Source organism: Setaria italica, chromosome I (genome assembly GCF_000263155.2).
Source record: "Setaria italica strain Yugu1 chromosome I, Setaria_italica_v2.0, whole genome shotgun sequence".
In the NCBI taxonomy this organism is placed as follows: domain Eukaryota; kingdom Viridiplantae; phylum Streptophyta; class Magnoliopsida; order Poales; family Poaceae; genus Setaria; species Setaria italica.
The window spans coordinates 3,487,233-3,559,321 of record NC_028450.1 but is presented as its reverse complement, the minus strand read 5'-3'; the positions used below and the strand labels follow the sequence as shown (position 1 = coordinate 3,559,321).

Here is a 72,089-nt window from a genome sequence, read left to right as displayed (position 1 = left end):
TTCTTTGAGCCACTACCCTCCCTTGGTGTTGCTAATGTTGCGCAGCCTTTTCTTCAGGGCGTCAAGTAACATCCCGTTGGTGGACTCAACTTGGCCGTTAGCTCCTGGTTGAGCGAAAAAGATATAGTGAATGTAAATTCCGCTGTTTTCACAGTACTCCCAGAATTCGTGGTTGTTGAAATTAGATCCTAAATCCGTGATGATCCGGTTTGGGGATCCATAGCGGTGGATGATCTAGTTGAAGAAGTCAAGTACTCTGCTTGCTTTGGGGTAGGTGATAGGCTTCACTTGAATCCACCTGGTGAATTTGTCGATGGCTATGAGTACTAGGTTGAATCCTCTAGGCGTAGTTGAGAGTGGTTCGATCATGTCGAGACCCCAACATGCGAAGGGCCATGTTGGAGGTATCATGATGAGCTTGTAGGCAGGGATATGTTGTTGCTTTGCAAAGAACTGACAACCTTGGCATCGATGGACTAGTGTGTCTACCTTGGCTACTGCGGTGGGCTAGTAAAATGCTGCTCTGAAGGCCTTGCCAACTATTGTGCATGAAGATGCGTGGTTGCCACAGATCCCTTTGTGTATTTCTTCCAATATGTTCTTGCCATCTTCTCCTATGACGCACTTCATGACTACTCCTGAAGATGCGCCTCTTCTGTATAGCTTGTCTCCGACGAGCACGTTGCCTTTGCTTCGCCGTAAGACTTGTTCTGCTTGTGTTTCGTCTGAGGGTAGTTTGTGCTCTTTGATATAGTCAATAAATGGTGTTCTCCAATCCGCCTCAATCATCATAACCTCCCAATCTGGTTCTATGGGACCACGATTGGTGCTTGCTGAGGTTGCTTGCTCCATGATGGATGGCTTGCGGAGCTCATGGATGGAGACACCTACTAGAACTTGAGCACGTGTTGAACCCATCTTGGATAGGATGTCCGCAGCGACGTTGTTGTCACGGACAACGTGATGGAACTCCAGGCCTGAAAATTTATTTTCCAACTTGTGTACTTCTTTGCAATACGCGTCCATGTTCTCTTTGTTGCGATCCCACTTATTGTTGACTTGGTTGATGACTACTAGCGAGTTGTCGTAAACCAGCAATCCCTTGATCCTGAGGGATACTGCTAGGCGTAACTCATGTATTAGCGCTTCATATTCGACTTCGTTATTGGATACCTCCTAGAAAATTTGGAGAACGTATTTGAATTGTTCGCCTTTGGGGGATATTAAGAGTACTCCTGCGCCAGCGCCTTCGAGCCAGAGTGACTTGTCAAAGTACATGACGCAATGCTCTAGGCGCTCTACTAGTGTTGGCAGTTGATTTTCTCTCCACTCTGCCATGAAATTGATTAGAGCCTAAGACTTGACGCGATTCGCGGCCTGAATTCTAGGGAGAGAGCTCCAAGCTCCGAGTCATCGGTCCCCCCTGCAACCTGGACTGCCAGTGAGTAGCAGCGGAGCCACTGAACTGGGTCCTTTTTTCCATCGTACTTGGAGAGACCCAGGGGTTTAAATTTCTCTGGTAAGATTGTACTCCTAACCCGGCTTGTAAAGGTGGGAAAGTGATCATTGTCATCACCCATGTAGTCTTCTTCAAGTTCATGCTCCCGACACCGGTTGTTGATGATGTTGCGTGCATCATGGTTGCTGTTAATTTTGTTCCTGAGATCACCATCGATGAGTGAGGGTTTGGGGTTAGCTCTATGGTGGTGAGCGCCTCCCCTTGAAGCAGTTCGACTACCCTTAGGTGGTTCTCTGTACTGTCTTGGGCTTTCGACTACATCTTTGTTTTGCCTCGAAGCCCAAATTATGCCCTGATGCGGTCCTGCATGGTCTCTGCTGCTGCCATGCTGACTACGCTCCGATGGAGCGTGAGATACCGATGGAATTGGAGTTGCTTTGTCGAGTAGTCCATAGGCGTGCTTCGCTAATTGTGCTATCAGAGTACTATATTTGTCTTGAGGCATAGCACAAGTGACGAGATCGATGGAGGCAATGGCGGCAAGCGGCGTATTGTGTTGCCGCGTTTGCACTGCCTCAAATGCCCTATCAAGGTTCATAATTGGGAGTTGCGTGGCTAGTTGAAGACACCATTCTACTCTCTGCGCGTTTCTTGCCCTCCGCCGAGTCCTTTGGGTTTCGGTTTCTTCAACAATGTTGGCAGATAATTCATCTTGTAATACATCATCTGGGTGACGCTCTCGTGGGGGGTTCTTGGTTGATGTTGTCCACCTTCTTCCCCGTTTGTAATTAAGGCAAAGAGTTCTCTTTCTGGAGTATAGCTGTCATAGCTTGAGGTGATAACTTCTGTAGAGTCGTCTTCTTCAAAGATTGGTGACAGGGGTATTCCCTCTTGGTATTGTAGGATCTCAAGGTTGGCGATCATCCGTGACTCATCATTCTGGTTGAGGAAAGATGGCTCCATATCTGACCAGTAGACGAATCTGCCTTGGGGAGTTGAAGTAAACACCAGGCCCTGCTGCGGACCTGATAAAGGGATTTCTTCAATGAAATCTGAGTAGAAATTGGGGTTGTGGTCTTCAATCGTCTTTGATTCAAATTGTGACTTGGATAAAATTGCTTGATAGACCAAAGCCGCGTCTCAGAGTCCAAATGGGAATCGACTCGGAGTTTGATTTGATTCGAACGATGTCTTGTTTGCCTATTCGTGAGAGCCAGTCTGAGTTGTTGTAGAGTCCAAGTTGTACTCGAGCTCGCTGTTAGTCGGATTGAAAATTTTGTTGAATTTCTCGAAAAAAACCCTCCGTAGCTTGTCGACGAAGGGTGAGTTGCTTCTTCTCCAGGGCCTCAACGATGTAGTGGTGGAAACTTCTATCGCCATTGGCAATGTAGACCTAGGAGCCAAAGATGAAAGTCGCGCCGGCTTTGAACGCTATCATAGGCTTGATGATGACTTGATCCATCGAACTCGCCTGGAGAATTTTGGCGACTTCCCATACCTGGCGCGCCAACTGTCGGTGTTTTAACCCGGCAACCTACCTAAGGAGTACCCGAGGTAGAGTTTTTGGTTGGTGGGTGTCGCCAAAATCAGAAGCTCGAAGGTGTATGTAGGCTTGCGATTTAGACAGGATCGGGCTGCTAGATCGCGTAATACCATTCGTCCTGTTTGTTATTTGCTTGTATTCGATTGAACTTGTCTGGAGGGTGTCCCTGCCCGCCCTTATATTTCGGGGGAGCAGGGTTACAGGGTAGTTGTTTTACAAGAATACTAGTCGGATACGACTATTGAGTTCTATTCTAATTCGGAAGAGTAGTTTTCTTGTCTATGACTAGTCTCCTGGTAGTTCATGTAGACCACGCCACCCTGTACCGTAGTCTCCATGTCTTGATATGATTCGGTGTACATCTCCTGATGCGGGTCCGTACAAGTCTTCTGGTGGGCCCATAGGTCTATGGCTGACAGAGGAGGAGGGCACTGGGCTGGGAGGGCGCCGCCGGGGAGCCGCGGGGCACCAAAGCGAAGGAGATCGAGGCTGGTGGCCCGGCGACTTCGGAGGCGACGAGGCCACAAGGCGATGAAAACAACTAAGTCGGGAGGAGGAAGAAGCCCAAATATTTATACCCCCCTTTAGTCCCGGTTGGTGATACCACCCAGGACCAAAGGGTCAGACTAAAGGGGGGCCTTTAGTCCTGGTTGGTAATACCACCCGGGACTAATGGGGACTTTTTATGCGGGAGATGAAAAAGGTTCCTTTAGTCCCAATTGGTATTACGGACTAATGGCCCCTCCTTTTCGTTTCCCCCTAATGCTGCAATTGATTTCGTAGATTTAATTTATACATGTTTTAAGTTGTTTTGTACTAATGTTGTTAATGAAAAATAAAAATTTTACATATTTTTCACATGCAAAACTATATTAAATGAGCAAGTATATTTAAAATATCATTGAATCAGTTATTAATTCTATACTAGTTTATTATATTTCTATACTAATTATTTTAATGTATCAATTATCAACAAACTCTTGTATTAAATAATTTTAAACACGCAAAAATTAAGGGTGGTACTTAATGGCAGTGACGGCACTGCGCTGATTTGTGTTATTTATGGTAGCAGCCACCAATCCATATTCACATCTATTCTCCTCTCTACAGCTTCTCACATAAAGGATGATTTACATAAATAAGTTGACCACATAGCATTACATTGCAAAAACTAAGGTCCAATGCATTACATAAATGAGTTGACCATAGAGCATTACATAAAGGTTGACCATAGAGCATTACAATGTAACGTTAAAAAACTTCTTCTTGATGAAAGTTCTTTGGTCATGATTGAGGTGTAAGTACAGAACCTCTTCTTTGGCTAGCATGATGCTTGGGTCAACTTCGACAGCGAATGGAGGCATGCCATCAAACTGATCATAATAATCTAACTGGTTTGTTTTGTCCTCGACTCCCACGATTACTCTTTTACTTGGAACAACTATGTGGCATTTTGGCTAACCTAATTTTTCTTTATCTTCTGAATTACTTTTAGGTTTGCTAAATATGTCCTTCACATAGAAAACCTGATGCACATCATTGGCAAGGACGAATGGTTCACCTTTGTATCCAGTCATGGTCAGGTCCACTATTGTCATTCCGTACTGATCTTTCATGACACCACCTCCAGTCAGCTTCACCCATTGGCAACGAAATAGAGGGTTCAGCGGCCCATAGTCGAGTTCCCGTATCTCCTCTATGAAACAATAATACGAGTCCTTGCTCCCGTTGCTGTCTATAGCATCTATACGGACACCACTATTTTGGTTGGTGCTTTTTTGGTCTAATTTCACAATTGTGCTAGAAGGTCCCAAAGCTGACCAAGCAAGTTATTCATTGAGGAATATGGGTAGCCCATGGGTCCCATCGACAAGGATACTGGTCGGCCTTGACAAGAGGGCCCGACCGACCAAAACGTGCGGGCCAAGGACATGAAGATACTTGGAGTACACGTCAAGGAAGGTCGGGTGATTCAAATCAGCCCGGATATTGCGGGATACGAGTTGTAATCTGACTCAGATAGATTTTCATGTAACAACCAACTAGATTAGATTCAAACCAACTTGTAACCCTTGGTCGTCAGCCTATATAAGGCGGCCAGGGGCGCCTCCTGAGGGCACCTCGAACCGATCCAATCTATTCGCACCAGCACAAAGCAATACAATCCAGCAAAACACAGGACATAGGGTATTACTCTCTAGAGGTCCGAACCTGTCTAAAACCCTTCGTGTTCTTACGATCACCTTCGAGTTCTTGGTCTCACAATCGTTACTGCCTACAAATCAACTGCATGGGTAACCCCCTGGTGGACTGCCGGACCTCAAAATCCAACAGTTGGCGTGCCAGGTAGGAGGATTGTGAGATCCTCCCCAGCGAGCTTGATGGCATCCCGCCCCGGCATCATCTTCCCCAAGAGCATGAAGGATTTCCTCGCAAATGCCCACCCACCCACGTCCTCGAACCTGAAAGCTGGGTGAGTTTTAATAGTTGCAGATCAATCTGATCCTGGCCAGCACTACTCGACTATTTTTCAATGCATCTACACTGGTCAGCGATGACGTGCCGCTCGTTTGGTGGGCATCCAGATCAATCTATTCGGTCGGGACTCCCGAGTCCTGATTAGATTAAACAAGGAAGAAGGCCTACTACTGTTATCCCGTAGAGCTGTTGTACTACTTTCAGGCAGATCAACAGGAGATCAAGTTTTCATTGCATGTTGCCTTGATTAAATTTTGCTGTGGCGTCTTCCCTTGTGACGCGCGTGCGTCAAGAGCCAAACTTGGTCACCTCTAGATTGGAATACATGGTGCAGGAGCATTGCACTTTCCTTTTTCTTATTTCTAATTTTCTTATTTAAGTTTGCCAGCAGATACTTTAGTCTCTAACTATTTCCTCTACTGGCTAACGAAGTTTAATATGAATTTATTATTTCTTTATGCGTGCAACCTGCCACCTCTTGCATTCCCGGTACGTCGGAGGCGGCATCGATGAGACGGCCTACTGCCCCTACAGCCGATGGCGCCTTGGGCCTTCTAAGCACGTATGTGAGGCGCTTATTCCATAACTCGACAACAAACCAAGCTATCTCATATATTCAATTAAATATTTTACAGCTTCCATATACCTACATGCGCCTCGGCTCCTCGGTGTCTCCATGACATTCGCTGACCACCTTGGTTGCACCCTGATAGCTTGGTCCATCCACTACACGGGTGGTTGGGGGCTACACCCCACGGGTGCCCAGCTCATGCTACTGCTTTTCTGCATAGTTCCAACTACTTTGCAATCTCCTTCATGTCTTGGACTTCTTCTCTTAATGGTTGCTGAAGTACTCGGGTAGCACACGCCTTAATTCATGAAACCTTGACTCATCCTGCATGTCTCATATATGCAAGCATCGGGTCAGCCCCAGTGCTAGAGCCTGAGATAAGTCGTCCTCTTCATGAGCAGTGGTCAGTAGAGCTAGGTGCTTAAACGTAACAGATTAACTACCCGGGGAAATTACCCGACCTACAAGAGTAGGACGTGCAAGAATTTACTTCTACAGTGAATTCAACTTCTGAGTTGTTTAATTATTAAATATTCTACATTATGCTATATAATCTTTGTATTGTGCTTTTACAGTGAAAAAATTGACTCGGCGTGCCTCCTGTCGTTCAGCCAACCTCCCAAGCTACTCGGCGTACCTCCCATCGCCTGGCCGACTTCTTTGGCTTGGGCCGGGAGGCGACTCGACGTGCCTCCGCGGCTTCACCGGTCATCCAACTCGGCACTTACCGGCTGCAGTGGGTGGACAACTCAGGCATCCCCAACCCATGGAACATCCAACAGCTGCTACCCCTAGAACTTAAAAGCTACATACTCCTTATACCTTTTATATTGAATAAATAAAACCTTAGAGATTATTTGTGTACCTACTGCCTTCCTGTTGCCCGAGCCATTCCTGACGCTCGGGAGGCTATCCAACCTGTTCAATAGCCCATTTGCTCTCAAGCTCGGGGGCTTCCCCCAAGCGCCCACCTCTGGATCCCGCTTTTTTTCCTGTCCCTCCTGCGGCAATATGACTAATACATGTGGTTGGCGTCCTAGCTCATGAAACCCAGACAACCCTATGTTCACCCCTTCTACAAGCTCGAGATCCGCTCTCAGCAGAATGCTGGTCAGGTGGAGCTGGGCGCTTAGCGGCTACAGGCCTCAGCCATACGATGTCCTGTCATATCAACCAAAGGAGGGATGGAGACCACTTTTTCACCATATGACATTTTACTACATCTACATTACTTGTTTCATGACACAGATTGATACACAATACAGTTTTTATAAGTCCAGCTTCTCGACCATAGCCTCAGTGGGTGCTTCTGTGGCTCGGCCGGCTCCCAGGCTCGGGGGCTGGGCGCTGCAGACGACTCGGTGTGCCTCCCATCTCCCGAACGACCATGTTGGATTAGGGTGGGAGGCGACTTGGCGTGCTTCTGTGACCCATCCAGCTCGTAGGCTTGGTGGCTGCCCGCCACAGATGACTCGATGTGCCTCCCACTGCTTGGCCGACCTGTCTGGCTTGGGGTGGGAGGCGACTCGGCGTACTTCTGCAGCTCATCCGGCCACTAGGCTTGGGGATGGGCACTAGATGACTCGGTGTGCTTCCCATCCCCTAGACGACCTCTCTGGCTCAAGGCGGGAGGTGACTTGACGTTCTTTGAAGACTTGTTCGGCTCCCAGGTTCAGGGGCTGGGCACCGCAGATGACTCGACGTGCCTCCCATCGCCCGGCCGACCTTTTCGGCTCAGGGTGGAAGGCGACTTGGCGTGCTTCTGTGACTCGTCCGGCTCGTTGAATCGGTGGATGCCCACCACAGACGACTCTGCGTGCCTCCCGTCACCTAGCCGACCTCTCTAGCTCAGGGCAGGAGGTGACTCGACGTGACTTTGTGGCTTTGCCAGCCCTCACGATCAGGGGCTATGCTTCTATTTCAGGTCGGTGTGCCTCCGCGGCCCTGCCAGCCCTCATGCTCAGGGGCTGGGTGCCTATTTCTGCTCGACGTGCCTTTGTGGCTTCACCTGTCCTTGTACTCAGGCACTAGAACCTATTTTTGGGACCCAATCTTTCTTCATTTCGAGCCCTGCACAGCCTCTCCATCACTATGATGCCACCACAACTTTAACCGACTACTTCACAAGCTTTGCCGTGACACCGTGAAGCTCTTGTGCGCCTACACATCGCTCAAAGGCTTGAGGTATATGGATACCCCACGGGTTCCACCGAACAGGATACTGGCCGACCCTGACAAGCGGGCCTGACGGACCAGAACGTGCGGGCCAAGGACATGAAGATACTTGGAGTACACATCAAGGAAGGTCAGGTGATTCAAATCAGCCCAGATATTGCATGATACGAGTTGTAATCCGACTAATATAGATTTCCATGTAACAACTAACTAGATTAGATTCAAATCGACTTATAACCCTCGGTCGTCAGCCTATATAAGGCGGCTAAGGGTGCCTCCCGATGGCACCTCGAACCAATCCAATCTATTTGCACCAGCACAAAGCAATATAATCCAACAAAACACAGGATGTAGGGTATTACTCTCCGGAGGCCCAAACCTGTCTAAAACCCTTTGTGTTATCGCGATCACCTTCAAGTTCTTGGTCTCGCAATCCTCCCTGCCTACAAATCAACCCCCTGGTGGACTACCAGACCTCAAAATCTAACAATCGTGAATCGAGGAGTTACCCATAAGGTGTTGATGCAACCAAGATGGAAAAGTATCCATGTGATGACGTATAATCCAGGCATCAGTTTGTGTTGGGTATTAGAAACATAGAATCTGCTTGTATTCCTCGATATACGGAGCCACCAAGGATGATTTTTGCAGAACCGTGAAGTGTGCTTTATGGAACAAATCACTATCATTGTGCTTTATGGAACAAATCACTATCAGTGCTGAAACCAGGATATGCGTCATAATATTAAAAAAGGATGGTAGAAATACCAACTCAAAGCTGACAAGACATTGTACCACATTCTTCTGTAGCGTTATTAACTTGGTTGGATAGATTGCCTTTTGCGAAGTCGCATTGAGAAACGTGCAAAGCTTTACGAGTGTCAATCGTACATTCTCCGGTAGAACACCCCTCAGCGCAACCGGAAGCAACTGTGTCATCAACATGTGGCAGTCATGGGCCTTTAGATTTATGAACTTCTTTTCTTTCATATTTATTATTCTCTTTATATTTGAGGAGAACTTAGATGGAACCTTGATACTATTCATGCAATCAAACATGCTATCCTTCTCTTCTTTGCAGAGAGTGTAACTGGCAGGATGTAAGTAGTTCTGTCCTTTATCCCTCTTTTCCGCATGTAGGTCATCTTGTTGCTTCATACATTTCAGGTCCTATCGTGCTTCCAATGTATCTTTTGAGTTCCCATAACAACCCATTAAGCCTAGCATGTTCACGCAAAGATTCTTCGTTAGGTGCATCACGTCAATTGCATTGCGGACCTCTAGGATTTCCCAATAAGGTAGCTCCTACAATAGACTTCTTCTTCCACATGGGTGCACATTCGTTATCGTCGTTCGGAGCAGGTTCGCTACCTCAACCCTTTCCAAAGATTACCATTACATCCTTTATCATCTCAAATACACGCTTTCCATTACGGTGTGCAGACCTTTTACGACGACCTGCAGCCCCTTTGAAAATGCTTCCCTTCCTTTCATAAGGGGTGGTTAGCAGGAAGAAATCGACGATGACCCATATACACAACCTTCCTACAGTGTTTCAAATACATGTTGTCTATTTCGTCTAAACAGTGGGTGCAGGCTCGATATCCCATGTCTGTCTATCCTAAATGGTTACTCAGCACAGGCCAATTATTGATGGTTACGAACAACAATGCTCGTAGGTTGAAGCTCTCTTGTTTATCCTCATCCCACACGCGTACACTTTGTTCATTAGATACACATCAATGTCATTGTCGAGTTGTTTTGGACCTTGGATAAGCACCGGTATCATAATGAACTTCCGCTTCATGCACATCCAAGGAGGAAGGTTGAACATACATAGGGTCACAGGCCAAGTACTATAACCACTACTAAACTCGCCGTATCAATTGAAACCATCCGTAGTTAAACCAAACCTTATGTTCCTTACATCCCTTTCGAAGTCTGGGAATTCTCTATCAATTGATCTCCACTGGGACCCATCAGCGGGGTGTCTCATCATGTCATCTTACTTACGTTCTTCTTTGTGCCGTCATAGCAACTTAGTATTCCCTTATTTCTGAACAAATGTTTCAAACGTGGTATTATAGGGAAATACCATATCACCTTCATGGGAACTCTCTTCTTAGGAGGCTGCTCCTTGAGATTACTAGGATCTTCTCGCCTGATTTTATACCGTAGGGCTTTGCAGACAGGACAAGTATCCAATGTCTTTTATTCCTCACCGTGATAGAGGATATAGTGATTAGGGCATGCACGTATCTTTTGAACCTCCAATCCTAGAGGGCAAACAACCTATTTCGCTTCATATGTTGTAGATGGCAATTCATTATTCTCAGGAAGCATGTTCTTTACAATTTTTAGTATCCCCTGAAATGCCTTATAAGACACACTATTTTTTGTCTTCCATTGCAGCATTTCCAGTGTGCTACCCAGCTTTTTATGCCCCTGCTTGCAATCTGGGTACAACAATTTTTTATGATAATCTATCATATGCTGCAACTTTGCTGATTCCTTCTCAGTTTCGTAGTCTTTCTATGCATCCCTAGCACCTGACCAGATGACCAGATCATCAGTACGGCTGTCTTCTGCAGACTCTTCTTCATCAGGCTCGCCCATTACAGTATCTGCAAAAGCTTGTCCTGCAGCCCAGTCCGGAATGTGTATCCTCGTCCTCTTTTCGCCGTCTTCCATTCTAACCCCTCTTTCGTCGTGCTTGGTCCAAACCAAATAGTTAGGTACGAAACCGTATCTAAACAAGTGGCTGTGAAGAGTTCCCCATAAAGAGTAGTCCTTGTCGTTTCTGCATTGGAAGCATGGACAACATATGAATCCCTTCTCTAGCTTGTTGGCTTTGGCTCTTCGAGAAAATAATGCAAGCCATCAACGAACTCCTTGGTCTGTCTATCCACGTTGTACATCCATTGAGGATCCATCTGCATCGTATTACGTGAATAATGGACATAAGTCGTCTTATTGGATAAAGTACTTAATATTTAGTCCCTATAATAAACATGAATTTACACCTATCAACCTTTGTAAAGATAAAAACAATTCTAGCATAAAGTTGACCGGTGGGTGGGTTCTCTAATTTAACATGCAAACTATTTATTTACCTAATTTTATTGCAAGGGCTATTTATTTACCTCAATTTTATTGCAAGGACTAAATATTAAAACATATTTACTATATTTTTTCTCATACCTAATATTGATTAAGTTCTTTATCTAATATGAATCGTATATAACAAGCAAGCTATCATCCATCAAATTCTATCTCAAAAACATGTATAAACAAAAAATCATCTCCATTCTACCTCATTCTAAAAAACTCATTTTTCTCTATCTCTAAAGCATAAAACAAAGTATAATAACAATAAATGAAGGGAGGATGAAGTAGCTAACCTTTATAACACTTTGGATGGGTGAAATCCTCGCGAAATTGATGAAAAAAAATCAGGCAGTACCTCCCTAAACTTGCTTGTTCGCCATGGAGAGAAGGAGAGCTCGAGCTCTCTGGTGGAGTGGCTCGGGCTCAGGGAGGAAGAAGAGGATTTTACAGGATGCACGTTTAGTCCCAGTTGGTGTCTGGTAACACCAACTGGGACAGTCCCACCAGATTCCCTCGTCCTACTAGCCGTTACAACATACTCCCGGTTGATAATATCAACCGGGACTAAAGATCCTTTCATCCCGAGTCCAAAAATATCGGGGACCGAAGGGGGTTGGATGGAAGGTGAGTTCTCTATTAGTAATTGTCTACTGCTGATATTTTACATAATACATGCTACTTAGAATGCATGTACGTCAAAGGCCAAACCCGAGCTCAAGACGATCTCCAAATTCTTGGTCGTTAAATACAAATTCACCCTAAAATGATATCGTAGCAGTATGTATTTATAGTATTTTCTAAAAATGACTTGTGCACATTCGTATTCTCTCCCGCGCGGCAGTCGTACTGTCGCCTGGTTACGTCTTCAGACTTCTGCAGTCGCCTATCAATACGACGAGGCGTTGGCGACTTTTCAACGATCGAGCTTCCTGCTTTGCCTCGGGGAGACATGGACGGATCATGGTGAGCTCGATCGGACCTGAGTCAGCCATGCATTATTTGCCATTCCGCGGAAGTTGCACACTAGCCGTGCATGGTGTTGTCCCATTCCATGGGGAGAAAGTTCAACCAGCACGCACGAGTAGACTTCCACGCAGTCGCCTTTGTTTAATGCCAGGATCAGATCTCCACACGGTCAGTTGGATCCACACGGGAAGGACCCCACACTACGGGGGTGTTTCATCCCCGGGCTAATTTTTAGCCCCTGTCACATCGAATGTTTGGACACTAATTAGGAGTATTAAACATAGACTAATTACAAAACCAATTTCACAACCCCTAGGCTAAATCGCGAGACGAATCTATTAAGCCTAATTAGTCCATGATTTGACAATATGGTGCTACAGTAAACATTCGCTAATGATTGATTAATTAGGCTTAATAGGATTCGTCTCGCGATTTAGCCTAGGGGTTCTGCAATTAGTTTTGTAATTAGCTTATGTCTAGTCCTCCTAATTAGCATTCGAATATTCGATGTGACACGGACTAAACTTTAGCTCCAGGATCCAAACACCCCTACGTCAAAATACTGTAATTGAAGATAGCTCCCGATGCTAATTGGAGACAGAAAAGAATTAAAACACGTCTCCAAATTTGCATCTCCAATGTAAGTTAAGTTGGAGATGGGGAAAACGCCATCACCAATATCCGTCATCCGAGACGAGAATTTGATAATAATCCGCGTCTTCAGCATCCGTCAAATGGGGATTATTAGACCATCCGCGTTTCCAATATCCCATCATCCGAGACGGGGATTTGACAATCCGCGTCTCCAATATCCACCATATAAGATAGGAATTTCACAATCCGCGTCTCCATTATCATAATCGGTGAGACAGTCCATTTAGACCCATCACAAGTCAGATATACAAAAACATGTCACCCATATATCTGTCATATATGGGTTAGTTTTGTGCTTTTGGTTAAATTCAGTGACCATCTGCTATTCTTTTATAGTTTAAAAAAAGAATAAGTCCAAACGCTACCTTTGTACTGTGAATTCATATCACTTAAAGTTTTGGAGCACATAGTGGACGCCGTAACCCTGGGTGGCTTGGCGGTAAGTTTGTGTACCCTTTGACTTGATGTGGACTGTGGATCGATGGAAAGGTTCTTCTTACGTTGGAATACAAATACACTTTCCTTAGTTTTTTTTGTTTCTTTGGTGGAACGAACTTTGAAAAATGAAAAAACGTCAAGTTACCGAAAAATAGGTCAATAAAAGTGAAGCTTGCCTCGGTAACAAACTATGAATTCGAAATAGTAATTTAATTCTGGAGAAAAAACTACTAATTTTATGTAGTTCCTAACTTTCATATTTAGTTATTTACTAATTACTTTTGTCATGTATTCTTTGGTTTAGTTTAGAGTTTAGGATCTTTTTGTTTAAGCGGCACCTTTTAACCTTTTCTGTAAAGCTGTCTTTTTTGTTTTTTAGCCTTTTTTCGAAAGATTCTCACAAATACGCCCCTAGCGAAACCATTTTAAAATCTGGACCCTTAGCTTGACGCCATCCACGCTGGCGCCAAGCTAAGGGTCCAGATTTTGAAATGGTTCCGCCAGGGGTGTATTTGTGAGAATATTTCACAAAAAGGGCTAAAAAATAAAAAAAGTCAGTCTGTAAAGCTGCTGCTATCTTTTTTTTTTAAAAGCCAATACTAGATTATAGAATTTATGAGCTCAAAAAGCTACGAGAAAACATATAAAATTGAGCTTTCCAGCTTTCCATATAAACTCAGCTTTTCTGAATTTCCAGCTTTTCAGAAGCTGCATGAAAAATTTGCTGTTTGTTGAGCTTCTAACTTTTTCACGCTAAGAAGTTGCTAGAAAACTCAAACAAATAGGACCTTAGACCCTTAGATGGTCATAACAGTTGATGATGTGTTTTCTTTTCTGTTTTGTAACGACCTATTAATTCTTCTTCTATTAGTTCAGGCGAAATGGGAGCACCACTTTTATTAATTCTTCTTTACTAAAATTTGTTAAACAATAGAATTAGTAATCTCCATCATCTAAAATGAATGTACGTAACCTGATTTCCCAATCATGTGGAAAATAGGTATCGGTGACTCGAACAATTTGCAGACGCTGACTTTTCTGCTATTTCCGGTGAGATTCATGCTGTGGTTGTCACACTTGCCTCGTCAAAGCAAAATCAATTAAGGGATGTTTAGATACAAGATGCTAAACTTTAGCAGTGTCACATCGGATGTTCGGATGCTAATTAGGAAGACTAAATATGAGCTAATTATATAAAACTAATTACAGAAACCTGTGCTGATTCGTGAGTTGAATCTATTAAGCCTAATTAATCCATCATTAGCAAACGGTTACTATAGCACCACATTGTCAAATCATGGACTAATTAGGCTTAATAGATTCGTCTCGCGAATTAGACTCTATCTGTGCAATTAGTTTTGTAATTAGTCTATATTTAATAGTCTTAATTAGCATCCAAACATCTAATGTGACAGGTGCTAAACTGGTTTCATAGAGACGACCGCGTAAAACCCCGACGCGGAGCAGCTCGGCGACGAAGAGTTAGGACCAGGACGCGTTGGGAGCGTGTGCAGGAAGAAGAGAGGAAAGGCTCCAGTTTCTTAATTTGTCGTTTGTTCTCGATCTGCCACGCAGCATGTTTTACACCATAAATATAGCAGCGAGCTTGCTCGATGTGCAACGTTGCATGCGAGCTGATTCTCGAGAAGGCAACTGCTAGGGGAATCGTCCAAAAGGAACACGAAGAGATCACTGCTACTAAGTAAGTACAGCACAGCACTTTTTTTTTGTTCTTTCATTTCGGAGATGTTCCTATCTTGCTTTCCTGCATAACCATCCCATTACGCACATGATGCTTAAAGAATTCAGCTCGTTTTATTGATATGCAAATGCTAGTGTAGTTGAAGTTAGACAGTTTCATACTTTAAATGTTAATGAGAGATTAAACATTATCCGTCTAGTTTCACTATTTAAAAATTATCGATGAATGGGTCTAATCCGATTTAAGAAGCTTGACCTGGCGAAAACAGGCGCGCGTCATGGTTTTGCAACAAAGCTGAGTATGAGTGGCCATTTATATCCTAACATATAAGTCGGAAATTATCTCAGAACTCCAGTTCTCTGTTCATGAAAACGAGCTATTTCATGGCCACGAAAAAAATTCTCAAACTCTAAACAATATTTTGTGGTTTTTTGTAATTTTCTATTGTTCACTTTATTATTAGCACTACTGATTAGTTTGGGCTGACCTCCACTTTATTGTTTGTAGCGAACATGGCCATATTAGATTATAGTTTGTGATTTTAGTGATTGAGTGACAACATAGTTATTAGGATTAATGGTTTGTTAAGTATGTGCCTTCTAGATTTTTTATTCTAAGTATGCAAACCAAACCATGGCAAGGTCCAAATCATGGTATTTAAGTATCCAAGCTATATCCAAGTTATGTATTCAAGTATCCAAGCTATGGTATTCAATTGACCAAACCATGATATCTAGGATTATTCTATGGTATTTAAGCATCCAAATAACAGAGAAAATCTAGAGATTCCTAATTCACCCACTCGCCCTCTTAGGCTACGAGCACCGATTATTCTATCTTATATTTTTGATGCAAATAGTGGAAACCATAAGTTTAAGGTTTTAAGTTTACCTAATTCATCCCCTTCCCTATTAGACTACAAGCACTAATTTCTTACATGTCAATAAGCAGGATTACAACACTAGGATGGTAAAGTCGAAGGAGGAACGCAGAGCGAAGCGCCAGATATTCAAAGCGAAGCTAAAGAATTTTACCAGACATGCCTGCAAGGTGACTGCGTGTACCATGACTGGCGCTAAGATCGGCGCCCTGATTCTTGATCCTGTAGTTTGCACACTTCTTGGGTTTTCGTACGGTGTGATTTCAGTACTCAAGGACGACGTCACCGGGGACGTCGGCCCAACAGTTTTGGACGTGGTGCTCCCCAGCGGTCAGAATTAGACGATACATCACGTAGCGACCTTTGCATTCGTGGATTCCTTCGTTCTTGCAATTCTAGTTATGTGCACGGGTGTGCGTATTTGTGTGAGGGGAATTTCTGGCCCGATTAGAGAAATTACCCCTATTTATGTTCTATTATATCAAGGAGTGAATACTATCGATGTATAATGCAAACATTGGGCTGTTTCATTTTAGATAAACCTTGTTATTTTCCCTTTTTTAAACACGGTACACAGATATAGACGTTTACATGTAGTATGTATAGTCACCTCTATTAATACATACAAGCAAACTTATCTCTACGAGCACCTTCGAGAGACTGAACTGACAGATCTCGAGAGATTGACGAAGTCACCATGACCTTATTGTTTCAATTCAGATATTTTCGTTGTATGAAAATGATATTGTGCTGAGATGAGTTTGTACGTGATAAACAATGTGTCTTGTGACTATCACAAGGGAGTCGGATTCTCGAAAATAAGAATCCGATTCATTTCACAACCCGCCACTAGAAGCTCACCCCCATGCAGCAGCCCAGCTAGCTGCCATCGCTGCCGAACCTGCGGCCCTTCCCTCTCTTGCTACCTTCCCTCCTCTTTTCTCTCTCCCATCTCTCTTCACCTCTTCATCTTTCACTTCGCAAATCTAGATCTCGGGCTACTATCCATGGATGCGGTAGTGCTCAGGTTAGGCTAAGCTGTATTGATGATGTGATCTATGGGCAATTGTTTCCTTTGCGGCCACGCGCCTCAGGGATTTACCCTCTTAGCGCCTCAGGTGGCTGGATTTGGGCATTTGGCCTAGGCTGGGCTGGATCCGCCCCTTCCGAGCGCACCCACGACCAAAGCGCTAGCCTGGTGCGAGTTCCCCTCCTTGGTGGCCGCAACGGGTGGCGGTGAGCTAGGCACCTTGGCCTGAGGTGCCTAGCAGCAGGCGTCGAGCAGAACTTCCTTGACGCTACTACTCGTGGCTTGCTCTTAGGTTTGAGCACCCACTTGCATGCATGAGCACCTGATGAAAGCCTTGCTAGGCTTGTGCAGGCGTTGGCGACGACAATGTTCTTGATGTTGTTTCCCTTTTCGAAGGTGTTTGTCGTGGTGTTTCGTGCATGGCTTGGTGGTTTTCTAGGTGAAAACATACTCCGCTTCACTGGACGGCCTCTAAATCTCCCCTTCACCTAGGCCTCTAGGCAGCCCTCTATCTAGGGTTACTATTTCTAGAGTTGGAGGTATTTTTGTACCCTCAAAAAATAGAGAGAACTCTTATTTGATCTTTGGAGGCTTTAATTTAAGAACTATTGCTAGAGTTGCTCTAATTGTGAAAAAAAAATATCCAACTACCTATTAGAAGGTGGATCCAAACTCCACCAACTAATAGTTAGCAGCTAACTATTAGCGTCAATAGATCTAACAAATATCCTATATTACGGCAAATTATGCATGAAATGCAACTAGGCACAACTACATTCAACAATTGAAATCTTCTAGACATAACAGTGACACCAAGACAAATAGCACAACAAACATAGAGAATATGTACCGCTGACTTAGTTGAAAAGGGCACCGCAGAGTGAGTTTACAACTCTAAGTGAAAGTGCATTAGTTTTTTTTTCTCTCGTCGCATAACAGCGACACCATGATAAGTAGCACAGAGTATACAAAGAGTCCCCAACGGTGACCTATATCGCCGGATGACATCCGATCGACATGGAGTAGCGGACACGGAGAAGGGAAGTACGAACTAGCGCGCCTGCATGCATTCATCTCAGCACGATTATCAACGGCTACCGTGGGAACTGGGATCCAGTGGCGTAGCCAAGAATTTGCACCTTGGTATTCATTGTAAGACAAATTGTAGCCATAATAATAACCAAAGAGAGCAGCAATGACCATATTCCATTGTAACAACCAAAGTACAAATAGATGACAAATTGACATAGTAGAAATATCTCTCTAATAGTTAAGAAATATTACAAAATAGGAAGGAAATTTACAATATGACTTTACGGTCCCCTTGCTGGAAGAGACTAGATATCCTCATTCTTCACTTGCTTGAAGAATCCCCTCTCAATAAATGTAACCAAACAATTGTTCAAATATTCATCACCCATTTTGCTCCTTTGCTTATTCTTCACAAAATTCATTGCGGAAAAAACCCTTTCAACACTAGTAGTGTCTACTGGAAGGATTTGCACAAACTTAAGGAGCTTGTAAACAATATCATATACTTCATGCTTTGTTGTCTTTACCAGCATAACCGAAAGCTCATATAGATTCTTCAAATTTTTAAACCTTCCATCCCTACGCACACTAGAAATGTAAATTGATAATTGCCATGGTAGTTTTGACAACTCATAAGTTGTGAAATCCTTAGCATAAAATTGAGCAAGCCTAACCAATTTCTGTTGATTATAAGCAGCGAAAGAATCAAGTGGACTGAATGCTGCCAGGCAAGAAAGTAGTTCTGTGTTTACCTCATCAAATCTCACTGGTAAAAAACCCAGCATTTGTCTCGATTGGATAGAGACATAGATCTCGAATATCCAACCGGGACTATATTTTCGGGACTAAATCCCCCCCCTAGTTTCAGGTAAAGACCATCTTTAGTCCCGGTTGGTGTTACCAACCGGGACTAAAGGGGCTGCCATGCATGCGCACGCATACCAATCGGGACTAAAGACCCTTTTTCTTTTTACCTTCAATTCTTTTCCATATAAATGCTAATTGTTGCTCCACTTATGTATATACCTATACGTATATATACGCTCGTATTGTATGCATGTCGTATATATATTCCATGATAGTATATGCATGATATAACTAATATATATACAATTCTTAGTACTTTATACACATCAAACTAGTATTTATACAATTATTATATATACAATAATTTGTCCTCTCTTTGTTCTTAGGATCGTCCCGCCAAGGAGCTGTTCGGTTCGGCTACTGAATGTCCATTGTAATGAAATTCTACGTGGGGATTTATCACCTCGTCCACCAGAAATCCTATGAGACCTTCTTGGACTGCCTGAAGCCTATCCTTCTCCAAGACTTCTTCGGCAATCTGCCACATCTGTAATTTATAAATTTGTGAATGTTACACCGACAATTAAATATAAGGAGCTAGAAAATGATTAATTGTTAATATGTTTATTTTACATACATTTAGATCGGACGGTAGCACCTTGTCCCTCACGAAACGGTGTATGTGCTCACAGACGTAGTACCCATATAAATTATTCCCTGGTTCTCAAGCACTATAATGGAAATAAAGGTTATGAAATATTTGTGTTATAGAATATACAAAATATGCAAACTTCATACATACTGGAAAATTTTTACTAAATGTAAGTTGTTCTTTGAATTCACCACAGAGATGCTTACATAATCGTTTCCATGCCCTACGAATTAAAATAATGAATGATATAGTGTTGGGTGAAAGTTTAGGAAACAAACTTTTGCATATAGATAAAGGTGCAGAATTATTACAAGTTAAGCATGCCTTGAATTTCTTGGTACTCGTCCTTGTCTTTCCTCAATGAATCAAAAACAAGAACGTTGCTTTTGTCAATCCGAATTATAAAGAGAATCCGGTGGTAACTTTGAAGATAAATGTTCATATTTGAGCTAACTAACATTAATTAGGTTAGGAAAGGAAAACAAAAATATACGGTACCCACAGTTACTTAAAGTTGTAAGGTTGTAGTATGCTTGACTTGTAATTCTGCTGGTCCAAGAAACTGTATATTGCGTTCAATGTCTTCTCTGGTTGATCCCGTATCTGCTGTTGGTTAACAACCGATGGGTACAGGAAGCCAACGGTGAAGTAGCATTCTCGGCGGTACCTCTGAATTTGCATCCTACATAAAATGAAAGACAAAGTTAGTGGGATGACACACACATACACCCCAAATTAACATCTAATAAACACACACTTACAGAACCAAGGTGCTAATAAGAGAAACATCAAGGGCATCTTGTTGGTACACTTCATAAATATCCTTGAATTCCAACCATAGCACTTTCTCGCCATCACAAAAAAAATCAACCGGTCTAACAAGAAGACCGAACATGGTCTTTTCATTGGCCGACTGCTCCATGTACCAATTATGGAATTCATACATTTTAGTTGGGAGCTTCCGTAACAATTCAGGCCTGACTAGAGGCTTGCCTAACTCAAAGGGCTATTTAGGTACAGTCTTTTCTGGAGGTGACGGATCAGCTTGCCCTAGAACTTGAGCAAGTGACAGACCTGTCTCTTCCATAAACCTGAATGACCTTGATTTGTTGTTCTAGAAGCAAAGCTACTATTTCTCGAGCTTCTTGATCTGCTGCCCGAGCTGGGGGACAGTACGATCGGATGACGACTCTCCTTTATTTTTCTTCTGCTTCTACCAAGACTTAACAAAAGAACGTCGTAGTTTGATAGTAATTGCTTCTTGACATTTGGCTGAATCTACTAGATTAGGCTTGTTCTCCTTCACTTTTCCTTCTGCAACCAATTTGTCGAACCACGCCCTTTCATTTTCTTTCATTGCCTCCTCCAATTCCTCAGGAGTCATATCACCGGCTAGCTTCTTAATAGGTTCAGACTTCTTTTTTCTCTGCCTCGATTCTTTCGCCTTTGCCTGCTTTGGCTTGGAAGGTGGTGGACACGACTTATTGAGAGGTGCAGGCAGTGGTTCCCTGCTTGCACCAGACTTTAGTCTCGGCGCTGCAGACGGTGATCGGGGAGGGGTGTTTTGGTTGTTGTCGCTCGCACCTCCAGGATTCAATGGTGCTGGAGACGATGATCGAGCAGGATGCGACAATCCCGGTGGTGATGACAGTCCTGGAGGTGGATGTGCTAGAGATGATGGTACTGAGTTCCTAGGAGATGCCTCCTGACCGAGGATGATGATGTAACGTTTGCGCCATAGAATGATACCGTGAAGTGCATCTCCTAGTGTCTTTTCCCTGTCACCTCCCGGGAGGTCGAGCTCTAGGCCTTCATATCCGTCACAAATCTGCTCCACCCCAATGGTGGAGTAGCTAGGTGGAATCAACATGCCATGGCTTGTCTATCCTGGCAAGATTGGTAAAGCACTTTCGTACGCCACCTGTAAAAATAAGAGAAATAAAGAAATTATTAAATTCCTGAGGCGTGGATCAATTGAGCTAAATGTATAAATTTATGTTATATATACCTTAATTGTGAGGTTGTCAAATGGTCTGTACAGCTCACATGAGGTGCGCTGAGTTATGTCATCCACAAGGTACCGTTGGTTATCCTGCACTCCCACGAGTAAGCCCAGTATGTCCTCATCGGGGACCCCTGTGGAAGCACAGCTTCTTCGGCGTGGAGAAGGGATGACGAGAACGTTGGGATCTGGCAGATTGGACCATCTCATTAAGTGCTAGGGCCACTCGCTGTTGAACTTCTTCCTGCATTGTCTTGTCTTGTTCATTTACTTTCGCTTCAAGCATACGCCGCCACCTCTCCTCTTGTTGTTCCTTTCTTCTCTTCCAGCTTCTGTACGTGTTGATGTCCTACTTGAAAGCATACTTCCATGGAACCACGCCGAAGCCTTAGCAATGTCCTGCGTGTTCGGGATTACCGAGTGCTAAAGTCAGCTCATCGTTCTCTCTATCAATCTTCAACTTTGCGGCTTTAGCATCTTCAATGTTTTTGATAGTCTAGAGGGCCCTCTCACGTATTGTTTCATTGAAGACAAGTGTGCCATCCTCAGTGTTAAGGGTGCCTCTGGAGCGTAATACCAATTCTTCGATCGATCGGGCCAGTCAAAAGTTGCTGGGACGGTACCTCGATCGATTAGGTCTTGTTCCATCTTTCTCCATCTGGGAATTGTGCTTCTGTAACTACTTTGACCTAGATAATAATGGTACTCTTGTGACTGGCATTGTCTATGTTGGTACGCACCCTCTTCTTATGATCTTCACTCCTCTTCCATTCCAGAAATGAGTTCCAGTGATCTTTTAACTTTGGCCGGTCATCAAAATTTGGAGTTGAGCCCTTCTTGATAAAGTTGGTATCCAGGTTTTTCTTGAAGGTCTGAAATTGGGTTGCCATCTTCTTTAGAGTCCAATCCTTCATAAGATCTTCATCGACGTCTTCAAGAAGTGTGAAGTGTTTCTTGACATCAAACCATAACATATCTTTTTGTGTCTGCGAAAGCACGTATGGATCATCTTGTTTACCTTTCCATTCTCGAATGTTGATGGGCACGTTGTCCCTTACAATAGCCCCGCATTGACTCACAAACGTCCTTGCGACTTTTTCGGCAGCCATTGGCTGGCCCTCTTCTGTTACTTCGAGATCTGAAGCTTCGTACCACCAGATATTATCTTTGTACAACCTCGCAGTTTCCTTCGTTTTGTCGACTCAGAGGGCTAAAAGTTCAAGATTTGTACAGCAACCCCCCCCTCCCCACGACTTAACTGACATCGCCGACTCAGTCAATTGGGGTCGCTCTACCGGTGTAGCCGTGTAGCAAAGCCCCCGACGACTTGACTGACCGACGACTTAGACTACAGAGTGAGCGTTCAACTTTAGTTGGCGTGACAGTGCATCCGTTTTTCCTCTCCATGCAGTTGGATGGGACGTCACTACAAGCAAATGTGTGCTTAGCTATTGCTGATATTTTTGGGTCCCATCTTAAGATGTATACATTACCCTTGCCCTAAAGTTTATCCGGTCAAACTTTAGTGCGAATTAAACTTTGCTCTAGCCTATCCAATGATGGGACCCAAATAGGATAACGATGGGACTAAAGTTTGACCGGATAAAAGTACTCATATCCTATCTGGATACATGTGCTAAAAGTCAGCTAGAATAGTGACAGAAACGTCTGTTTTGCTCCTACTTTTTCTTCCCCACCTCCCTTCCTCTCCTAAGTGTGTAAAGTGGACCTTTTTCGGTAGGTGTTAGTTCCTTTTAACACAAATTAGCTTATATTTGGAGAACTAATGAACTAACTATTATTAGCTAGGGTGTGACTAAAAATTAACCCACTTGAACCTTGAAATCCAAACAGGACTTAAGCAAAAAAAAGAAAGAAAGAAAAAACTACAACTTACAGAAGAGAACATCAATCTTTGCATACAGGTCACCTCCCCAATAGTGGTGACCAACCTGCCATTTGTGTATGCATGTAAGCAAGAAGCGTCACTTCTACATAAAGCTAACTGAGGGAGCAACATTTCCTGCACCCAGACGCCCAATCTTCTTACTAGCAATAGCAATGGCAAGAACAGGGTATTCTTACTAGCAATATGCAGATTTTCAATATGGATCGGAACATGATAAGTAGTAATATTCCTGAAGGCATTGGAAATCTTATTAATTTATCATATTTTCTCATATATGATAATTCTTTTGAGGGTAGTATTCCTGCCTCTCTTGGTAGACTCAAGAGGTTGAGTGTTTTAGACCTTGCAATGAATAATCTCTCAGGACAAGTTCCACCATTGCTTGGCAATCTCACATTGCTGAATAAACTCTATCTTGAACAAAATTCACTCAGTGGGCCTGTACCATCAAGTCTTGGGAGCTGTCCTTTAGAGCTGTTCGATGTTCAGAACAATAGGCTCGATGGTCGAATACCCGAGGAAGTTTTCCTCATATCTTCCCTGTCCAATGTCATGTATTCCAGAACAACTTGTTTAGTGGTCCACTACCACCAGAAATCGGTAACTTGAAAAATCTTGCAGACACTGACATTTCTGGTAATCAGATTTCTGGTCAGATTCCTGACTCCATTGGTGATTGTCAAAGCCTGCAATATTTGAAGATGCAGGGAAACTTCCTTCAAGGGACAATCCCAGCATCGCTGGAACGGCTGAAAGGTCTTGAATTACTTGATCTTTCACACAATAACTTGTCGGGAAATATTCCTCAGTTTCTTGTTGGCATGAAGGGCCTTGCTAGTTTAAACCTCTCATTCAACTACTTTGAGGGTGAAGTTCCCAAAGATGGAATATTTCTCAATGCGAGTGCAGTTGAAATTGAGGGAAATCAAGGCCTATGTGGGGGTATCTCTGAGTTGAAGTTGCATCGCTGCTCCACTCGCACCGCCAACAGTCGGTCTTGGAAGGTTATCACAGTCTCCATAACTAGTGCAGTCCTATTGCTTACCATCCTTTTAGCACTATTTACTTTCTGGTACAATAGGAGCAAATTACGACGAGCAAACACATACCAATCATTCATCAATGATTTACATATAAGGTTAGGCTATGCTGAATTAGTCCATGCAACAAATGGCATTGCTTCTGGAAACCTTATTGGAGAAGGAAGCTTTGGCTCGGTGTACAAAGGAAGAATGATGATCCACGACCAACAAGTCACTATTGCTGTGAAAGTGCTTAATATGCAAAAACGTGGGGCGGCACAAAGCTTTGTTGTAGAATGCGAGACTCTGAGAAGCGTTCGGCATCGGAACCTTGTGAAGGTCTTGACGGTCTGCTCAAGTATTGATTTTCAGGGTAACGACTTCAAGGCTCTAGTATATGAGTTTCTACCGAATGGAAATTTAGACCGATGGCTACACCAGCATCCTGAGGAAAACGGTGAAGATAATCTTTTAAATATTATCAGAAGGCTCAGCATTGCCATTGATGTGGCTTCTGCTCTTGATTATCTGCACCAACACAGGCCATCACCAATTATTCACTGTGATCTCAAGCCAAGCAACATTATCCTTGATACAGATATGGTTGGTCATGTTGGTGACTTTGGGCTTGCAAGGGTCCTGCATCAGGATCATAGTGTCATATCAGACAAATCAAGTGGCTGGGCTACAATGAGAGGAACAAATGGCTATGCTGCTCCAGGTATGTTTGAGACACTACAATTTATCCGTACTAGTTGAGAAAAGTAGAAAAATATTTAGTCAAATTATGCTGACAAAATTTTCCCAGTACAATTTATTGCACAACCTTAGTTCAGTCCATACTCCATGGTAGGTTTATTTCATTATATGTGTTTCAATTCAGAATTTCAGATAGGAATATTTTTGTCAAAACAACTCAAATGTACTGAAGCATCAAAAGGATACGATTATATAATTTTCTGTATTCATAGACATAAGTATTTTTCAAAATACAAATATTTAAATTTCTGCTGAGTTTTCTTACATTATTATTTTGATGATTACAGAGTATGGCTTGGGCAATGAAGTTTCAATCCTGGGTGATGTCTACAGCTACGGCATATTGTTGCTGGAGATGTTTACTGGAAAAAGACCGACAGACAGTGAATTCGGAGAAGCACCCAGCCTTCATAAATATGTTCAGATGGCACTTCCAGAAAGGGTGATCTATATTGTGGACCGACAGTTACTATCCAAGTATGAGGATGGACAAGGGGGAACCTCAAACCAAGTCAGAGTACAAGATGCAATAATCACTTGCATCACATCAGTTCTGCATATTGGAATTTCATGTTCAAAGGATAATCCAAATGAGCGCATGCAGATTAGAGATGCATTTAATGAGTTGCAGATAATAAGGGACAAGCTAGCTCGACATTCTGCTCCATGATGAAGCGTTAAATATTTGAGGCATTTCAGGGAGTATGTCCATATAATATGAACTCTATTCGTCCTACCTAAATCCAATAAAGGGAACAAGATCATGCATAAATCATGATGCATGCTACTGTCTACGCACCTCCTTATCATTTCTAGTTGCAGATGAAATGCTATGAAGACTATATGTTATAATGAAAACACTGTGCCATACTTGATGTTTACTGGCAGAGTTGTACATGTTTGCTTGTCACATGTAAATAGTTAGGAATACTACTGTATGATATACATGCCTTAGATTTTACACATTTAACACAAGACAGTAAACAAACATAGTAGAGAAAACGTTGGTACAGGGGACCTTCCCAGTCCGCACCATTATGTAATAGAAGCATAAATAAAACTCCTTATGACTTCTTTTCCCCACGACTAGCTTTCACATTGAGAAATGAAAATTCTCGTTTATTCAAACAATTGAAACTACGACCAAAGTCCTACTTGGGTGGGAGCTAGAAACAACACCAGTGTAGATGCAGGTGCCAAAAGATCATGGTAAATTGGTATCATGAACCCTCACCAGTTCCCCCTTCTTCTGATACTTTCTGATTTTGACAAAAGCATTACAAAATCGCATGTTTCTGTCAAGGAAAAAAATGTTAATGACATCTATCTGAAATTGACATCAACCTCCCGCAACTCTAGCAGCGATTCAACGTAACTACTTGACAATCAGAAATCATTTCTGTAACCCTAAGTTTAGATGCACATACTTGTCGCATGGCTAAATTATGCTTAAACATCTAAACCCATGGACCTACGGAGAGGAGATTGTTCTACAATCATACTGGCTATCAAGTTCGATGAAGTACATCGAGTCCACAATGAAGTGGGTGCGCCTGCATTCTTTCATCAACAGTCTAAAAAGTAAATACAGAAGAGCAATTTAATTTTTCTGCAGTTGCTATGTACCCTTGGAAGTAGATTGGGGAGGAGAAAGCTGGCGGAGGCTGGAGCCAGGCCGAGCTCTGGACGCCATCTGTAGCGGCAAGCGAGGTAGCCGCTGTTACTGGGAAGGAGGCGGCGGCGGGGATCGGGTTCGGGCGATCTCGCGGAGCGATCGACGGGAGGGCGCGGCGGAGGTGGTGAACTGAAGTGTGAAGAGGATTTGGGTTGGCCAAGGTGAACAAAACCCGATAATTGTGCCACAGTTTGGGCTGATTTTAAAAATTACTGTACTTTCTATTGGGCCGCATCACTTAACACGTGCCCGCCACAATCTAGGCTAGAAGATGCAAGGAATTAGTGCTCGTAAATTAAAAGGGGAGAGGTGAATGAGGTAAATTTAAAAATCTTAGTCCATGGCTTTCATTGTTTGTTTGAAAACATAAATTAGATAATGCTATAAATGTGCAATTATAGTTGATCTAGTGAAACTTCTCATCCATAAAGAGTTTTGCAACCTAGAGCCAATCCTAATAAGATACTACTCTAGAAAGTAAAGGCACTCAAGTTTCAAGAATGAAATGAGAAAACGTAAATGAGTAGGTTAGGAAGGATGCAAATGTCATCCCTAGTTCACATTGGAGCGCCACCAAGGATATGCTCCGGGTCATCAAGTCTCTCCCGGTTAAGGTTTTGGGCTCGCCACAAATGCTCTCGCCAAGCCGGATGAGAAGCTAGCTACTAAGGTAAGGCTCACCACTCCCTCTCTTCCAATCATCTTGACGCTGTATCCACTAAGGAGTTTCTCCAAGAAGGAAAGGGTCTCCTCATCCCACGCACACAGTCGTTGTCGCCGCTCCACACCAAGCCGGAGGGGCGAAGACTTGCCGGCGATTCACCAAGACCCCAAGGCGCCAGCGCACTAAGCTTACAATGATGGTTCACTCCTAGAACCAATCACAAGGTAGCAACACCTTGCACTCACTCTCTCTAGGACTATCCTAGTACTAATCACTCTCTAAGCATGTGCTAAGCCTTGGATTAATCACTTTTGCACTTTTAGTGGTATGGATGTGTTCTTGATGAGTCTTGATCTTGAATGCACTCCTGGACACTCCAACAACTCCAAATGGGTAAGTGGTCGGGGATAAATAGCCTCGAGGCCTCAAAGAGTTGTTGCTCCAGCAGCTAGTTAAAGTACACCATCAGATGTTCCAATGGTTACATTTGGTGGCCATCGAAACATCCGATGCCCCCATGCTAACGCAAGTAGCCGTTGGACCCCCTGTCCAAATTCATCTAATGATTCATCTAATGGCACCATCGGATCATCCGGTGCTGAAGAGCTTCTGGTCAAAACCTCTCTGGAACTTCGAAAAGAAAATATGCTTCGTCCGACGATCACTTCTACAAGGCATCGGATCATCCGGTGCTATATGTGTTTTTCTGTCTTCTCTAAGAATTTCTCCAACGCTACTAAAAAATCCACCGTCGGATCATCCGGTGGTCTTGACTTAGACAACCACTTGCATGTTGTACCAATTGCTTCGACACTTACTCTAGTGGACCATGGAACATCCGATGGTACTGAATTTTTTGAGTTGAATACCACCACTTGCACACAAAAATACTGTCATTTGGACACTTGAATACCATAGAATAATCCTAGATACCATGACTTGGTTATTCGAATACCATGAGTTGGACCTTACCATGGTTTGGTTTGCAAACTTGGGATCTAGAAAGCATACAAGGTTCATGCTAGACAAAGCATTAGTCCCAATGACTATGTTGCCACTCAATTATCAAAATCACAGACTATGATGTAATGGGGCCATGTTCACTATACAAGATCCTACCCTCCTTTTGCTCTCTACTATAGTGGAGGAAAGGCGAACTGAGATGACTCCATTGCTTGCGTAGTTGCGTTGACATAGCTGGTCGCTTCCCTGCACCCTATCCTTGGAGAGGATGTAGATGGAGGGAAATGTTCGGTGTAGTTACTAGCCTAGTTTGTATTCCATCTGTTTCAAATTATAGGTCATTCTAACTTTTTTGGAGAATCAAACTATTTTATATTTGACCAAAATTATAGAGAGGATTATAAAAATTTATGGTACCGAATAGATATACTATGAAAATATATTTAATGAAGATCTAATAGTACTTAGTATAATAAATGTTAGTATTTTATTGTATAAATTTGGTCAGATTTGAGATCTTTGACTTTCCAACAAAGTTAAATGACTTACAATTTGGAACGGAGGGATTAGCAGTTAAGGGTGCGTTTGATAGAGCTCCCAGAGCTGATTCTCTGCTAAATTTAGCAGGAACTCTGCCAAACAGTTTTTCAGAGAGAAGTGATTCTGTACTGATTCTATGAAGTGATTCTTTGAAATGAACTAAGAGGCTGGGAGCTGAGAAAAGTAGCTTCTCCATATTATGTGAAGTGGTTTTCCATCCTTATTTTAAAAGTTTATACTAAAGAATCAAATAGAATCACTTTTAGCCACAGAATCACCTCTCTCAGAGAATCAGCTCCCATATAGAATCGGAATTAGATGGAGCTCTACCAAACAAACCCTAAGGTTAGTTCTAGATTCTCGGGTGTGTTGACACATGTCGGCCGTTGAGCTTTTGTCCCTCCAAGCCATCTCTGACGATAGTAGTGATGATGACGCGTCTACATATTTTTCACGAACTCGAGAAAATCAGGTTTGTGTTTTCCGATCCTATTCTTGTGTTTTATGTCACTGCCATCGAAGTGCAAGGTGTCAGATCTCCTTCCTTACGAGAAAATTTGCTCGATTGGCGTATTCAAACATTTTATGTCACTGCCATCGAACTGCAAGGTGTGCCGTTGTTTGTGCCTTTCTAAACTTTAATGTTTGTTCGTCCGTATGGGAATCGGCTTCAAGCATCCATCTCGGTACATTCCCTCCCAGGCAGTGGTGGAGCAAAGCGTTGAGTCCTCAGTTTAGCTCCTCATCAATGTCGCCTAAAGATAAAACATCACCATTATCAATCCATCATTATGGTCCTGGAAAACCACCAGTGACGAGGATGGACCCAACCAGACCCTAAGTTCATTTAGGATCACAGTTGATATCTAGTTTGCAGTTGAGAAATGTTTCTTTGATGGGGATTAGTTTATTTTGAAAGATAAAAGAACATAATTTCTCTTTTGTTTGGAAAAATGGTTTAACACGTATGAGCTTTCCCCTCTGTCGAGAGAGATCATTAACATGTCATGTTCCTAGCGTTAATCGCAAGGTGAGGACACGGAGCATCATTTCTACTCTCTCCGTTCCAAATTGTAGGTCGTTTTATCATTTCTAGATTTATAGATTTTGCTATGCACCTAAATATATATACTATATCTAGACATATATTAATAGTTATGAACCTAGATTTGCTAAAATGACTTACAATTTAGAAGGAGGAAGTAACTTGTAGTTAGGCACCGACAGGTTGCATCTCCTGACAAAGATTTGGAGGCGATCCTGCACTTCACTTTTTTGAAAGAGATCTGGTTCGTTTTCTCTGGTGTATCATACTTGGGCAACTTGCCAAGCTGCTCAGTACTTTCATACACTTTTACTCTGAGTTATCCAGGTCCTTTTTCTTATTTTATACCCATGTCATTGGAGGCTAGCGATGGTTTTCTTTCTTTAGTTGCTGTTGTATTGTTTTTGCAGAGTCTCTTTTGTTAGCCCAGAGTTGTGCATATATATATGCATGCATAATGCATTGGCATTCGCTGAAATCAGCAAAGAAAGTGATTCCTCGTACATATTTGTTCCACTTGTATCACTAATCTCCTTCCTAACCTCTCTAAAATTTTGTTGCAGAAGTATCATCAGGAAATGTCATCTGGAGAGTCTGCATTATTGCAGTAAGAGAGTAAGAGACTCTGCATTGCTGCTGAATTATTGCAGTGTAGGTGTATGTGGGTGCATGCATCATCTCCTTTGTTAATTGTTAGCAACGAGTGGATCACACGAAAACACATAAAAATCTCATAAAAAAATTATCGATCGAGTTCACGAAGTAGAAGAGGAAACCGATGCAGCCTTGGCCTTCTATTATCATATTCATTTTCGCTCCTCTATCTCATCAACAGAACAAGTCAGATTGCTCTTCTTGAGACGGATTTGTTGAGTTTTTGGAGGTATATCGATCAACCTAGGCAAACGCCACTCGAGACTTTATTTAATTTCAGGTCATCTGACATCACCTCAGATTCCATCCAACGAGAGCAGTTGCAGTTTCAGGGTTGTCTCGGGCTCGAAACTGAACAAGCCATTTTCTCTTTTTTTTTTAAAAAAAGGAAAAAACTGATTTCTCTTCACTCTTGATCTTTGAACAGATAATGGTTCAGTTTTATATTATATTCTGTAAATTACCAGGTTATAAAAAGAATTAGTGGTTGACTTGATCTTTGGAGCAAATCAGGGGCAGGCTAAATTGCATTCAACCCATGCAAATGCAATAAACAACCCTTTCCACGTCAGAAACCTGCAAGATCAGCCAGCTTACCCCTCTCCAAATAGCAATAGCCATCAAGAGGATATTTCCATATAGAAATCTCAGATTGTTCAACAATCATTTATTACATTGCCGAAGCTGAAGCGTGAAATACTTGGTCCTTACTCTTACACACGCAAAAGCAAATATGGCATAACAATGAGCCACTCTTCTTCTTTTGAGGCTCAACGGCGCTCCCATGCATGATCCCATTCAGAAAAAAGAAGAGACCCCATTCTTCAGATAAAGACGATGCAGTCTAGAGATTATTCCGTGGACACTAGCCAGTAGCCACTAGGAGCACAAACGCGGTAATCAGGAGTTTTTGCATCCAAAACAGTTATCACCCTGTGCAAGTGAGGTAGGAGAGTCAAGGTTCAGAAGCATGAATTTTAGACAGATTGAGCATAAAGGGCATTAGTTGCCTAATCTGCACTGGGAGCAGACAGCATGCAAAGAAAAAAAAAAGCAATTATGCAAGTGATGATGGTGTATGCAAAGTGGATGCAGCATTTGAAACTGAGTTATATACGAAATTCTCATGTTGACAACAGGGCCTAACCTAACAATGTTTCAAATGCAGTAGTACTACAAAGGGTGAGTCACATGTCAATTATTCCTATCACTCTATCACTATCTTGGTTATAACTGGTTGAACTTTAGGTCCAATGCTGAGCATGGCCATTGTGAGGGGGAGTGGACCCTTGCACAACCGAAGTTTTTATAATTCGAACTTTTGCATACCAGGTTGCGGTATTATTTGCTACATTCAGGTCAGACTGTTGGAAACCATCAAGATGGCCCCAGCTTCGTCAGAACCAAAGTTTCCACATCCAATTTGGGTGAAAAGAAACCACCATTTTGAGCAACCACTTTGACTTCGGCATGAGTTGAAGGCCTTATTGTCTCTCTTTTATCTTTTTCCAAAACTTTTGCACCCGCTTCTTTTAAAATCTGTTACCATGTAAAATTGGCCCTGTTATGGGCATCATCCCTTAATTGGAATGGAAATATCAGGTGGGGAGTTGACCATCCCAAAAAAATACAAGAAAAGAAAAAAACACCGAAGCCCTTGCTTGAACGGTCAGAAATTGGGCTTGATTCTTGTCCAAGTCATTGGACTGATTCTGAATAAACTTGAAAAATCCTATTAACTCTATAAAGCCGCTAATCAAGTCAAGGTTTTCATGTCTAAAGCAAACAGTTCGTGTGTCAAATTCACGTATTGCAGAGGTGTTCTAAAGTTCATAAAGTCATGCAAGCAGCATATTTTCTCAATTCTTGTTCTCAATTCCCGTACACTGCAATAATGAAGTGACTACCCTCTGTTCTTGGTATTGGTTTCAACTTACCAATCCTATCCATGAAAACAGAGAGAGTGCACATGACACAGTCAAGCTCAAAAAAGTTTCAGTTAACTATCATACCTTACAGTCGCTTAAGTTTCATCTGAGTGTCGATGTCGAGCCCCTTGAGCTTGACCACCGACTCGATGTGTCCCTTGAGCGTGTGCAGCTCCCTGAGCCTTGCCACCTCCGCGCGCTTGGCGGCCTGCTCGACGAGCTCCGACAGCTCGCGGTAGCTGTTGGTGTCGCCGAAGAGGTGGGAGCTGGTGGTGGCCTGGTTGAGCCCGTGCAGCGTCCTCTGCGCCGTCGCCCACTGCGCCTCCCGATCTCCCTTGCCGTAGTCCGTCCTGTTGGTGAAGGCCGTCTTTTTGGGTGAGCTCCGATGGCCTCTCTGTCCGCCGTCTCCGGCAAGGCCGCCGCAGGTTACTGCAAAGTTCATCGCCATGATTTCCGGTAACTCCCTCTCCTACAAATGGATCTCTCCAAGCTGGATTTTCGCTTGGGGAGAGATTTCAGCGACAAAGTGGGCTCCCTCCTTGGCTCCTCGGTGAACTTGGGTGCGGATCCAGCAAACAAGGGCTTTCTTTTGCTGGTGTCTTTCAGCTGTAACAGATTCAAGCTTTCTGAAGACTCGATTGGCATTTGTCTGCAAGCTGTTTTGGGAGGATCTGCCAAGGAGTTTCATGCTTTTCAGCTTGAGCAACAAATTTTCAGGTTTGTTGTATCATGCAAATAAGTTGGTTTTCTGATTCTTGATCTGAACTCTCTTGCTTCTGAGCATTTCAAGCTGGGTTTCTTTCTCTGCAATGATAATGGTTTTCGAAAGGCTCTATCTTTTTCAAAGTTGGATTCCGGTCCTTCGTTTCATTGGGAACAAGCTTGCCCGAAATCTTCCAAAGTTTCTTTTGCTGAAGCTGTTAAGAAAGGTCCTCCACCTCTCTCTGGTGCCAACAAAAACCCCCTAGGTACATTTTCTTCGGGTTACAGCCAGTTTGCTTAGAGAAACTCCACACAAAGACTTGATTCATCACATGGAAAAGTGTTCCAGAGGTTGGTTTTCCCCCGTCGGTCTGTCTTTGAGAGAATATCTTGTGGAGTTTCAGATGGAAAATCCCATGGAAATTCATATTGCAATTTTCAAACTCAAAGCAGTCAATGGGCCACTTCGGTTCTTGGGTCCAAAAGCCCAGCTTTTTCGAGCCTGGATACTAGCGAGCAATTACTGTGCCAGATGCCTATCCCCCAACCACTCAAGACACCCTTGGAAAAGTATGATTAAGTGTTGGCACTACAAACAATGGGATCATGTGTTAAACACCTGCTCACGGAGTCTCCAAAATTTCACTGAGTTAATTGGGTTTTCTCCTAGCGGTAATTTCTCTACAACCCAACTACCAGCTGGCCGCCCAACTAAGGGAAAAACTGGTTCAAGATGGACAAGTCGTTGATGAATGGGGCCCATATAAGTGACCCACCTTACTTCTCCTCCCTCTCTGAGTTTGGTCACGTTGTTTTGGGAATTCGAAGGGACTCTAACCCTTCGTCTTCCTTAGACTCTCCTCCACCGCCTCCACCGCCTTTGCTAGAAAACCCCAGCACTTCCACTGTTCGAGCTGAGGAAGAAAGGGTCCCTCTTGAGCTTGCGAACAAGATGGCATTCCTAAACATCAATCCCACTCCAATGCTCCTTCCGGGGTTCAACAAACTTTTGGTGGAAGGCAAAGAAGCTCATTAGAGTGGGTGACCCCAAGAATTAGGTCGAGCAATGAAGACCTCGCAATCGTCACCATTTCCAATCTGCCACCTGGTGAGATCCCCTTTGCTGAGCTTCGAACTTGCATTCTAGAGCTGCTAGAGGATGATTATGGTCTAGTGGTCAAGGAAATCCAAAGGTGCCCTTTTGGTAGAGGACAGGCTTATGTTCACATGGATCGTGCCACTGCTAAAGATGCTCTACTTCATCACAGTCTCCATCATCGTCAGGGCCTGGCTTTTGAGTTTGTTAATCACAATAGAGTTGCAAATGCTAGACGTGTAGTTTTTAATAGAGAATGTTTGCTCATTCTCATTAGGTATCCTCCTGATAGTCGCACCATTGAGGAAATTGGGGACACAATTAAATCCTTTGGTAGACTAATATGTTAGCAGAAAGACAAGATCCTAGAAAAAATTATAATCAAGACTAGAGTCACTGACCTAGTAGATGTCCCTCACTATCTCATCATGTCTGAAGGAGATGATTTTGAGGGAATCTCTTTGACAGTTCAATGTGAAATCATGCAGCAGAACATGTTGGGAGGAATGCTACAAGATGAGGATATACCTCCTGGAGGTCTTGACGATAACTTTATTTCCCTTGGCTTTGGTGGCAATCAGTTGCATCAGCAGAATGATCAGCTCCCACCTTTTTCTCAGCCCCAACCCCTCCAACCCAACCTCAATCCATCTATCCCTAATCTTAATGTGGATCCAGCTGATCAACATCAGTTTGAGATTGAACAAGTGGAAGATGAGGCAAATCAAAATGAGAATGAAGAAGCAATACAAGACCAGATGGAAAATGAGGCAAACCAGAATGAAGAGAATGATATGCAGCAAGAGGAATTGGACCTGCATCTCAGTTTGTCTGCGCCTATGAACTCTTCCAACAGCTCAGCTACAGGAAGCTCCAGCCCTGAACCCATCTCAAGCCTAGGACCTACAATGGGAGTGAATTCTGGAGATCAAGAAGACATGGATCAGTTACCTAATGCTTTGGAGATTGCAGAAGAAAATAAAGGCCAAGTTGGTATGGAATTAATGGAAGAAGATCATGAACAGGCACACATTGATGTTGTTCTAGCCTTACCTACTATGGAACCAATTCCTGATCCTCAGATGCTGAACTTTCTTGATTTCCTTGAGGCTCAAATCCTAGTTGATCAGCACATGGACATTGATTAGATCCTAGAGCCAAATGCCAACTCCCAATCTCAAGATGTCCCTGACGCTATTATCCTGGGTCAGAATGCTGCAAATCCTGAAGCTCATATTCTAGGTCATAATGCTCCAGATGCCTCTTTCAACCTGAGTATGAACATTAACTTTGCCTTCACAAACTTTCCTGGGAACCAGATTGGCCCAGGTTTGAACTCCTTCCTAGGAGGCATGGTGCAGATAAACAAGCCTAAGCTGGATCTGTACAGGCTCTGGGCCAAACATTTTTCTCCTGTGGAATGTCCTGAGAACGTGGTCTATATTCCAATTGACTGGGCCTTATTCTTCATAGTCATGCTGCTTTGCCCCTCACAATTTGACTAGGCAAAGGGGTTCCTAGCCTCCTAAGCATGGAAGGCCATGCTGAAATGCACTAATATGTCATCAATGATGTCTTTTGCCCTTCCATCAACTTGCTCTGAGACTGTGGACCTGGAATGTCCCCTTATGATTGAAGGCATAGGTTGCTCATCCCTGTCACCTAAAACAGATAATGTTACCTTATCTCTTCCTGCTCCCCGGGCAATAGAAAGAGAAACAATTGGGCTGGTCACCCCAGAAGTGGAAACCAAAGCTAGAAAAAGTTCTAGAATCAGAACCAAAAATGGTGGCTTCAAGCATAACAGTTGCACTGCAAGAAGCTGCCTTGCTTATGTTGCCATACCCCCATCCATTCCAGCTGATACTCTCAAAAGCATAGGCGAGAAAGTTTGCAAAATAGCACCTGAGGTGCTATCTAACAAAGCCCTTTCCAACAAGAACTCATAGAAAATAGTTAGAGACAAGAAGACCCGAAGAAGGTGATCTCCAAGAAAGAAAAGGGCAAGAAGAAGTTGAAAGATGATGATCATGAATCTAGCAAGAAGGTCAAGAAGTTAGGGGAACTCTACTTCCCCTTTTTTTATCAGGTGCACTATATGGGGCCTGAGGTCATTGCCTGTGTGGCTAGTTATTTTAATGTTACTTTCTAATAGCACTCTTAAGTTGGTTCTTTTATTTGCTGGAACTAAGTCTTATGTGAACAAGCTATTTATCTTATGGGAGTCCTTTATTTACATGCTTCTGTGCTTTTGGTCCAAGTATGTGATATGTTGGTTGTATGCTGAGCATATAATCCTTCTTTTTTTCAAATTGGGTTTCTGCAATGAATTACAACAATAACAAAATAAGTTGGATTGTTTTGTGCTAGAACATTAGAGGAATTAACTTTGAAAGCAAATGGAATGCAGTCAAAAGCAAAATCGGTGAATCAAAATGTGACATTCTTTGTCTGCAAGAGACCAAAAGGGAATTCTTTGAATCTCAATACATTAAAAACTTTTGCCCAACTTATTTGGATACCTTCGAATTCCTCCCATCAATAGGTGCATCAAGAGGTAGCATTATTCTTTGGAAGAATACCAAGTTTAATGGAAACCTAGTCTTTCAAAATGCTTATGCCCAATCAATAGAGTTTTGCTGTCAGTTATCTGGTGAACTCTGGATTTTAACCAATATTTATGCTCCTTGCACAACAGATGGTAAAATGGATTTTCTAGATTGGTTCAAAAGGGTGCATATGCTTGATTATTTCAAATGGTTAATTGTTGAGGATTTCAACCTTATTTTCTCTCTAAAAAATGGAAATAAGCCAGGGGGAATGTGCAGAAAATGCTAAAATTCAATGAGGCAATCAGCAGACTAAGATTGACTAAAATCACACTGAAAGGTTGTAAGCATACTTGGACAAACAAGCAGCAAAACTCTTTATTGGAAAGACTGGACTGGTTCTTCTCCTCAAATGCTTGGACCAGCTTCCTACCAAACACAATAGCCTCAGCCCTTTCCATGGATACTTCTGATCACACACCCTGTGTAATCACTGCTACCACCAACATCCCAAGACCACACGTATTCAGATTTGAGAATTATTGGTTGTAGCATGATAATTTCCCAATAATACTCCAATATGGCTGGAATATCCATACCACCCACACAAATTTCGCAATGAGAATCACTGCTAAATTCAAGAATCTGAGAGAGTATTTAAGGTCTGGAAATCTCAGCTACTTAATCTAAAATCTGCCATTCAAAATTCAAAGGAAACTGTAAAGTTTCTAGACACCATTGAGGAATCAAGGGACCTTACCTTGGAAGAGTGAAACTTCAAAAATATCCTACTCTCTCACCTTCAGTCACTACTAACCCAGCAAATAATTTATTGGAAACAAAGAGGAACCATAAATTGGGTTAAGTTTGGAGATGAATGTACATAATTTTTTCATGCAAATGCAACTATAGGGCACAGGTGAAACACAATCACACTCCTCAGGGATGAAAATGGGCAGGAACGTTTGGAACATGAAGCTAAAGCCAACCTACTTTGGACAGCTTTCAAAGAAAGAATGGGAACCTCAGAGTTCTCTCACATATACTTTAACCTATCTTCTCTCTTAATAGCAGACTCTGATCTCTCTTGGCTTGAAAACCCATTCTCCAAAGAAGAAATATACCAAATCATTGCTGAGCTCCCCAATAACAAATCACCAGGTTACGATGGCTTCAATGGTGAATTTCTAAAAAAAAGATGAGGCTTCGTATCTCAGGAATTCTATGACTTGTACCAAGGCTTCTTTGACAGGAACATATGTGTCCAAAATATAAATGGATCTTACATCACACTGGTCCCCAAGAAAGATTTCTCCATTCTAGTAGGACCCTTTAGGCCAATATCTCTCTTGAACTCTTCCATCAAACTTATAACCAAGATTTTAGCAGAAAGGCTGCAAACAGATCATTTTAAGACTGGTCCACAAGAACCAATATGACTTCATCAGAACTAGATCAATTCAGGATTGCTTAGTTTGGGCTTTTGAATATTTACATATTTGTAAATCTTCCAAAAGGGAAATGGTCATTATAAAGCTGGATTTTGAAAAGACCTTTGACAAAATCAAGCATCAGGGAATACTAGACATTTTAAAGCACAAAGGTTTTGGAGAAAGATGGATTGGCTAGATTAATGACATCCTAAGCACAGAATCTTCTTCAATTCTTCTTAATGGGGTTCTAGGGAAAGTGTTTCATTGCAGGAGGGGTGTTAGACAAGGTGACCCTCTATCACCTCTCCTATTTGTCTTGGCTGCAGATCTATTACAAACTATCATTAACAATGCTAAAGACCAATATGTTGATGATACTCTTCTCATCATGGAAGGTTATCCCCAATAGCTCCTAGTTCTGAAAGAATTGATAGGCACATTTGCAGAATCAACTGGTCTTAGAGTCAACTACAGCAAGTCAGTCATGGTACCTCTCAACATCACTGATGAAAATTAGATCACCTTTCCAAGATTTTTGACTGTCAGAAGGGTAGCCTCCCATTTACATACTTAGGAATCCACTTGGAACAACAAAGCTGAGAATTGAAGACTTCCTACTCTTGATTCAGATAATAGAAAAAAGACTAAGCCACACCTCAACATTCCTGACCCAAGGAGGGAAACTTGAAATGGTCAACTCGGTCTTCCCCTCTTCTGTTGTCTTCTATATCTCAACAATGAAGCTACACAAAGGCGTCATCAAGCAATTGGATAGATACAGAAAACATTGTTTGTCGAGAGGTTTGGATTTAAATTTCAAAAAAACGTCTAAAGCTGCTTGGCCAATGGTTTGTTTGCCGAAAAAGGAGGGAGGACTAGGGGTCATTAATCTGTCAGCACATAATAATGCCCTCTTGCTCAAGTTCTTGCACAAATTCTACAATAAAAAGGACATCCTATGGGTTCATTTGGTCTGGGACAATTACTATTCTAATGGTCAGCTACCCGGCCAATATAAAAAAAGGGTCTTTCTGCTGGAAAGATATAGTCAAGTTACTAGACTCTTACAAAGGAATTGCTACAACCTCTATCTTTGATGGCTCTACTGTGTTCTTTTGGAAAGATATGTGGAATGGGACGATTCCTTCCTTGTCATACCCAGAGCTATACTCATTTGCCAAAAATCCATATGTTTCATTCAGGGTGGCCACAAACAGACCCAATCTCATACAAAACTTCCACCTCCCTCTATCAATCCAAGCTCATCACCAATTTCAAGATCTGGAAAACAAGGTACAAACTACTACATGTATTGAGGATAATGACCTTTGGTCGTATATTTGGGGTAATAGCTCCTTGAGTGCATCCAAAGCTTATGCTGCAATCATTGGACACCAGAATGTCCACCCTGCTTTTCTATGGATATGGAGATCCAGATGCTAAATGAAGAATAAAGTGTTCTTCTAGATAATGCTCAAGGATCATCTAAGCACAAGAGACCTCCTTAGACACCGAACCATGAATTTAGACTCCTATACCTATGAATTGTGCATTCTTCAAAAGATACAAACTGTGGCTCACTTGTTCCTAAGATGCAATTTCACCAAAATGTGTTGGGCCTCCATTGGGGTAATAGTAATCACAACTAGGTCCCTCTTCTAGATCTTCGAGCTTATCAAGGCAAAGCATCAAGTCCCGTTTTTCATGGAAATCATCTCCTCATGTCATGGAGTATTTGGTCCACAAGGAATGACTGGATTTTTAATAACATTGATCCTACTATGCAAAATTGTAAAAGGAAATTCATGTCTAAATTTTCCTCGCTCTTTCTCAGAGCCAAACCATCCTTACTACCGACGATGTCTTCCTGGCTAAATAACTTATAGTTAGCTTCTTTTGTGCTTCCTTTTCTTTCTTTCTCTTTCTTTCTCTTGTTTGTTTGTCTTTAGTTTCTTTCAGTTTTGGAGGTACCTTCTGTATTCTCTTTTAATATATATCCAGTAGGGGCTTGCCCCTCCTGTTCTTCCAAAAAAAAAGTTTCATCTGAAAGGCAGGAAGAACTTGGAAGGTTCTAGTTTGAAACAATATTGTATGCTTAATTCCTTTTACCTAACATCAGTTCACCAACTTCCTTGACCTTCCAGCACTGGGTAGGCGTCAGTCCCCATACATGGTCTTACGACTTTGCGGAGACCTGAAATTGAAGCACGGGATTAATTGGAGTCGTACTTTGTTATGCCTTAGTTCCCTTCTGGTGCAAGAAGAAGGCGTAGAAGCCACCGAGCATAGTCATTCCAACCATGGCCCACACAAGCATCTGCATAGGGAGGGGCATGATCTCTGCCACCATATATGAGAAGGCAGTGGTGAGCATTGTTGTTAGTAGCCACACTACCATCTTGATGTGCTCCCGTCGGGGAGAATCCGGTGGTGCCTTCTCAAACTGGCGTAGAAAGTAGAAGAGCACGACAAGGTCCAGGTAGAAAAAGACCACAAAGGAAATGGTCTTCCCGTCTGCATTCGATCTATACACGGCCATGACTGAGTTGAAGGTTAAGAATATGAAGCCGATCACAGTGAGCAACGAGGGACGACGACCATCATGATTCTCCAATTCAGGTTGATTCACAGGTTGTTCAAGCAGGGCTTCATCCATGTGCAGTTTCTGCTCTGAACTCATGAAACCACCGAGATGTAGTCAGGGGAAATCTGCAGCAAAGAAGGGAAACACACAGTGTCGTTAGAAAAGTCTTTTCAATTAAGTCACTAGTGAGTGTGATTGATTTACATAAGCTAAACAGACAATTTCTTTTGTTGCACTCAATTTTCTCTTGATCTTAAATTAAAATTATTTAGGGGAAGCTTTGTGGATGCCATTTGTGGCCAGCTATAAGGATCGGTGGCCTAAGAAGCGGGGGATGAATTGGGACTTTTCAAATTTCTAGAACAAAGAAAGCAAACATTAGCCTAGATTTCTAGTGTTGCCCAATCTGCAAGGTTCAAGCCTAGAAACTAAGCACACTAGCAACAAAAGAACCTAGCAAGGAGAGCACACTAACATGATCATTATTTCTTTAGAAAAGATATGAGCAAAGCAAGCACAACTTGATCAAACGCAAAAAGACAAGTAAATTGTAGAAGGTAAATGCTCAAAAGAAGTGTTGAAATGTAAAGATTAAGGGCACGAGACAACTGGATATTTTACCGTGGTATCGAGGAGTTGACGCTCCCCCTTAATCCACGTTGGAGCACCCACTAAGGGTTTTTCTCCCCTACGCCACTAAGACTTGAGTGCTTCACTAAGAATGCTCATTCTCCATCTCCGGAATGGCGAGCTTCAAACCATGGACAAGATCTTCTTCTTGGGCTCCCACAATCTCCAATAGCTCACCAAGAACCTCCGGGTCACAAAGACCATCTAGATGACGTCAACCACCAAGATTAACAAACTTCAATGCTTCACTTGACCAGCACTCAGCTAAGACATGAACTAGATGCACAGTTGTCACTATCCAACACTAAGAGATTTCCTTAATCTTGAGATTTGGCAAATCATAACTCACACTTTGGCTCTAGCACACTCTCAACTGCTCATGGGCTTACTTGAAGTCTTCAAGGTGTCAAGAGTAGCTCAAATGACCAGGGAAAGGGGTACAAATAGGCTAGGCAACACCAGCTAGCTGTTGGAAAGAGCTGCTAGAAAAAGCACACCATCAGATGTTCCGATGGTCTCCATCCTCGGGGCGTCAGAACATCCGGTCACTCACATGTCCAAATTCTAGCCGTTGGAAAAGTAACAGTGAAAAGTTCATCCGATGGTTGCTCCAACGTTGTCGTCAAGGGTGTTGGATCATCCGGTGTTGAAGGGGTCCTAGTCAAAACCTCTCTGGAAGGATTCAACAAAAATATGCTTGCTCCGACACATTGATTCGATGGTCACATGCAAGGTGTCGGAACATCCGGTGCTGAAGGGGGTTTTTCCTAAAACTCTCTAGAAGTTTGCAAAGTAAATATGCTTGCTTTGATGGGCCTTCATGCAGGGCATAGGAACATCCGGTGCCTGTAGCCAATTCGTCCGATGCATGGCCATCGGAACAACTGATGCCTGGATTCCATTTTCAACCTTTGAGATAGGGGGTAGATAGATAGGGGGAGCTTGGAGGGAGTTTGTTAGTTATTTTGTGGTTTTTCATGACTAGACATGTTATTTGGATCTTGTGCTTGTTGGTGTGTTGATATGTCTACTCATGTGTGTGGTTTCCCTTGAAGTTAATGCTTGTGTGCTTGTTTATCTTCTCCATCTTGTCATGCAATACTTATTTGAGATGTGCTTTAAATTCAAATTGAGGGGCCATATTCCAATAAACTCATGGTGTAATAACTAATTATAATTTACTTCAAAATATACAGGTTAGTCATAAGTAAATGGTTGTCATTTATCACCAAAACACACCCTTACCAATGATGCGAAAGGGCCTAGATGACGTCTAGGTGCTTCACCAGCCTTTTGTGTCGATTTTCATGATACATTTTTAGGACCATAGTACTCCCATGATACTTTCTATCTCCCCAATTGAACACCAGAGTTTAAGTTACTTCATTTCAAGAAAAGAACAACTACAAATGAAAAGAAAAACAATAGACGTATTAGTTGAGCACTAGAGCTCCTGTAAATGTAGTATTTAGTTTGAAGGTACTTCTAGTCTTGCTACCCTTGTCATATTATACAGTACATACTGTAATAATAGAATAATGCAACGTGTTAGTAAAAGTTTTGGCTTCATATATTACAACTAGATACAATACATGGATTCTTTTTCAAAGCATGATATACTTGTGAATTCAAGCCTCATCTTGATCTTATCGACTCAGAGCTAGGCATTGTACGTCACAATACATCTTTACATAGTGCAAAACAGAATGCAGTGCTAATTTAGGGAATTGAATTGGATCGGATGACGGTGCAGTTTAGAGAATAATAATTATAATCATATGTGTGGAACCACCTAGAGGACTTGATATGATGCTGTTGGTAATAGAGGAGGCCAGCTAGTAGTGAGAAAGAAATCACCAAGCTACAAATTAGAAATTGTTGACAAGGTTGATATTAAATTTTAATGGTGCTATATGGATATGGCAATGTGATCCGTGCGAAGCCGATGGCTTACCAATATGTTATCTCTAACCTCTCCTATCTATACTTCTAAGAGCAAGTATCCTAAAATGATGTAGGCGGACTATGAAGTGCTACGTCAGATCTATGCTGAGTTGGAGGCGAGAGAGGAAGAGAGAGATTGAAGGCTGTAGCATGGAAACAAATTTGTAGTCCACATATATAGCCAACTATTATATAGGTGGGGCTATAAGGATGGCTTAAGATGACATTGTTGGAAAATTTCAGAGGTGGTCAAAAAGGTCGAGAAAAAGAAGGGGATAAGAAAAACACGCAGGACGCTCGAACTCGCGACGCGCGGCCTCGCGCCTTGATCGGAGGCACAACCAACTCGTAGTTGCGGCCCCAGATCACCCAGCGCCATATAAAAGGAGGGTGGCCCAGCTAGTTTTGGTGAGTCCAACAAACTCCAAAACCCACGCACGCCACCCTACATTGCCACCCTGATCTCGACAGCGCTGGAGCCATCTAAAGGCTGCCACCGTTCTACTCTCGCTGTCCCTAGCTAGTCAAGGTGGAGGTCAGAAGGAAGGCAAAATCTCCTACGAGCTAGTACAACTACGACGATTGCATCCCCAGCTTCGTCCCCAACTCTAATGGCTGGGTCATCGCACAATGTTGCCGCAGGTTGTGCTTCTGACTTAATTACCTAAGTTGTGTTCATGTTTGGGTGTCAATGATCCTGTTTAGTTAAATTAAGAAATGTAGATTCCTACATTTGGTATCAGAGCAGCTGGATAAATTATTGACATTGCTCTAACAGAGGCCATCAAACTACAGGAGACATCAGTGTGACACTATTGAAAGATGAAGCCTTCCACTGTCAAAATACAAGTGAATTATTGCATACCTTTCCTATCAATTTTAGTTGCTGGGTGAACTAACTGGTGTATGTGACTCGACATATATGGTGCATCTGGGCTAAAATATTTCAAGTTTGCGATTAGTAAGCACACTTTAAATAAAAAATATTGCATACACTCATTCTTCCCATTAGATTAGGTTCTACGTATAGTGAGGAAATTATGTTGGAGAGACTATGATCAATCAATCCTATTAAGTTGCATATGCCCCAACCAATTTAACCTAATGGCTTAGGATCGTGAAAAGCTGCTCGAGTGGCCGAGTGCCCGAGTCACTTATACTTTAATGCTCCTTCTCACGTATAGGCTGCCTCAGACCTCAAACATGGAAATAGGAATCGGCAAAACTTATTTACTTAATTGCAACCCTCAGAGCCTGATGATGATGCCTACTCCCTCCGTCCCAAAAGAAGTGCAACTCTCGCTTCCCGAGAAGTCAACCAATTTTAAATTGGATCAAATTTATACAAAATGTACAAATATTTATGGTACAAATAAATATCAAAAAAATAATCATGTAATATATTTTCATACTAAATCTATTTGAAGACATGAATGTTAATATTTTTTTATATAAAAGTGGTCAAATTTGAAACCGTTTGACTCCTCGAGAAGCGACAGTTGCATTCTTTTTGGGACGGAGGGAGCATATCACAAAACGAATGATGTAACCAATTTTTTTTCAATGTAAACTTGCATTCAAACAGACCAGGCCAAAACTTATTTTAATTTACTCTTCGGAGTGGCAATATATACTGCTGTCTAATGTAATGAATTAGGTGGGGCCCTCTGATCTCCTAAAAAAACTCAAGACCTTACCACTCATTTCAACGCAAAAGGTACCAACCATGTAGTAGGATCATATCGATGGAGGTGTGAAGCCACCAGAAAACATTTGCATCAACACAACATGGTGTTTCTATGTGTGGCGTATATTGTTTGTAGTAGCTAAAGAAATAAATAGTATATGCATATGGTCTTGTAGCATCGCACGGGCATACTTACTAGTTATTACACATATAGACAAATACTACACGCATGATCAACCAATGTTTAAAGTTACAATGAAAATATTAAAAATCAATCCGTAAACTAAAGTAAAAAAGAGCACCTATAAGAGACAAAGAAGTGAAGTGCCGAAGTCTCCGGTGTTCGGCACGCCTCTACTACGAGATAAGGATGGTGTGATTCAACTAGCTAGGCCCACAAGCCAACGATGTTGCGTGAACAGCCTATGTGAGTACTGAGTCTCAAGCCTCTACCAGACAAGGATTGTGTGAAGTGTGATTCCATTGGGCCATGATTCAGTGTGAGGCCGATGTTGGTGAACTGTGATGCCAGCAGAGTAAAGGATGATAGCAAGTTGTTCAGAAATAGAGGCCGATGTCGGTGGAGTGTGATGCCAGCAAGAGATAGTACAGGAAGATAGCAGCACAACACCGCTGCCAGACGTAGTTGTTCAAAAACAGAGGCGCGAGGACGCTGTGAAATGCAGTGGTGGAGCCCAAGACGACGACAGAATACATTGCCGCGATGAAAGGGGTTGCGTGAAGCCCGGCGCGCCAAGAGCGCGAATGGCGGACCGGATCTAGCTTGACCATGAACAGTTTGTTTGCTTGCCTGTGGAACACTGATACAAAGAACAGATCGAGGGAGGGATCTCAGCGATCCATTTCCGTCGCCCTAGTCTGTTAGTATTATATACTCGTATTTACATATGCAACATGCACGCCATAAACTTTGTGGTTATTTGCATCGCGCGTAACAACGAAATACCTGAGGCTTTGGATTTTATACATGGGTTGAGATTTCGTTCGAATACAGGGTGTGTTAGCATCCTAAACCCCTCCTAGCAGCTTGCACTAAGCTCGGATGGATCTGAATGTTTATGTCTTGCGTGCACATGTTTTGAGCAATATTCTTCAAAGAAACAAGAAAGGAAAGAAGAAGAAGAACAAGTGTGTGGAACTATCATAAAAGGAGAACACAGGTGTGTGCGCAGTGCGCCCAGAAATCTTACCTCAAGGGGATGCGGCGGTGTGCAACCGGCTGCCGATGCGATGGCGGTGGAGCACCCGTTTCCTGAGGCACACGCGCTTTGGCAAAGAAATTCGCCCTTGTTGTCCGGCGACGGCGAGAGTGTTTGAGACTGAAATGTTTGGATTCTCTATTCTCTCTGGCTACTGGCTAGGGGTGGAGGGCTCCAGGCTGTGTAAAAAGATTGGAAAGCAAACTTGGACTGTCCTGCCGGAGCTCCGTTTTTATTTGTGCATACCACAATAATAGTTTCATACTCCATGTCCTGAAATATAAAGCATCAATGTATTTAAAATCTATCATCAAATATAAGATATTATAGACACATTTAAACTATTGCTCATTTAATTCTTTTCGAAGTTGGCATGATTAGTTTGTTTGATTGGTGGATTAGTTCAATTAGGTTCCTTATTATCCATAACTTCCCTCAAACAATCAACACAACATCTCACGTATAACTCAGGATATATATATATATATATATATATATATATATATATATATATCTTTTGCTAATAACTCTAATGTTCTAAGATATTCCTCTTGTATTTTAGAACAGGTGGAATACTATTTTTTTAATTAGTACATCTATGTCATTACTTTTGGAGCCATAGGAAGCAAATAGTGGGGTCATCACTTTCATTGGCAATAGTTATAAAATTATATTAGTATCTTTAAAGAAACGGAGTTATTATTTTTATTAACAAATAAAAGATTGTAAGTTTATCCTAAATTAAATTATTTCAAGTTTGATCAAGTTTATACAAAATAGTAACAATGTTTACAATAATGAATATGCCTCATTAGATCTATTTTTTAATAGTTCATTTCTTTGATACAGTAGATGCTAATATAATACTCCTCTCTAAACATACTTATAATTTCTTATATTTGTATGCATGTGAAGTATATACTAGTACTTAAATTAATTTAGGTTCAATAGGTTTGTTTAGATAAGTTGGTATGTTTATGACACGCTCTTGGTACCACAACTCGGTCTCCTTAGTAAAGAAATATTGCCACAAATATCAAACTAAAAATAAGTAACCAAAATAGTCAAACTAGCGTAAGCAGTGATGAACCGTGGACGTAGCAAACTTTGAGCTTCTAGAGTCGGGCGCCGTGGAGCAGCTTTGACGACATTACTGCATGGGCGGCTACTTCATCGAGCGCGCATGCATGGATGTCAGCAGGGCGGTCGGCCTGTTCGCTCCGCAGCCTCCAGCAGTAATGTCCCCCGACCACTGACGAGATCGACCGTTGAATGAATAATTCTATGGCACCGGATGATCCGATGGGTATCGGCAGCATCGGATCCGATAATTATAGTAGCAGCTATATATGAACGGGACGATAACCTACTTTTTTTCCGGATGAACCGCTGAAGCTAATGCATGGAAGATTGAAGCATCCGATGATCCGACACCTATGTTGAAGTGGCTGTCGGACTAAGCATATTTACTAACTCCTTAGCAACAGATGATCCGTGAACCATCGGACGAAGCGTCGGAGCAATTTTGGACAAGGGTCCAACGGCCATATGCGTCAGCAGGAGGTCACCGGATGATCTAATGCCTACCCAAACTAACAATTGGGTCATCTGATGCTCACAATTTTTATTAGTCATTGGAGCAACATCTCTTTGAGGTATTTACACCCCTCTGCTCGCCCATTTATAGTTACTAGTGTGTATACAAGTCCAAGACAAAAACTCATCAAGAACACATCCACACCACCAAAAGTGTAAAAGTGATAATCCAAGGCTTAGTACAAGCTTAAAGAGTGATTAGTGCTAGGATATGCCTAGAGAGAGTGAGTGCAAGGTGTTGCTACTTTGTGATTGGTTCAAGGAGTGAACCACCATTGTAAGCTTGGTACGTCGATATCTTGGAGCTTTGGTGGCTCACCAGCAAATCTTCGACCCTCCAACTTGTGGAGAGGCGACGACGAACGTGTGTGTGAGGGATGAGAAGACCTCCTCCTTCGTGGAGAAGCTTCGTAGTGGAGACGGTGTCAAGGTGACCGGAAGAGAAGGAGCAGTGAGCCTTGACTTTGTGACAAGCCTCTCACCCGACTTGGTGAGAGCCTTTGTGGCGAGACTAAGATCTTGACCGAGAGAGACTTGGTGACCGGGAGCGTATCCTTGGTGGAGCTCCAACGTGGACTAAGGTATGGCTATCGATACCACAGGATAAATCGTCATGCGAGTTTGCATCCTTCCTAACTCACATCTTTACATTTTCGTATTTCTCACTTGCAACTTGAATGTTTATTTTCTAGAGTATGTAGTATCTTGTTAGGATTGTTTTTAGGTTACAAAACTCTTTGTGATGGAAAGTTTCACAAGATCAACTATAGATATCTAAATAGTATCTAAATAGCATGATCCATCTTGTATTTTGATGGAAGTAGTTGAGGTTATAAGCTAAGATTTTTTTAGTTTTAGTTTGCCAAATTCATTCTCTTCCTCTCTTAGGGGATGTTTGGATACTCTTACTAAACTTTAGTCCCTGTCACATCCGATGTTTGCACACTAATTAAGAGTAGCCAATTGCATAAACGAGGGTTAATTCGCGAAACGAATGTATTAAACCTAATTAATCCATAATTAGCAATTAGCTTAATAGATTCGTCTCGCGAATTAGCCCTCGTTTATGCAATTAGTTTTATCATTAGACTACATTTAATACTTCTAATTAGTGACCAAACATCCAATATGACGGGACTAAACTAGCCCTAGCATCCATGCACCTCCTTTACTACAGCACCAACTCCTTGCACACGACGAGCTGCGCAGCACGAGTGCTAGAGGCAGAGCCTCCGTCGCCCGTGCGGACTCGTGCGCTGATTTATTGCCCCCACGGGCCACGGCAGCTAGGGGAGAGTTCTCGAGAAGTTCACGTGACCGTGACCATGACCATGACCGCCGCTTTAGCAAGGCTGCAGCCTGCAGGCCACTCAAAGCTCAAACCGCGTGGATGCATGTCTGCCTGTGATCGTGAGCGTACGTGGACCGTGGTGAGTTCCTCCGTTCGAAGCCACTCTGCCGGAAAACTATAATAATATTTTTTTAAAATTAGAGACGGTATGAAATACTGCTAGCTAATGTTAAAAGAGAAAAAGGCGATGGCCAGCTTGATGCTCCAGTTTTACTGATAAGCAGATCGATCAAACAAATACCTCAAGCTCCAGGCTACAGATCAGATATGAGTGCATCACCATCGTTTCAGAATCCAGTCAGTCATGGAAGGCATGCAAAGGACGGAAGACCCATGCTCAATTCCCCTTCTTCATCGCGCGTCTCTAGCTATAGGCCATCCCCCTAAAATTTTTTCGAGCAACCTGAGAAGTGCTATGCAGTTTCATTAGAGTATATGTACACGAGGCCCCCTTGGGCAAATTAGAAATAAACACGACCAGTGGATAAGAGAACCCCCGAGTTTTTTTGAGAGAAGACCTCCCACAGGTCGAGATAACTTCCAAACATTTGTCCTACTCTTACATAGGAGGATGTAATCCTTGCAGTGATCACTGCAACTACCCAAAGTAGGCTACCACCTAACCTGATCTGAGCCTTAACTTGTGCTTTGGTTTGGTTACGGTGACAGAAGAGGGACCTCAACCTGAAATTTGCTCCATGTGGAATCGAACTCAGGACCTCTAAAGCCATCAGACCAACTCAACTAAAGCCATCAAACCAACTCAACTGAGACCCGTTCGCAAATTGGAAATAAACTAAGGATGTACTGAAATAAAGAAAAGAAGGAAAGGAAAAATCCTGATGCAGTGAAGATGAGTTAAGCTCCAAACCTGTAAAGAGCAACGTTGTCAAACGAGCATCATTGATTTAGGCTCTATTTGGAATAAAGGATTCGAAAAACAGAGGAAGAGTAGGAAACACACGGAATGCAATAAGTCGTAAAACAGAGGATTGGAAAATACATGAAAAACTTCAAAGAGGGTGTTTAGAACATAGGAATTAAAGAACAATGGAACATTCAAATATGGAAATAATAATCATCATTTGAACTAATTAAACACTATTTATTTCTTTTTTAAAACAATAAGCACCATTTACTTCATTTGTAAGCCACGGCCCACAGCCCCAAAACCGGTGGCCCACAGATGTATATGGCCCTCTCTGGTCCACTCGTCTCCATTGCTTGTGCACGTCGTTACCTTCCTCAAGACAGAAAATAACAGGAGCAGATGCGGCGGTTCCGGTGGTGGCGGCCGGCGGCAAGCTGCACGAGGTTTCCATGGCCGCGGCAAGTTGCAGCAGCATCGCGGCTCGCGACTTGCAAGGATCTGTTTTCTTTTTTTCTTCGATTCTCTCTCGTCCTCGTCGTTCTTTAACCAGAGATGATTGTTTCTTTCCCTTTGATTGCCTCGGGTTTACGCGAAACTAGAGCTCAGCGTGGATGTTTTATTTCCTACGTTTTGTGAAGGAGAGCTTTCCTTTCCTGCGGAACTGGGAAGCGTTTGCCATCATGGTGGATGCGTTCACACGGCTGATCCACATTTGCCAGACCGTCTTCGAGAAGGAGCAGTTTGCCATCATGTGGCGGATCTTAGGATAAAATTTATGTGAGGGCCGATAAATTGCGCCTGGTACGCTAATTTAGTCGAGTATAGTTTCCTGTTGCTGTAAATTTCCAGGAATTTGTATCACCACCATCATCAGTGAGCCGGATTTGTTGCAGCAGGTTCTAGAGCTCGACATATTGTGCCAGTTTCACCTCTGTGGACATGCATACATTGGAGGCCACACTACAAGATTAGTTATTTTCTCAACAGTTCTTTCTCATATAAGTGGTCAGCAGTTTTAGTATAAAATGGATTTACTAATAACAAAAATGTGGGCATTAGGGAATTATGTTGTTAGTAATTTGCTAAAATTATAGGGAAAATTAGTAACTATGCTTGGAAAACTGTTGGTCATTATAAAGAAAGAGAGAAATACTAATGGATACTACACTGTAGGGCACTTGTAAAAAACTGTTGGGAAAGATGTAAAGTCTTGTAAGTACCATATAGCTGGCCCAGGTAAATGGAAAATGTAAAACCACATGACAGAAACCTGGTTATGTGTCTATTTGTGCTATTGATCACGTCTCAGCGGTCTGTGTCTGCATGTCACATGAATTTACTCTCTCCAAACAAAGTCATGCACTCAGATGCTTACGTACATACGTATATTTTATGATTATGAAAAGCTATATACACATCTTATATATACATTAGAAAGACTAAGCCGATAGATTATGAGATCATTGATGCTTACGACGGATCCGGCACAGATTGAAGGAATAATGATCATCCAATGTACTAGTGTTAACTTTGTGGGGTAGACTAATGCCAGAATAACTTATTAGTTACTCCCTCCTTCCCAAAATTCTAAATCTTTTTAGATTTTCTAAATATATAGATTTTACTATGTATCCAGCACAACATATATCCATGTGCATAGTAAAAATCATGGATCTCAACTTACAATTTGAAACTTGCGATGGGCAGTGTATGGTTGCATTTTGTTCCAAGGCCAGATGCCTTTTCATCAACGCTTTGACTGTTGGGCTGGGCTATAAATCCTCTCTGGACATGAAGACAATCTTATTTCGAAAAAGAAAAAAGAAGGAGACAATCTTTCGCATATATCATATTGATAGCGTACGTTGTTTATCGAAAGCTGATAGAGGCTGCATTTCTTGGGTGTGCCGTCAGGCATCAAAAGCAAGCAGCTCCCTACTTTGGTCATCATGCTGTCCTTTTGCTTCGTGCATACGCGCATCTCACTCGAGGTCCACAATTTCGAAGCTTCATCAGCTATGAATTTTTATCTTGCCAATGCACAGTTCGCTGTCCATATATCCCACCGACCAACCACCTTTCTTGCTGCAGAGTGAAGGACTCTATCGCCTTGGAAAAAGGAATTAAAAGAGAACCCTCGTCAGGAAACGTCACCAACTCACCATGATAAAATAATGATGGCAACGATGTATTCATGTATATATTCAAAACTACTGCGGATAAATCAAGAAGGAGATCGTTAATTTATACGTCACCTTGATTAATGTGTATGAAGTACCGGAGATTTTTTAGATCGAGAGATTCGAGCGAGTCATCGTTCATGCATGCGCAAGCAACGCCTTCTAGGGCTAGGCTCTAGGAGCAGGAGCGTTGTAAAGAGACGATTGTGCCGACACCACGTGACGAGACTTGACGTAGAGTACTTAAATCTGTTTCACGACATTTCTGCCATTGCCCTAAAGTCAGTCATGGGAAATAATGGCATCTTCTGTGTCACGGCATTGTGTTAACAACAATGAACCGGTGCACTACGCCAAAACCTATTTTGTGCTGATACATTAATTTTTGATTGATGGCAGGTCTAATTGCTACCTGCCAGCACAAAAGGTCCCGGGACCGGTGCGTTAAAATCCGCCAGCACAGATGCATTTTTGCTGTTGAGTGGTGTAAGCGCCAGCCAGGACAAATAACCTTTATTTGTGCTATGCCACCAGCCACCACAAATGCTTTTTCAATTTTCATTGTTCGTAAAGACAAAACATATTTAACTAGTCACAATATTATAATATTTTATATATATTAGAAGACATATGTGTTATTGTGTAGGAGTTTCAAAAATTTTAGAAGTCATTTACTATTTTATAAGATTTAAATGATTGTAAGCATACTTATTGATATTAATTGAGATTTGAACTAAATCTTTCAGATATAAGATAAAAAAATTTCAGAAAAATGATGTTAAGGACAAATGTTCTATTTTACCTCAAATTATGAAAGTAATGAAAGGTTCACAAAATATATTAGGTATATTTATCATTTCTATTTAAACTTTTGTGAAACCAAATTCTAAAAATATACAAATTTGATCCAAAAATCATATAAATTGGTAAAGAATCATTTTATGAGTGCACAACCTTGATATAAAAATTTCAACATGTTTTAAAAAAATTGGACTATACATTGTTAACAAATGGTTACATTATTTATAATGTTTCATAGGACTCAACTCAAACTCTCCAATGTGTGAACTAACCTGCCAAAAAAATCATCCTATATATCTCAATATAATTTGTACATATATTAGACTACATATATACATTCTATAAATATATACATTCTTTTATAGGAGTTTCAATAATTTTGAACACATTCACTTGGTTTAACAAATTTAAAAAGAAAATAAAAATTTTAGAAGGATTTCTGCTGGCGGGTGTGTATGTCACCCGCAAGCACATATTTGTGCCCGCCAGCGCAAATATGGTGCGGGAAATGAAAATTCGAATCAGTGAGCGCGAGCGAGCGTAATGCACTGCCTCTCTTCTTTTTATCTACATGCTCTCAGTCTCTCCTATCCTCATATCTCTTTTTCCTCTCTCTCCCCTTTATCCCTTTCATTCCTCCCATGGCCCCAGCCGGCGGAGGTGGGGTCGGCGCGCCCACACCAGCCACGATGACGGCTGCTTTTTTTTCCTAAAAATATCTTTGCTAGTGGGCGGCATAAGCACCTGCCAGCACAAAAACCATATGTGCTGGCGGGTGGCTTAAGAGGTCCGCTAGCACAGAACCATCTGCGTGGGCACGGCGCCCACCAGCACAAATAGCCATTTCTGCTAGCTCAGGGTTGCTGGCGGGTGCGGTACCTGCCAGCACAAACCTCTTCTAGCTGCCGGCACAAAGTTTTACTGGCGTAGTGGTGGTCTCTCTCTCTTTTTATGTTTTGTCTTGCAAGTTGCAACGTCTCAGTCATTTTTATTTTGTTCTTATTTTATTTATTTATGTGCGAGGGATTCAACGTTCCACTGTTCAGTGCAGAGTTGGGCGTCCTACCTGACCAGTGACCACAACACACATCTTGCTTCCTGAAGAGGATGACGAGGACGGGCGGTGTCGGCCCTGCCCCTGCCCTTATGTTTGTCCAGTGAGGTTCTGTCGAGCGAAAAGAAAATGGAGAGAGCACATATCATCAGGAAAACAACATCAAAAAAAAAACATCATGATACGATATGCAGAAACAAAATTGTGGAGACATTCGGGAGGCCAAAATTATGCAATGAACCATTTTCTTAGCTGATTTCAGCAATGCAAGTAATGATGGACCTTTTTTTTCCATATGCGTGTCTAGAAACCAAATTTTATATCGAGTACTGAATTGTACTTTGGAGAGAAAAACAGGGGGCAACTAAGATTGTATTGCATTCGACCCATTCGAATGCATCCTATAGTTTTAGGGCTGATTTGGCAGCATAGGCACATTAACCCTGGAGGCAAAATCCTCCACAGGTATTTTCCTGGACAATCAAATCCCCCTCCCCCTCCATGGGAGATATCCCTGTATGGGATAATTTCCCCTCTGCTGTTTGGAAGGCAAAATATTAGGAAAAGAAAGGCATGAGAAAATTGATAAATTAACAAACAGAAAGCTTTTGATATGCTGTTTGCAGATTTGTCAAGAGGCTTATCGTTATCTAGGGATGTCTGATGTTCATAGGCATCTGTACAAGTGGTTGATACGCTGGATCGGCTGTCGCTGCTGCTTTGAGTAATTGTTTCAGAGTCATCGGTGCTTGATTCGACGCCATTGTTGTCCTTGCAAGTATGTTGGCCGTGGTAGACGACTGTGTACATCACGGGATGATCAGTACCTGTGCTGTCATCTTTCTGTTGCACCGTCTTTGTTGCTTTGCAGCCTTGTTCCTGCCTGTAGGTGCATCTGTAGTAGCTCCTGGAGAACCAAATTAATCATAGTCCAAGTTAATACAATTGTGCATATTTCTTTTTTATCATTTACACAAACAGATATTCAGAAGTCAGAACACTCAGAACGAAATGGAATTGAGTACATAGAAATGTATGTATACCATAGGTGTTGAATGGAAAACAATAAAAAAACTAAACTCAGGACAAACAAAAGGTACCTTGGATGTTTCGCTTTGTTGATGTGCTTTTGCCCATACTTTCTCCATTGGCGGCCATCATAGCGTGGAACAGGCGTTTCGAGTGACACCGAATCATCAGATTTCCTGCTTAAAATTTGTTTAAGGAAGAATAAATGAAATAGCTAATTACATGCATCATCAAGAAGTATATTCTAAAAAGAATCTATACTTTCACCAGTTCAAGTGAACTTATCAGATCACATAGATGCATACCTTCTCTTGTGCTGATGATGGGGGTTAGCAGTACCACCCTCCTCATTGATGCAGTCATCAGAAGAAATCCTCCTCACCCTCTTCTTGTCATCCACCAGTGCGTCATCAGCTCGAGCATCAGACTGATGGTGAAACTGCAGCTCAGTTATGGCCTTGCTGGAGCAATCCAGAATGTTCTGGAACATCTGGGCAGCAAGCTCGCAGCGTTGGTACGCCTGCAGCGCAGGAAGGACGATGGCCCTCAGCTGCGTCACCAGAGACTGGCCCGTGGCTATCTCCTTCATTGCCGACCGGTGGTCGGAAACAAAAGAGGCGCACCTGAACCTAGATCTTGGAGGAGGTCGTGCGGCTTTCTAGCGGAGGGCGAGATGAGGGATGGGTGAGACAAGGATGGGGACGGGCGCCCGATGCCTGGAGGCCGGGAGCTATTCCGCGTGGAAAATTAGGTTGAGACGGGCCGGACTCCCCCACCTAGCAGACTTCCAAAGGTGCCAGTTAACTAGCCCGTGAAAATTTACCGCGTGGGCGGAGGGCTTCCTCCGCGGGAAGAAGAGGCCGGAAACCCGGCGGGGAAACAGGCTGCATAGGGTCGGCGCCGGCGGGCTGGCAGCTCCAACGAGCAACAGCCAAACAGAGGAGATTCTTCCAAAATGGATATCTCTGAATATTGAACAGGTATTATACCTTGTTCCGATAGCAATACGTGCCAATACCACAAGCTACAGTTGCACATACAACTCAAATAAAAAGGAAAAAAAGCGCAAGCAGTGAAACTAATTGACACTGATATTACAGAGACTGTGGAAGTGCAGTGCCTATCTCTGCGTACGCTGTGCATGATGAAAACCTCTCCACTCATTATTACTTTTTTTTTTTGCGGATGCTAGGGTGTCCATGTCGTAGCGCATGGTCTCTCCGTCTCATGCAAGCGGCCATCATCCTGTACAGGTAAACTAGGAGTTAGAACATAGCAGTGCTGATCAGAAGCATGCGATTTAGATAGAAGGGACACAGGTAGCAAATGGCCATATGCAAGTGGAGACACATGCAGTAATGCAATTTATGATCATATGTGCATACAATGGATGCACAGTGAGGCCGCATTTGGAACGCGGGAACCATGATAATTATTTCACAGTTCCAGCAGAAGTGGAAATCTCGTGAAGTTACAGAGCTCCAAACAGGGCCTGAACCGAATTGTATTCCGAACACCTTGCTGCCCATCACAATATCAATTGTTCATGTCATTTGTCAGTTGTCACCTTAATGTCAATTGAAATCTGGGTCCGCCTCATCCTGAGCCTAACCATGGCAGATCTCATGCATATGGCGAGTGAACTATCTAAGGAAGATTCCAGCATCTGCCCAGTACAGGCAATTGTCCTTGGGAAATTTCATTTTTGCATGGCACATTTTCATTTCTCTCTGTTTGCAAAGTTTTCGTCAGAATGCCATTGGATGCATTCCAGAGTAAATCTAAGATGGCTCCCGGTTCCTTTTAAAATACCTGGCTAAAAGCCTTCAAGTCCAGCTTAGCTTTAACAGAAGCACTGCACCGGTATGGTATGGGAGCTACCGAGAGGACCATCAGCACTTTACATTATCACATATGAGTTGAAGGCCTTGTATCTCTTTATTCTGTATAAAAACTTTGGCATCATTCTTTGTAAGATCTTGGTGGCCATATTTTCATATGCTTCCCGCCACATTTACTGTATGGCCGGTTGTCCTTTTTGTCAAAGATTGGAGCCTCTTGTCTATTTTGTATTTTATTACCTTTGCTAAGGAGTGGAGCGCTGCTTGGAAATGTCCGATAGCAAGCATATCAAAGAATGCCATAGGCCACTGGCTTGGCTCAGAGGAACACTGGAGCTCCTTAGTAAGTCCATGAAGCCCATCAATTGCAGATTTGCAAGTCTTAGGCCAATAGTTCAAGTGTATATTTGTCCAACTTCCTTATTGCAGAGGGTGTTCGGAATATCATGAAGTCATGCACGCAGCAATTACACCATATTCTTGGATTAAAATGACGCTGGTGATTAGTAAGTCCTCCCATCCATGTCCACTGGGCTTTGCATATGCCTATCCTGTAAACTGTAGTGTTGTGGTAATTACCACCTAAATTTGGTATTCACCTCAGTTGACAGAGACTGCATAGTCAGGCTCAAATCTCAGTTACCATCAGACCCTATGCCTATGGTGGATCAAAATTCATCTGCAGGAGACAGTAAGAACTCGAAATATTTCTAGTTTCAAACAAAGGTGCATGGTAGATTCCTTTTCACCAGAACTGAAGCAAAAGATAAATAAGAGTTATACCTTGTTATGCTTTGGTTCCCTCCCGGTGCAGGAAGAAGGCGTAGAAGCCACCAAGCACTGTCGTGCCTGCCATGCTCCACACCAGCACCTGCACCGGGAATGGCATGATTGCCGCCACCTTATATGAGAAGGCAGCGGTGAGCATCGTGGTGAGGAGCCACACTGCCATCTTGAGGTGTTCACGGCGGGGTGACTCCGGGGGTGTACTCTCATACCAACGCAGGCAGTAGAAGAGTGAGACAAGGTCGACATAGGAGAAGGCCACGAAGAAGATGGCTCCCAAGTCTCCCTTGGACCGGTACACCGCCATGCCCGAGTTGAAACTCAGGAACAAGAAGCCAACAATCGTAACCCATTGGATATCATGGCCTCTGTGGTCCTTTGGCGCTGGTCGGTTTGCATGATACTTTTGCTGGGCTTCATCCGCATACTTCAGCTGCTCTGATCCCATACCAACTTTTTATGTGGATTCCTAGAGTGATAACTAGGTATTGATGCTGTGTTGTGCTAGCTAGCTAGCTAGATGCTTCGTTTCGATAGCTGATGGTAAGGGGTTCTTCAATATTGAGCAAAATCTGAAACACACATTGGTTTGGTGAGTATGATGCGTGATGCTCTGAAATGCAAAATCTTTTGAGAATTGTTATTCAGCTTAGTAACATGGGTGGATAATGGATAGAAAGTTCGAAACTCATGTTCATTCTCTGAAAAATAAAACACAGTCAATCTTCGGTGAAGAGTTCGTCTCGCTAGTATGACTGTAAGTTTTCTGTAGACTCTGCACCAGTTGCTTTAGATAAGATCTGCTTAACTCTGCCATGCAAGCAGAGGATTTGGCACAAGTCTTAAGTTGTAAGCCTTAAATACCTATCCAGAAATGAAGCCAGGTAAAATTGGTAACTGTGCTGTGCTGGTTAAAGGGTGAACAGCAATCTGTGAGCGTTTGTCTGCGCAGAGGCGCAAACCAGATGTGCCAGCAGCATGTTGACTCTGCTATGACCAAATTGGCAAGAGACAACACCGATGCGGATCAGGTGTGCACCTCCAGACATGCATCCAGGTTGCCGTTAGCCACTCTAATCAACAAGACATGCTTGATAGCATCATGCCTCTAAGTTGAACTAGAACACCGTATCTGAACCTTGGTTTCGGTCCAATTCTTTCCGGATTCTTTCACTACTAAGAGCTTGTTTGATAGAAAGGGATTGGACTGGAACCAATGGGATTGAGTCTAAAATGAAACTAATTTCTCCTCCAAATCCTCCTGTTCCACTTCAATTACCTACTACTCCCTCCGTCCCAAATTACTTTTTTCTAGATATATATTATGTATATCCAAATTACTTTTTCTAGATATATATTATGTCAAAATGTCCAAATATACAGTAAAATGTCCAGATATACAGTAAAAGTTTATGTATTTAGAAAAGTCAAAATAAATAGTAATTTGGGATGGAGGTAGAGGTGAAACCCGTAGAGGAACGATTCCCGCAGGTGGCCAGATGTGTTCTAGGACCGAATTTATATATACTTTTGAGTCTAATAATAAAGTCACACCGTGACTTTCGTCATCTGTACCGTCAGTTAGATCCAGAACGGTTGCTAAATCCCTCTTCCTCCCTTCATCCGTGACCCCTGCTCTTGGAGATCTCCGCCCCAGCACCAATGTCGCCGCCCCCACGCACCTCCCTACCTAACTTCCATAGTGATAAGGCTATGAGGGCAGAGGAACTGCCACGGACTGCGGCAAGCAAGGAGAACATCCATCTGCTGCCGGTGCAGAGGTAGCCTTAGGGGCAACTCGAGTGAAGAGAAGCAGCTGGGCGTCCTGAGCTAGCTGGTGCGTCTAAGGTGCGCTGTGAAAGGGCGAGGTGGTTGTTCCATCAAAAAAAAAAAACGAGGTGGTTGAGGATGTGAGCAGGGAATGGATGTGGAAAGATGAGATCGCCACGGTGCGCGTCGTTGAGCCGCAGCTACTTGCTCCCCCACAGATCAATGGCATCACCATAGAGAGTATTTGAGTGGCAAGGAAAAGAGGGAAACAAAAGTATAGGTATGATTAAAATTTAATGCAATCCACCAGAGAAAAGATCCGCCAGCAGATACCCGAGGCCCAAAGGAAGAGAGATCAGGTCCTCACCTCGGCGTCCGGAGCTTTATGGGAAGGGGGAGCCGGGTTGTCCTCCGGCTGTTAGAAGAGAAGTCAAACACGGCTTCTGGGAAGAAGGTCGGCTTCGGAAGGGAGCGAGGAGAAAGGAGGTGGGGAGATGCCATACCAAGCGCCCAGAGCCTATATAGGCATGCCACTGCCCGGTCAAGTCAGCGAAGGGTCGAAGAAAATGACACGCCAACCACTTCAACCCCAACTTCCAACTTTGATACTATGCAAAAAGAAGATTTCTCATCACATCAAACTTACGATACATGCATAGAGTACTAAATGTAGACGAAATTAAAAACTAATTGCACAGTTTTGTTGTACTTTGCGAGACGAATCTTTTAAGCCTAATTAGTCAATATTTGGACAATAATTCACAAATACAAACGAAACGCTACAGTGTGCTACAGTGCTGTAATAGTAATTTGGCACCTTCAAACTTTGCCAACTAAACAAGACCTTGTTGCATGCATTATTCTGACACGTCGAATGGTAGGCGCGTACAAAAGTTGAATGGTAGGCGCGTCGAATCGAACCCTACACAGCCCGGGCATCTTATTTCCTCCTCACCCGAATTTTCCTTGTACCAAATCTTCACCCTCCTTAATTCTAGCAGGATCCGCCCCATCTTCTCCGTCATCGATGAGATCTGTTTCCATTGGGAGCTTCGGTGCTATATATAGAGGAAGCTGGGAAGGAAGATCGGTCCAACTGTGGAGGCAGTTGGTGGGCAGATCGACGAGACGGTGAAGGTGTCACAGGCTCGATGGTGGAGGGGAAACTCACACCAACGAGTTAGCGCCGGGGAGGGGAGCGAAGGCGGCTTGCCGGCTTTGGTATGATGCTGGGAGTCGCTCAAGACCACGGCAGCATGCAGAGCGGGATAGGGGTTTCGACCCCCTTTTCCTGACGTCCATGGTGCGTGGTTGAATGAGAAAGAATGGTGCCGCTAGAGGAAGAAAAAGGTGGACTACCGGAGAAACTGGTGATGCAAATTCAAAGGTTCATAAGTCAAATCGAGCTCCATCGATCAGCTCGGACTCTAACCCGCCGCGAATCCTAATAATGGCTTAAAGAACAACGCCGCTATGTACCGAGAGGTACTCTTGGAGGAAAAATTATGGAAGTAGTCGGCCACAACGTCTGCACAACTTCGGCAGCCAACATCCTAGCTAGCAGCAGCCAGAGAGTTGACGATCATGAATCAATTCGCAGAGCTAGCTCAAATCACTGACCTTTCTTTCTTTTAACTTGTTAGCTCCTAGATGATTTCACCCACGTTACAAGATAACCACGCACATGATGCAACTTCCCCTTTTCTTTTTCGCCGTGCTCTCTCGCTCCCTCCCTCCCTCTCTCGCTCTCGCGCGCGCGCGCACCTGCACACAGAGAGACGACGAGTGGTAGCGGACGACAAGTATAGAAGGGATCGACATGACGTCAGGAAGGTGCGATGGCGAGTGGTGTCATAGCCGGGAGGTAAGATAACAAGCGTCGACGCGGCTAGGGAGGTGCCAGGAGGAAGGGTTTAGGTTGGCGGTGGTGCTCAGGGAGTAAGTCTAGATTTTTCTTTTAAAACAAGCTTATTTTTCTGATTTTTTCCCCCATAGCGGTCTAGCCCGGCCAGACAAGAAACAATTGACGCGACAAAGAACGTATGGCTGCATACTATTCTACTATTGAGACAGCTGGCGGACAATGTCAGAATACGGGATGTTTGATAGGAGGTGCTAAATTTTAGAATGTCATATCAGATGTTCGGATACTAATTAGAAGGACTAAACATAAGCTAATTATAAAACTAATTGCAGAACCCCTATAATAATTCGCGAGACGAATCTATTGAGCCTAATTAATCCATGATTAACACATGTTTACGTAACAGCACATTGTCAAATCATGGAATAATTAGATTTAATAGATTTGTCTCGCGAATTAGATTCCATCTGTGCAATTAGTTTTGTAAATAGTCTATGTTTAATACTTCTAATTAGTATTCGATGTGATGGTAGTAGGTGTTTCCCAACACCCTACGGTGACAGGTCGGCAGCTCAGCTGTATCCAGAAACCCTCTGCCTCGACCCCCTGTATTGTTTGAGCGGCGCCTTGGATGCCCCGACAGTCACGATTGCGCGTCGGCATGCTCTCGCCCACTGACGCGCCGAAAGGTCACATCGGCTTTAACTCGCCAGCGCATTTTCCGTCGGGGCCGAGAGAAGACAAAAGGCGGTGACTTGACTTGGCGTTCCGAGGCAATTACCTGCCAGCTTCGTTCACGTCGTGTCGATTTCTAACTTTTCTAAATAGATCCTATATTTTAATATATATTTAAATATAATGTATACCTATCATGAAAAATTAAGGCATTGTTCAGTTTCCAACTTGGGAGTGGCAAAATTAGCATTTTGCCATAAATGCGCAATTGTAGCATTCCGTTTGTATTTGTGAATTATTGTCCAAACATTGACTAATTAGGCTTAAAAGATTCGTCTCGCAAAGTACAACAAAACCGTGCAATTAGTTTTTGATTTCATCTACATTTAGTATTTCATGCATGTACCGCAAGTTTGATGTGATGATGAATCTTCTTTTTGCATAGTGACAAAGTTGGGAATTTGGGGGTAACTAAACATGGTCTAAAAAGATCTACAATTTTAAGTGAAGAGAATACGAAACATTGAACTCTGCCACTGGAAATGTCAGACTGTCTCCTTGTTGCACCTCAATGCCTACTCCATTATTAAAAATGTCATTTTTGCTCTCAGGTTCTCTTCATCTCATCCTCTGCTCAAGCTCTGTGCTATCCTTGAGATCAGCCTCCATCTTCTTGTCAATGTTCGAACCAGCAGTCTGCAGAGATCCAAAAATCAGGATAGCTCAACATGATTTTAATCCTATGTGTCCAGGTGGCTGGATATTCCATTAAGAACACGTCAGGAAATAAACAAGCACGAAGTACCTGTTACTTACCTCGCGTAGCTCTGCGATGGCCACGATGGCCCGGCCATGGTTCCTCTGCCTTGTCTTGTGTTTTGCGTCTGCTGCGCTCCTTGCTGTGCGCGGATGAGGACCGGCACGCTCCCCGCGGAGGGTACCGTGTCCAGGCTGTCACGGGGGATGAAGGAAGGGCGCAGCTCCGAGCCAAGTTCGCAGCCATCGCCGCCGCCGGCGGAGGCACCTGACAGCGTACGGCGAGGACGTGCAGAAGCTCGACGTGGATCAGTGTATGCTGACACGAACGCCTGGAGGATGATGGCGTTATCCGCAGGTCGGGCCGTCGGGCGGTAGTGGCACACGCGGCGTCGACGACGGAACTAGCCATCGCCGGCAAGCGTCGCCTCTGCTCCGCTCCAAGTCTCCAACTTGCATTGTCGCAGAGAAACAGAACCACGATTCCTCACGGACAACGTTGACTGATTGGGGCGAAGGGCAAAATCGCCAAATAGGAAGAAAAGTTAACCTCGGATGGGGTTCCAACGTATAGTAACGGAGGCGACGGCAACGGAACCTACGCCACAAAACCTTACGCTACGAATGATCTAAGGCAGCCTGACTTTTTGAGTGGTAAATTAGAATCAAACAACCGCGTGGGGTGGCAGGGGTAGAGGGTGACGGTGCAAACAAAGAACCAATCAACACAACCTAGTCAAACAGATTAGGAGCCAATTGGGAGCCGATAACAGTGCCGCTTCTATAATCCTTCATGGAAATTATACGAGCAAAAGGTAGAGAAACACTCTCTGAATTTGTTAGCACACAACTGAACAAAAGGGTTTTATTCGATTACCAAAGTTTTTTCAAAGTTTAGATACAAATGTTATTTATACTAGAAACAAGCCTACTACATGGGTAGGAATGACTTTGGAGGTTCTTGAGTTATGCTAGCCCAAAGATCACCACGAATTGAAAATCCAAGAAGCCTAACTTGAATATCAAGGTTATGGGCATCCTACACTACGGTCTTGTTTGGCATAACTCCAACTCTAAACTCCAGGGTGGAGTTGAGTGGAGCCAGCCAAATAAACAAACTCCATTTTTTGGAGCAGCCCAACTCCATGGAGTCGGTGGAGCTCTAGTTCATTTTCTCGGAGCACCTCTTTTGCAACTCTAGAACCCTTAGATAAGAACCTAGACGTGGAGTTGGGAGGTAATTAACCACCACTGCCACTTGTTACACACAAAAATGGTTCGTTTTTGTTTTCTTTCTCGTCCACCGACGCCCTATCCATCGCCTCCCAACCTCGTCTCCTTCCCACCGGCGCCGAGTGGCCGCTCGCGTCCCGACCCCACCCCCTCCCACTGCCATCACCCCTCCCCGGGCGGCCTTGTCCCGCGCCACCATCCTATGCTGCCATCCCGGTCAGCCTCGTCTGGGCCTGCCTCATCCCACGTCGTCATCCTACATGCTGTTGCTGGTGGCCTCGTCCCGCGCCATCGTCACCACCTCCCCTCCGCCATTGCCCGAGAGTGGCCTCCGACCTCCTCCCTACCCCCGCCGCTGCGGGTGGCCTCCGACCTCCTCCTCTCCGGTGGCGCTGCCACGAGGTGGCCTCCGACCTCATCGTCGTCCCCCACCCTGCCGGCCGGAGTAGCGTCCACGCTGTCGTCTCCCACCCTCACCAGCTCCAATCCGCCACTAGGAGATGTGGGCGGCGCGGCCGGCCTAGCGGAGTCGCCTGAAGCCGCCGCCACCCACTCCTCCCCAGGCCTCCACCTTGTTTGATTCAATCCGTCGCTGCCCCTGGAAGTCCGCCGCCCCATCGCCATCCCCCTCCCTGCCGGCGTCATCCACATCCTTGCCGCCATCCACAGACCTCCGCTGGCCCCCAGGGCGCGCCGCCCCTCATCCCGCGATGGCTAAGCATGAGATCCAGCCATGGCCGCTCCATCCTGCAGGATGGAGGGGATTTTTTTTTTCCAATGGGACAGCATTGAGAGACTTACACATTGGATCCGCATGGAAGGGCAAAAAAAGCAATCCACCCTAAAACTCTCTTTTCTAGAGCTAGGGGCACTCTGATAGCCAAAACCCCATATCTAGGTAGCTCCAACTCCACCTAGAGCTTGCTCTCTGGATTTGGAGTTGGAGCAAAAAATTGTGGAGTTAGAGCTATGCCAAACATGATCGAAATTGATGATCATAACTTTTTATTGGAAAGTTCAAATGACATGCAGATTATTACATTGAAAAGTAGACTTGATTATATTTCCATCAGGTGCACATGGGCCTACAGAGCTTTCAGGAACAAGGCGTTATGGTTGCTTCGTATGGTAGCCCGAACTGTTAGCCGAGGGGTCCGAACTTGCAATGTTGTCCTTGGCAGCTTCTTGGTCCGATCCTTGTGATTCGATCGTTGTGTTTCATTTGCATGTAGAGCAACAGCTTCCTCTTCAATCATAAAACTTATAAAAGGAAATGTACATCAATTATTAGGTAGTAGAAAATTCTCATATGAATTGAAGTTAGATTCAGTTTTAAAAAATTAGTTAACCTCTTGCTGACACTTGTTGGCATCTCTTTGCTGTACTCGGATTACATGATCGGCTTGCTAGTTTACATGCCCATCACTTTGTGACGCGCGGTAGCCGTGGCATGTCTTAGGTATGCAAGTTACCTCCTTAGCTTACATAATAATTTGGTAATAATGTAGCTCGGATCAACTCCTTTGGTAAGGCCATCATCTTGGTCATTGTTTGTAACAGAAGTGAGACATTGTTGTTGGTGCTGTATCTATCTCTTTCAATATAGCAATGTGTCTCGATATGTAATCATACGAGCAAGTAGTAGCTTTGCTGATGAAAAGGAACTAGATTTGGAGGTAAGCATATATATATACAAATTTCACCGTGTATGGATATTTGGAAGAAAGAATAAATGCCGTAACAAATGGTCTGCTTCCAGAAAACGTTAATCACGTTGTAAAATTCAACGCGTCTAAGCTCTTATGTGCGCGTCGGAGAAGCAGTTGAATGAACCATCCACAATCGTTTTAATGTGAACATTATCGTGCCGAGATGGGGGCACCGTCGTCGGCAGCATCAATATCCGTGCTTCCAGTATCCATCTGCCGACATGATCTTATAGCTAAGTTCAGCGCCGCCTGCTCGTCGTGATACTGATACGGCGGGGGTCATTTCACTTTGTACTTCATGAGTCATGACCGCACTACTCATCCGTGATCGATCAGTTGCGTACTCTTACAGCGAAACTTTTCTGGCATCACGCTTCACGAGTCATAGAGTCCGGTTACATGTCTTTCGCCTGAAGCAGCTTTCTCAGTAGATGCAATCTCATTTCATCCACGCTAGCTTTGCCTCCACTCCTTTCCAAGGTTCTCCTCTCAATTATTCTAGTGCATCACACGCATGCGCGCCAACGGGAATTTCGCTGGAAAACATTGTGCGCGCCGAAGCGTCCAAGTACACGTTTGTAAGTAATCGGGTAATCGGTGCTCGTAGACTAGGAGGGGGAGGGGTGAATTAGACAATCTTAAAAGCCTTAACCTATAGTTTTCGCTATTTGCTTCAAAATATAAACTAGATCATACCATCTAGATACGCAACTACGATGATCTAGTGAAACTTCTCACCCAAAACAAGTTTTGCAATCTAGAGCGAATCCTATCAAGATAATACTAGAATGTAAAGGGACTCAAGTTGCAAGTATGAAATGCGGAAACGTAAAGGAGAGGGTTAGGAAGGATGCAAACTCGGGCACGATGATTTATCCCGTGATATCGGTAGGCAAATGCCACCCCTAGTCCACGTTGGAGTTCCACCAAGGATATGCTCTTGGTCACCAAGTCTCTTCCGATCAAGGTCTTGGACTTGCCACAAAAACTCTCGCCAAGCCGGACGAGAAGCTTGCCACTAAGGCAAGGCTCATCACTTCCTCTTTTCCGGTCACCTTGACACCGTCTCCACTACGGAGCTTCTCCAGGAAGGAGGATGTCTCCTCGTCCCCCACACACGGTTGTCGATGCCGCTTCACACCAAACCGGAGGGTCGAAGACTAGCCGGCAAGCCACCAAGGCTCCAAGGCGCTGGCACACCTTGTACAATGGTGGTTCACTCCTTAAACCGATCACAAGGCAGCAACACCTTGCACTCTCTCTTCTCTAGGTCTATCCTAGCACTAATCACTCTTCTAAGCTTATGCTAAGCCTTTGATTAATTACTTATGCACTTTTGGTGGCTTAGATGTATTTTTTATGTGTCTTGCACTTCAATGGACTCCTGCACACTCCAGCAACTTCAAATGGGAGAGTAAAGGGGGTATAAACAGCCCCAAGGCCTAAAAGATTTGTTGCTCTAATGGCTAGTTAAAGTATATACCATTGGATGTTCCGATGGTCACTTTTGGTAGGCATCGGAACACTCGATACCCTAATCTGACGCAAGTAGCCATTGGACTCCCTGCCCAAATTCATCCGATGCATCATCGGATCATCCGGGGCTGAAGAATTTCCTGCCAAAACCTCTCTGGAACTTGGCAAAATAAATATGATTCATCCGTGTTGACACCAGTTTTTGACCAGAGTCAACTAATAGAGATAAGGTTTTGCTGATGACCCTGCATTGACCAAGGCCAGCCTCAAGTGACCAGATTCTAGAAGCCAATAGAAGATCGGGAAGAATCCGATCCAAAGCAAAATCGACTCCACCAAATAATGGAAAGTGTGAAGAGTTATCTTTTATAGGTTTTTAGATTGTAATAGTTCATAATCGACTAGGATTTTTAGCTTGCTCCAGGATATAAATGTAAACCCATGAGCTTTGTATAATTAATCAATCAATCAACTTTCGGTGCTACGCCGTCAAACCCTAGGAGTAGGAGTAGAGTAGAAAGCGGCAAGTTTCTTCTTGCGCGCAGGGCTGCATCGGCTTTGATCTCAGGCGAGCTTGTAAGTATCTTCACCCGGTCGTTACGTTATCTGTATCAGAACTTTCTAGGTCTCGTCCAATATTCTGATCTCTTAGCGTAAGGCTAGTTATCAAGTTACTTCGATTGCAAATAGAACTTTCTAGGCTTTGTCCAATATTCTATTTGTCTTCGACGTTGCTCACAGTTATTGAGTTGTTTGGTTTGATTAAGTTGCATTGTATCGATCTCTTAGTTTTATCAAGTGCTCACAGTTGTCGAACGTAGATTTGGTTAAGTTACCTTCATCGGCTTCTTGACCTTGTTGAAGTGTTCACCAATTATCTGATTGTATCGGCTGGTTAGATCTTTCATACTTTACTTGCTTTATATATGCCGATAGATCTACCCCTGCCCCTTGTGTTGCTAGCCCTCGGATCCTTAATGTCAACAAGCTACTATTCAGAGCCGATGCCTCAGTTGAGATTTATCCATATCTCTCAGTAGCATGATGGCTGCACATACGAGATCTTGCTGCTGTTTATTAGCCCTTTAAGTTAGTGGATCAACGTTAATGCCCTCTCAGCCATACTGTCTTGGTTAAGTCCAATCTATAGGCTCATGACATTGATTAGATATGCTAGTTTAATCGGCTTGTAAGTGGTAGGCAAGTTATCCTTGTTGTCGTGTTCTAGTCTTTTATGTTAATAGATTGAAGTTAATACCCTCTCAGTCATACTATCTTGGTTAAGTCCAATCTATGTCTCATGACATTAATTAGAGCTGTCAGCTTAATTGACGTGCACATGGTGAAAATGTCTCTTTTCATGACTGCTGTTTTATATTGCATCTATCTTAGCCTGTCGGCTCTTGTAGTCGATTATTCGAAGTAACGCCTGTTTACGAGCTTGAAGGCTTTGCCGCCTATCGGCTCAGGAATTTAACGTTCCCTTGTCAATTATAGGTCAAATTGACCAGCACGCCTTGCACCTTCGCGAGCCGATTTGGAGTCTGCACTGAAGTTAAGCAGATCTTCCAAGTCCACCGTGTTATTCAACGCAGAAGCCTGAAGCCCAGATTTTGCGTCAACAATCCGACGATCACCTCTACAAGGCATCGGATCATCCGGTGCTATAGGACATTTTCTGCCTTCTCTGAGAATTGCTCCGACGCTACTAAAAAATAGGGCATCGGAACATCTGGTGGTCTTGGCTCAGACAGCCTTCTGCGCGTTTGTACCAATTGCTCCGATGCTTTGTCCGACGCTTGTTCTTTGGATTTTCTTTGTCATTTGGATGCTTAAATACCTATAGAATAATTCTAGATACTATGGCTTGATCACTTAAATACCATTGCTTGGATTATTTGAATATCATGTTTTGAATATCAAGAATACCATAGCTTGAATACTTAAATACTATAATTTGGATCTTGCCGTAATTTGGTTTGCATACTTGGGACTAAAAAACCTACAAAACACATGCTTGACAAACCATTAGTCCCAATAAGTATGTTATCACTCAATCACCAAAATCACAAACTATGATCCAATGGGGTCATGTTCGTTACAATGTTCCATCATCTGAAGATTAATATTGATTGACATGCCATTCGTTCTGAGTCAGTCCAAAGTTTACACGCCTTTGAAGCTAGTGGAGGAGCAAACTAGCATCGAGGTCGATCGAAACGGTACAAGTGCTCGTGATCGTGCAGGCACGCAGGAATAACAATCGGGCGAAACTGTCAGCAGCAAGCAATGCAAAACAATACAGCAGAAGAAAGCGCGTATTTGCCGGCGCTGATTTGTTTAATGCCTATCGCGCCTGCTGCACTAGAATCAGTTTTGATTTGCCCATTCCGGATTTCCGTATGAAACTTTCATCATCGGGGTTCGCGCGCTTTCAGGTTTGATTACTCTGAAACTCCGAATCATGTTTGATTAAGACACGAAACAAACATAATTGCTCGGCCACGCAGTGGTTTATACACTTGGCAGAGACAAGACGCGGTATATGAGTTCAATCAAAAGAAAAGCTGCCTCGATCGTTCGGACCATTTCCCTGGTCCGCGGGACAACATGTGGCACGGCTTTCTCATTCTCGACATCATATGGATCGAAATCAACGTCCTTGTTACTTTTAAAAGATGAAAACAACGTCCTTTGATTTAAAGATGAAGACTATTATTTTGAAGTACCATGAGTGACCGGGGAGTCTCTTGTGCACACCAAGGTCTAGGTAGCTAGTCTATTTCATATATGGAGCTATCAAGACTCTCCCTTGCGTTCAAGCATAGGCTATAGTTATTTGAATTTTTTATTTTAACCTTTTTAATCTAAATATTAAAAAAGTCCATGCCAAACTAATATTACAAGAAGTAGCCCTTGACACGACGGTCTTGCCAAAGCATGTGGCGTGACCGCCCCTCCACGTTGGCAAAGCGCGCGCGGGGAGGCTGACCTGGCCGTTGATGTGGCCAAGTCGTGCCACATGCTTTGTCGCGAGTCATGTGACATGACTCAGCCTATACAAGTTGAGCCCGCCGGGCCCTTTCTTTCTTCATCCCCACTTCCTCCCTTCTCCCCACCTGACCCAAGCTTTCTCCCTTCTCCCATGGCGCCGCCCCTCCCCCTCCCCCTCTAGATTCAGTCTATCCCACACCAGATTCAAGGGGGAAACAGGGGAAACTGCTCCTTGAAGGTACCTCCTCCACTTTGGTGGAAGGGTACGGCCCGGGTTGGTGGGCAGAACGTTGAGGGTGCTGACATCTAAGTGATCCTGTGCCCGTGCCTACCTCTTCGGTGGTGGACTTGTGTTGAGGTGGGAGCACCTTGTAGCTGCGAGGCGCCAATCTCTTCTTGGCTGTACTAGATTAAAAATACAGTTGGCATGGATACTATATCACTACTCCACATCCCTTCATCACCGCCAGCTCCAAACCCATCATCACCGCTGGTTTCGGATCCGTCGCATAGAAGGCGACAATGATGGGAACCCTATCACCGCCAGACCAAGAACCGACGGTGATGCGAGTTAAAAAAATAAAAAAAAAGAATCCCCACCCTAGATCTGGCCGCACCAGCCCCACCGGTGCCCCACCCGCACCGGCTGGATCCGCCCTTGGATTTGAGAGAGAGAGAGAGAGAGAGCGCTCACCGTCGCTGCCGCTGGCCTGTCGCCGCCACCGGGCCCGCCATGCGCCGCTCCAACCGCTGCTCCCGCCACCGGATCTGGAGGATGCCGCCGCCACCACTCTGCCATTCTCCTGCTACCGCCGCGTTGACCCGTCATGCCCCGCTGGCTGCGGCCGCTGCTACTTGCCCCGCTACCGCTTCTCACCAGCGGATCTAGTCCAATGAGGGGCGAGCGGATGGGGGAGCAGAGGGGCCGGAGGTGAGGGGCGGCGCGAGAGGAGGAAGGGGGGAGGAGGGCGGTGGGAGGGGGGAGTAAGGAGGAGAGAGCGGCGGGAGGGATGGAGAGAGTGAGAGACTGAGGGGGAGTGGGGGCGGCGCGTGGGTGCGGAAGGGGAGGAGAGGGTGCGCGGGAGAGAGAGATGTAGAGAGGAGGGAGGAGAGGTCGAGAGAGTGAGGGAGAGGAGGCCGGGAGGGTCGAGGGAGGGGTGAGGGCAGACTCGTGAGACCTCGCGAGTTAAATGGATTGAAGAAAATTTTCGGGTCCGTGCTACCAGCCGACGATGAACTAGAGCACACCGCCGGTTTTTAAGTGTTATTGCCGTATTTACCTAAAACCGGCAGTGACAGGAGTCTCGGATGATGAAATCTTTACTAGTGTATATTAACATTATCCATGTCAGCATGGATAAATATTTCTTTAATAGCGGATAGATAAATGGGAGGAAACAAGCTTATAACCATGCTGCAACGTCTGCGTCTTCTAGGCCCCTCCGCGGGTATCACGCGCAGACTCTTCCATAAAAGAGAGCGCTATTGGGGACGACGGAGAGGAAAGGTGCAGGAAACTTAAGCAGCCAACTGAGCATATTACGCGATCGAGACCAGAGTTATGTACTGCACTAGAACGTAAAAGTAGCACGTACCACACGT

General features: G+C 43.5%; 1 protein-coding gene, 3 long non-coding RNA genes and 1 pseudogene across 12 annotated transcripts; 2 read left to right on the top strand and 3 right to left on the bottom strand.

The window, feature by feature from the left end:
• The first annotated feature begins 14,861 nt into the window (after nt 1-14,861).
• LOC101772988 lies at nt 14,862-16,623 on the top strand. The gene is made up of 2 exons (XR_214429.3): nt 14,862-15,094; nt 16,046-16,623. It is a non-coding gene; the product is annotated as an uncharacterized LOC101772988 (long non-coding RNA).
• Nucleotides 16,624-23,078: 6,455 nt separating this feature from the next.
• Nucleotides 23,079-25,976, top strand: LOC101786239 (annotated as a pseudogene).
• A 5,374-nt stretch (nt 25,977-31,350) lies between these two features.
• Nucleotides 31,351-43,041, bottom strand: LOC111257334. The gene is made up of 4 exons (XR_002677739.1): nt 42,896-43,041; nt 35,508-41,145; nt 34,983-35,375; nt 31,351-31,661 (listed from the first exon to the last, which is right to left on the bottom strand). It is a non-coding gene; the product is annotated as an uncharacterized LOC111257334 (long non-coding RNA).
• Nucleotides 43,042-49,933: 6,892 nt separating this feature from the next.
• On the bottom strand, nt 49,934-61,676 carry LOC101772048 (probable WRKY transcription factor 70). 9 transcript variants are annotated; one of them, XM_022826675.1, is made up of 9 exons: nt 61,401-61,671; nt 60,148-60,388; nt 55,689-56,628; nt 55,455-55,562; nt 55,182-55,261; nt 54,367-54,465; nt 52,575-52,764; nt 52,004-52,428; nt 49,934-50,319 (listed from the first exon to the last, which is right to left on the bottom strand). In XM_022826675.1, exons 3-7 carry the CDS (start codon nt 55,970-55,972, stop codon nt 52,754-52,756), a joined length of 582 nt encoding a protein of 193 aa, XP_022682410.1. In that variant the 5' UTR covers nt 55,973-56,628; nt 60,148-60,388; nt 61,401-61,671; the 3' UTR covers nt 49,934-50,319; nt 52,004-52,428; nt 52,575-52,753. The 9 variants fall into 9 exon arrangements, with proteins under 9 accessions (XP_022682410.1, XP_022682398.1, XP_022682403.1 ...); XM_022826672.1 differs by lacking the exons at nt 49,934-50,319; nt 52,575-52,764 and adding an exon at nt 50,401-51,250 and having other exon boundaries at nt 52,004-52,104; nt 52,184-52,428; XM_022826663.1 differs by lacking the exon at nt 52,575-52,764 and having other exon boundaries at nt 52,004-52,104; nt 52,184-52,428; nt 54,367-55,261; nt 61,401-61,676.
• Nucleotides 61,677-62,722: 1,046 nt separating this feature from the next.
• On the bottom strand, nt 62,723-63,672 carry LOC111255829. The gene is made up of 2 exons (XR_002675893.1): nt 63,136-63,672; nt 62,723-63,015 (listed from the first exon to the last, which is right to left on the bottom strand). It is a non-coding gene; the product is annotated as an uncharacterized LOC111255829 (long non-coding RNA).
• Nucleotides 63,673-72,089: the final 8,417 nt, after the last annotated feature.

Excerpts from the sequence above, each read along its gene's own strand:
- LOC101772048 (XM_022826663.1), bottom strand. The coding sequence starts at position 55,972 with ATGAAGGAGATAGCCACGGGCCAGTCTCTGGTGACGCAGCTGAGGGCC. Across the intron at positions 55,563-55,688 it reads CATCATCAGCACAAGAGAAG|CAGGAAATCTGATGATTCGG; the intron begins GTATGCATCTAT and ends ACAAATTTTAAG. Across the intron at positions 55,262-55,454 it reads AACAAAGCGAAACATCCAAG|GAGCTACTACAGATGCACCT; the intron begins GTACCTTTTGTT and ends TTGGTTCTCCAG.